Genomic DNA, 71099 nt, shown 5'->3' with positions numbered 1-71099 from the left:
AATGACTACCTGACAAACAGACCACAGTTTGTCAGACTGAAGAACTGTGTGTCTAACCAGGTGATCAGCAGCACAGGAGCACCACAGGGGACTGTACTCTCACCATTCCTTTTCACTCTGTACACTTCAGACTTCCAGTACAAGTCAGACTCCTGTCATCTACAGAAATATTCAGATGACTCTGCAGTTGTCGGGTGTATCAGAGATGGACAAGAAGCTGAGTACAGAGAGCTGGTGGACCGCTTTGTGGCATGGTGTGGGAACAATCATCTCATCTTGAATGTTAACAAAACAAAGGAGATGATTGTAGATTTCAGGAGAAACAGGGTCAGATCAAACCCTGTTTCCATCATGGGAGAAGAAGTGGAGGTGGTTGAGGAATATAAATACCTTGGTGTTCATGTGGACAACAGACTGGACTGGAGACACAACAGTGAAGCAATCTACAAGAAAGGACAGAGCAGACTGTACTTCTTGAGGAAGCTAAGGTCCTTCAAGGTTTGCAACAAGATGTTACAGATCTTCTACAAGTCTGTTGTTGAGAGCGTCATTTCCTCTTGCGTCATCTGTTGGGGCAGCAGCATCAGAACCAGGGACCTAAAAAGACTCAACAACCTGATAAGGAAGGCTGGTTCTGTTCTGGGGACGACTGTGGAACCTCTGGAGACAATAATGCAAAGAAGGATTTTGCATAAAATCAAGAGAATTATGGACAACCCTGAACATCCTCTCCATGAAACTGTTATCAGAAAACAGAGTCTCTTCAGTCAAAGGCTTCTTCAGTTTGGATGCAAAACGGACCGCTACAGGAAATCTTTCCTGCCCACAGCCATCAGCATCTATAATAACTCCTTGATTTAATTGAGCTACATCAACATTTAATTTCCCTCTGGGATAAATAAAGTATTTTTGAATTTGAATTGAATTGAATTATGCCTGGCCCTAATACTCTTCCATAGATGTAAATGAACTGTCCAATGTATGAAAATAAAATAGAATAGAAAATTGTATCCGTACTTGTATTATTTTCACACATTTAGCCGCATTCAAATCCTTAAAAAAAAAGTCAATCAGAAAAAGCAAACTACATTACTTTTCTTTTCTTTTGTCTCTTTGTAAGTGTCTTTGTTCATCACATATCCTAGCATATATAACTGTACAGTCTTCTTCTTGTTAGGTCCTGTAACAACACCACCTTGCTTCCTGACATTTAGTGGCTTCTGGGGCAGTTTTTTTTAATGTCAGCCTCTAAACCTGACAACAAATTCAAGTGTAGCTCTAATTGTAAAAGGTCCCTGTAAGCACTGTAAAGTCACTGTAAAGGTCCCTGTAAGCACTGTAAGGTCACTGTAAGCACTGTAAAGTCACTGTAAAGGTCCCTGTAAGCACTGTAAAGTCACTGTAAGCACTGTAAAGTCACTGTAAAGGTCCCTGTAAGCACTGTAAAGTCACTGTAAAGGTCCCTGTAGGCACTGTAAGGTCCCTGTAAGCACTGTAAAGTAACTGTAAAGGTCCCTGTAGGCACTGTAAGGTCCCTGTAAGCACTGTAAAGTCACTGTAAGGTCACTGTAAGCACTGTAAGGTCACTGTAAGCACTGTACGGTCACTGTAAGCACTGTAAAGTCACTGTAAAGGTCCCTGTAGGCACTGTAAGGTCCCTGTAAGCACTGTAAAGTCACTGTAAAGGTCCCTGTAAGCACTGTAAGGTCCCTCTAAGCACTGTAAGGTCACTGTAAGCACTGTAAAGTCACTGTAAAGGTCCCTGTAAGCACTGTAAGGTCCCTGTAAGTACTGTAAAGTCACTGTAAGCACTGTAAGGTCCCTGTAAGTACTGTAAAGTCACTGTAAAGTCACTGTAAGCACTGTAAGGTCACTGTAAGCACTGTAAAGTCACTGTAAGGTCACTGTAAGCACTGTGAAGTCACTGTAAGCACTGTAAGGTCCCTGTAAGCACTGTAAGCACTGTAAAGTCACTGTAAAGGTCCCTGTAAGCACTGTAAGGTCCCTGTAAGCACTGTAAAGTCAATGTAAAGGTCCCTGTAGGCACTGTAAGGTCCCTGTAAGCACTGTAAAGTCACTGTAAAGGTCCCTGTAAGCACTGTAAGGTCCCTGTAAGCAATGTAAAGTCACTGTAAGGTCACTGTAAGCACTGTAAGGTCACTGTAAGCACTGTACGGTCACTGTAAGCACTGTAAAGGTCCCTGTAGGCACTGTAAGGTCCCTGTAAGCACTGTAAAGTCACTGTAAAGGTCCCTGTAAGCACTGCAAGGTCCCTCTAAGCACTGTAAGGTCACTGTAAGCACTGTAAAGTCACTGTAAAGGTCCCTGTAAGCACTGTAAGGTCCCTGTAAGTACTCTAAAGTCACTGTAAAGTCACTGTAAGCACTGTAAGGTCACTGTAAGCACTGTAAAGTCACTGTAAAGGTCCCTGTAAGCACTGTGAAGTCACTGTAAAGGTCCCTGTAAGCACTGTAAAGTCACTGTAAAGGTCCCTGTAAGCACTGTAAGGTCCCTGTAAGTACTGTAAAGTCACTGTAAAGTCACTGTAAGCACTGTAAGGTCCCTGTAAGCACTGTAAAGTCACTGTAAAGGTCCCTGTAAGCACTGTAAGGTCCCTGTAAGCACTGTAAAGTCACTGTAAAGTCACTGTAAGCACTGTAAAGTCACTGTAAAGGTCCCAGTAAGCACTGTAAAGTCAATGTAAAGGTCCCTGTAGGCACTGTAAGGTCCCTGTAAGCACTGTAAAGTCACTGTAAATGTCACTGTAAGCACTGTAAAGTCACTGTAAGCACTGTAAAGTCACTATAAACGTCCCTGTAAGCACTGTAAGGTCCCTGTAAGTACTGTAAAGTCACTGTAAAGTAAGTAAGTAAGTAATTTTTATTTATAGAGCACGTTTAAAACAGTTTCCACTGACCAAAGTGCTGTACATATGATATGGCTAAAAAAAAAAAAAAAAAAAAAAAAAAAAAAAAAAAAAAAATAGAAAAATAAAAGCAAATCAGAACAAGCAAAATATAAAAGCAAACACAAAGAGAGTAAGAAAGACAAATACAGAAATGCAATTGACAAATAGACAGCACTAACAAATAAATAGCAACAGAACAGAAGACACTTGAATATAAAGAGAGGAGAGAGATGGAAAGCTAGGAAGCAGGGAAGGCCAGGGAGTATAGGTGGGTCTTGAGCCTTGATTTAAAGGTGGTCACAGAGGGAGACAGTCTAACATCTGGGGGAAGACAATTCCACAGACGTGGGGCTGCTACTGCAAAAGCTCTATCGCCTTTTTGCTTGAGGCGGGTGCGGGCCACAGAGAGAAGACCCTTGTCGGCAGATCTAAGGGACCTAGATGCTGAGAGGGGATGGAGGAGGTCTGAGATATATGAGGGAGCCAACCCATGCAGTGCCTTATATACAATCAGCAGGACTTTAAAGTGGATCCTAAAGCTAATGGGGAGCCAGTGTAAGGAGGCCAATACAGGGGTGATGTGTTGATATTTTTTGGTGCCAGTTAGCAGCCTTGCAGCTGTATTCTGTACCAATTGCAGACGAGAAAGTTGGGACTGGGGGAGACCAAGATAGAGGGAGTTGCAATAATCTAACCGGGATGTAACAAATGCATGAATTACTGTTTCTAAGTCCTTGGGAGACAGGGAGGGTTTGAGATGGGAAATAATTCTCAGCTGATGGAAGCTACTCTTGATAACAGAGCTAATCTGCCTTTTAAAACAGAGCTCTGAGTCAATGGTGACACCTAGATTTTTGGCATGTGGCTTGACAAAAGGGGAGAGGTGGGCTAATTGTCCTTCGATCAGGGGCCTAGCTTTAGGAGGGCCAAAAATGATGACCTCTGTCTTACCATCATTTAGCTGAAGGAAGTTACTACTCATCCAGCGCTTAATATCCTGGAGACAATCCAGAAGAGGCTGAATGGAGTTATCAGATTTTAGGGGCAGGTATAGCTGGGTGTCATCGGCATAAAAGTGAAAAGAGATGTCATAACGCCGGATGATGTCGCCAAGGGGGAGCATGTATAAACAAAACAGCAAAGGGCCCAAAATGGAGCCTTGCGGGACCCCATAAGAAACAGGAGCTGAGGAGGAAGAGGAGCAACCAAGGGATACAGAGAAGGTTCTGTGTCTGAGGTAGGAGCTGAACCAGAGTAATGCTGTCCCCTTTATGCCTACCCAGTCCTCAAGACGGGATAGGAGGGTGTTGTGGTCCACAGTATCAAACGCTGCACTGAGGTCCAAAAGAACCAGGATCGCATTTTGACCTGAATCTAAAGTGAGAAGCAGATCATTGGTGACTTTTAGCAGAGCCGATTCAGTACTGTGGAGTGTTCTAAAACCTGACTGGAAGGGCTCAAGGATGTTATGCTCAGTCAGGAAGGGAAGCAACTGGGCCAGCACTACTTTCTCCAGTACCTTGGAAAGGAAAGGAAGTTTAGAGATGGGACGGTAATTATTTAAAGAATTTGCATCCAGGTTGGGCTTTTTAAGCAGGGGTTGGACCACTGCATGCTTAAAGCAGGCAGGGACAGCGCCAGATGTCAGACAGGAGTTGACAACTAACTGTATGGAAGGGCCCAGCACATCAAAAGCATCTTTAAAAATAAAAGAGGGGACAACATCACCAGGGGAAGATGTGGGTTTCATACAGAGGACTATGTCCTTGAGATCTGCCAGCGATACATCAGCAAAGTGACTAAAAGTAAATAAAGGGCCTGAAGACACCTTAACTGCGGGGGAAGGCAGAGGAGGGGGAGAGAACAGTGCTCTGATGTTTTCAATTTTATCAATGAAAAATGTCTTAAATTTCTCACAAGCATCAGCATTTGTGAAGGGAGCCGGTGAGAGTGGAGGGTTGGTGATTTGATTAATAGTGTGAAACAGGATTTTGGGTCTGTTAGCATGTTGATTGATAATATCAGAGAAGTATTTAGCTCTGGCTGCTTTGGCAGCTGCCTGGAAGGATGCTAAAGTAAATTTAAAAATGTCATGGGAGATTGTAAGACGGTCTTTTAGCCATTTCCTTTCAGCTCTCCGGCAGGCCTGCCTGAGTGAGCGGGAGGCATCATCTAACCAGACTTGAGATCTAAATTTTGGGCGCTTGTGACAAAGAGGAGCTACCATATCCAGAATGGCTAGGCAGGAGGAGTGGAAGAGAGCAACAATATCATCTGGGCTGGATGAGACAGAAGAGGCTGAGGACATGGTAGTAGCAATGGACTCTTTGACAAAAAAGTCAGAGAACTGAGCTATTGACTGAGAATTTATACAGCGAGAGTAGCGGCCAGTAGCTTTAGCAGCCTGCACAGGGTTAGAGATGACAAAGTTAAATAAAACAGGTAGATGGTCAGAGAAGGACGTTTCCTCAACCATAATATTGTCTACAGAAAAACCATAAGATAAAACAAGATCAAGGGTATGACCTAATATGTGGGTGGCTTGATCAATATGTTGACTGAGACCAAATGCATTCATAGCATCACAGAACTCTTTTACCATTGGCTTATCTGGGCAGCATACATGAATATTAAAATCACCCAGTACTAGTAACCGGTCATGCAATGACACAAAATGAGAGAGGAAACCTGAAAATTCAGCAATAAAATCTTTATCTGGTTTAGGAGGTCTATAAATCAACACACACACCAGCGAGTTCGTTTTAGATTCCACTGTCATGCATTGAAGTTCGAAGGTACTGTAAATCTCTGTTGGAAGCGACCGGATTTTCACGGCATTTTTGTATACAAGAGCTACGCCACCACCTCTTCCAACACGTCTCGGGGTACTAACAAATGAATAGTTTGTGGGACACAGTTCACCGAAGGCAGCAGACTCACCAACTCCGGCAACAATCCAGGTCTCCGTTAGAAACAATAAGTCCAGGTCATGACGGCAGAGAAAGTCGTTCAATATGAAAGTCTTATTTAGCACCGACCTGCAGTTGACAAGAGCTGCATTAGCCACAAAGTGAGCTGCGGCTTGATGACATGGCGAGTAGTCCAATGAACGAATGTTTCGGGGGTTTACTCCACCACTGCGGATGCGTAGCCTCGGTCGGGCGGGGATGACGGGCACTGAGGACTTCGGTGGAGCAGCAGAGACATGACAGGAGTAGATCAGATCCCACGAACGCCGAGTTAGGAAGATGTCATCTCGGCCTAAGGAGAAGGCATGGCACAGGTGGGGTCCTAGTCCTGACTGCGAGTGGGCAAGTCTCGCCCAACTCCTGATTTTCACCCGAAGGCCTCCACGATTGCCTCGACGCTTACGACGCTTCTTGCGGTGGGCAGAACAGCAAGAGAGCGGGCGTATGCACTCCAGGGACGGCTGGATGAACGTTGGATGAAACCGGTGATGAACGGCAGGATTAGCACTGGTAGAGTGGTCCAGTGAGTCCTTTATGTGGAGCAATAACTGGCGATCATAGATCAGAAGAGCAGCGGAGTATTTCCAGTGCAGCAGGAGGAGAAGCAGGAGCAGACAAAACTTCAGACGGACAGGTAAGAGCTCACGGAGCAGACGGCAGGCCGACGAGCACACTGGCGCCATCATGCAAAGTCACTGTAAGCACTGTAAGGTCACTGTAAGCACTGTAAAGTCACTGTAAAGGTCCCTGTAAGCACTGTAAGGTCCCTGTAAGCACTGTAAAGTCACTGTAAAGGTCCCTGTAAGCACTGTAAAGTCACTGTAAAGGTCCCTGTAAGCACTCTAAGGTCCCTGTAAGCACTGTAAAGTCACTGTAAAGTCACTGTAAGCACTGTAAGGTCCCTGTTAGCACTGTAAAGTCACTGTAAAGGTCCCTGTAAGCACTGTAAAGTCACTGTAAAGGTACCTGTAAGCAGTGTTGTGCGTGAACGAGTTCAAAAGAACGTGTTCATTGAACACGCTCATTTTTTCGTGAACGTTGAACTGAACGCAACACATTTATTAATAAAGAACTTGAACGAGAATTAGTTCACATTATGTGTCATGAACGGCAGACATCACTGTAAATGAACGTTGGAATTTGTTTTCCATTGAAAACTGAGTGACATCTGTTTTCTCTTTTGAAACGCAACGAGAGAAAGTTCCTCCCTCCTGTATTCTCGCTGGTGCCGCTTAAATCATGTATCACCAGACAGAAATGGTTTTGACATTGTGTGTGCAATGCATTGCGGGCAACGTAGTGTCCGGCTGAGAATAGTTGAATAACATACTGGCTTCTGCACGACTTTACCCGTGATGAATTGCAGCAGAGCGGGGTAGGCATAACAACGCCGTGTAGCAGGCAACGACGAGAGCGCGGAGGGCTGGAGGAGCGAGCGAGCGAAAGAGAGAGAGAGAGAGCGCGCTGCAATTTGGAAGAAAAAAGGCTAGTGGAAGTGATGGCACGGAGACGGACACCGATTCTCCTTATGAACATTTAAAACAATTTTGCACTCTTGCAAACCAAGACCCCGACGGCATTTCATATTATATATTCTTTTTTTAATTAAATGCTGGTAGATTTCATTGCACTAAGTATAGAACTGGTCTACCTTGTCTGTACTGCTGCAAGTTTCATCACCTGGTAAGAAACCCACAATTGCAGTGTCATGAGCAAATGTCTACAATGAGCACTTTCAAAGAACGTATAGTGATTTCTAGCTCGTAGTGTGAAAAAAAGTATTTATTTGAATATCTCACGAAAAAAGTAAAATGAACTGAACTTTGAACTAGTTCAGAATTAAAATTGTGAACTTTGAACGTGAACTGTTCACTTTGAGCATGTATGAACTGAACTTGAACTAGTTCAGAAAAGCTGTGAACTGGCACAACACTGCCTGTAAGCACTGTAAGGTCCCTGTAAGCACTGTAAAGTCACTGTAAAGTCACTGTAAGGTCACTGTAAGCACTGTAAGGTCCCTATAAGCACTGTAAAGTCACTGTAAAGTCATTGTAAGGTCACTGTAAGCACTGTAAAGTCACTGTAAATTCAATTCAATTCAATTCAATTCAAATTCAAAAATACTTTATTTATCCCAGAGGGAAATTAAATGTTGATGTAACTCAATTAAATCAAGGAGTTATTATAGATGCTGATGGCTGTGGGCAGGAAAGATTTCCTGTAGCGGTCCGTTTTGCATTCAAACTGAAGAAGCCTTTGACTGAAGAGACTCTGTTTTCCGATAACAGTCTCATGGAGAGGATGTTCAGGGTTGTCCATAATTCTCTTGATTTTATGCAAAATCCTTCTTTCCATTATTGTCTCCAGAGGTTCTACAGTCGTCCCCAGAACAGAACCAGCCTTCCTTATCAGGTTGTTGAGTCTTTTTAGGTCCCTGGTTCTGATGCTGCTGCCCCAACAGATGACGCCAGAGGAAATGTTACAGGAAAGCTGTGGGTCAGAGGAGAGTGGGATGTCTCTTTGGCTGGGAACAGGAGGGGAGGATGGTGAGCTTGTTCCTGAACTGAACCTGTTGAAGAATGTGTTCAGCTCATTTGCTCTGTCCAGACTTCCATCCATCCGATCCTCCCTCTGCTTGAGGCCTGTGATCTTCTTCATTTCTGACCACAGATCTCTGATATTGTTCCTCTGCAGTTTACTCTCAAGTTTCTTTCTATACACCTCCTTGCTCTCTCTGATCTTGACTTTGAGCTGCTTCTGTATACTCCTCAGTAACTCCCTGTCTCGCTCCCTAAAGGCTCTTTTTTTCTTGTTCAATATTTCCTTTAGCTCACTGGTGATCAAGGGTTTGTTATTAGAGAAGCATCTCACTGTTCTGGTGGGGATGGTGTTGTCCACACAGAAGTTTATATAGTCAGTCACACACTCAGTCATGGCATTAATGTCCTCTCCATGTGGCTTACAAAGAGAAATCCAATCGGTTGCATCAAAACAACCCTGTAAGGCTTCTTCAGCTTCCTGTGACCACTTTCTAACAGTCCTTTTTGTGACAGGTAGTCTCTGGACAAGGGGTTTATATGCTGAACAGAGAAAAACAAGGTTGTGATCTGATTTACCCAGGGGAGGTCTTGATTTGGAAATGTATGAATCCTTGACATTTGTGTAAAACAAATCCAATGTCTTGTTTTCTCTGGTAGAGCAGCTGACAAACTGTTAAAAAGTTGGCAGTGTAGCAGAGAGTGAGGCATGATTAAAATCACCAGATATTGCCACAAAAGAATTGGGGTGTTGTGTCTGTATCTTAGCAACAACGGAACTGATGACATCACATGCAGTGTCGGCAACAGCTGAGGGTGGAATGCAAACAGCCACCAAAACAACACTGGTGAACTCTCTTGGCAAATAATATGGACGAAAACCTACTGCCAATAGTTCAATGTCAGGACTGCAGATACGACTCTTCACAGTAACATGTCCTGGGTGACACCATCTGTTGTTGACAAGCACTGCCAATTCACCCCCTTTCCTTTTCCTGCTACTCTTTAAATCTCGATCTGCTCGTACAGTCAGGAAGCCCGGCAGAGAGACGCTGGAGTCGGGGATATGATCCTGCAGCCATGTCTCAGTAAAACACATAATGCTACATTCCTGATATTCTTGCTGAGTCCTTATCAAGGCTAGAAGTTCATCCAACTTGTTAGCTAACGATCTTACATTGCCCATGATGATGGATGGCAGAGATGGTTTCAACTTCTTCTTTCTCTCTCTCCTCTTTGCTCCTGCTCTGCATCCACGACGCCTTCTTTTCAATTCCAGTGGGATTTCTGGCTTCAGTTGTAAAATTATTTCTGCTTTTCCAATGTTAATCAGCTGCTCCCTATTGTAAACTACCTTGTTGCTATGGTTATGCATCATAACAAAAGAGCAAAATATAAAAAAGTATTGGGAAAAATCAATCCAGCTTCACAGCATCCAAGGCAGGAAGGAACAGTTGTCCAAAAAATGCAATTTCTTCCAAGAAAAAACAGGAATGAAATTTAGAAAAAAGAATAAATCTCAATGTGAGGTACAGAGCTACTCCAACGTGCTGCCACCCTCAGCAGCGCATTCTAGAACATAAAGGTCCCTGTAAGCACTGTAAGGTCACTGTAAGCACTGTAAAGTCACTGTAAGGTCCCTGTAAGCACTGTAAAGTCACTGTAATGTCCCTGTAAGCACTGTAAAGTCACTGTAAAGGTCCCTGTAAGCACTGTAAGGTCACTGTAAGCACTGTAAAGTCACTGTAAAGGTCCCTGTAAGCACTGTAAGGTCACTGTAAGCACTGTAAGGTCCCTGTAAGAAATGTAAAGTCACTGTAATGTCACTGTAAGCACTGTAAAGTCACTGTAAAGGTCCCTGTAAGCACTGTAAGGTCACTGTAAGCACTGTAAAGTCTCTGTAAGCACTGTAAGGTCCCTGTAAGCACTGTTAGGTCACTGTAAAGTCACTGTAAGCACTGTAAAGGTCCCTGTAAGCACTGTAAGGTCCATGTAAGCACTCTAAAGTCACTGTAAAGTCACTGTAGGCACTGTAAGCACTGTTAGGTCACTGTAAGGTCACTGTAAACACTGTAAGGTCACTGTAATGTCCCTGTAAGCACTGTAAAGGTCCCTGTATGCACTGTAAGGTCACTGTAAAGTCACTGTAAAGGTCCCTGTAAGCACTGTTAGATCACTGTAAGCACTGTAAGGTCACTGTAAGCACTGTAAAGTCACTGTAAAGGTCCCTGTAAGCACTGTAAGGTCCCTGTAAGCACTGTAAAGTCACTGTTAAGTCACTGTAAGCACTGTAAGCACTGTTAGGTCACTGTAAAGTCACTGTAAAGTCACTGTAAGCACTGTAAGGTCACTGTAATGTCCCTGTAAGCACTGTAAAGGTCCCTGTAAGCACTGTAAGGTCACTGTAAGCACTGTAAAGTCACTGTAAAGGTCCCTATAAGCACTGTAAGGTCCCTGTAAGCACTGTAAAGTCACTGTAAGGTCACTGTAAGCACTGTAAGGTCACTGTAATGTCCCTGTAAGCACTGTAAAGGTCCCTGTAAGCACTGTAAAGTCACTGTAAGCACTGTAAGGTCACTGTTGTCATGGGACTATGTTTCTAGGTCATGTTTGGTTTTAGATCACGTTTTAGTCATGCCTTAGTTTAGTTCTTAGTTTTCCCATGTTTTAGTTTCCCTGCAATTAGTTTCATTCACGTCACCTGCACTCATTTCCATCAGCTGCACTCATCAGTTCCCCACAGTATTTAAGTTCCCTGTTTGCCTTCAGTTTTTGTGAGATCCTTGCACCATACATGTACACCTTCACGCCACGCCACGCCAAAGTTAAGTATTTATCCATGCCATGCTAAGTTGTTTGTTTTGTTCCTAGTCTTGTTAATGTTTCATTTGATTACACAGTTTAAGTTTCTTTGTTATCCGGCTCAGCCACGCCTTTTGTTTGTTACTTTGTTTTTGTAAAAATAAATCTAGTTTGCTTTTTTGAATTTCCGCATCCGTGTCCTTCTCCCTACACCACCCTGACAACTGTAAGCAATGTAAAGGTCACCTGTAAGCACTGTAAAGTCACTGTCATGCTGAAAGTGGAACTGCTGTCCTGTCTCAGGCTGTTTAACTTCAGGGAGGATTTCCATTAAGAACATCTCTGGTGTATATTCCCTTCACTTCATTCTTGCTGCTGCTGACAATCACCACTCTACATGATGATTCCACCACCATGCGTCACTATGGGGATGGTTTAGGCTATGAAGGGCAGTGACAGACTTAAATCTTTGAGACTTTGACTCTTTATTTTATTCCTTTATGCACTCATGTTCTATAATTGATGCTTTTTTTTATTTTCTTTCTTTTATTTTCCTTGACGAACTTAAAGGTTGTTGCTTTACTCTGAGTGGCTGCCAGCATACCTTAGGACTGACAGCTGACATTTCTCTCAGACCGGTATTCTCTGACCTGTACAGACACGCTGGCTCTGGGCTTCTGGTGTTGGTGCTTCGTTGATAAACGTATACTGTGTTTGTAGTGAAAAAGGCACTGGGGAATCTCGGTGACGAGAAGCGCACTCTCGATGTACGGGCACGCGCCTCTACAAAGAGCGAGCGTCTCCTCGTTTCTCCACAGCGTTGCACTCTGGGAAATCGAGTTTATTTCTCGGAGAGGAAAGATGGCAGGCGTGCAGCCGCCTCCCCTCCGGAGTTTGGATGATTTTCTGCTCAGCTCGGCTCGCTTTGCTGTGCCAGATGTGCGGGACTTGGACCGCTGGAACAACCGCATGATTAACAACCTGCTGTACTACCAGAGCAACTACTTCCTGTGCGCGCTGGGCTTCCTGCTCATTGTGGGGTAAGTTCCAGGCTTTTTCCCAGACCACCTCTCTCTGTATCTGTGCAGCAGGCAGGAGCCAACACTTCATTTCGGTACATTTCCCTGTCTTTATGCATCCTCTCAGTGAGCAGAAGCAGTCAGACCAAGCATCATCATCAGAATACAGATGGGCGTTTTTTATACAGTTCCATACGTGGCACCAGGGGCGAGGCTAGGGTATTTTTAGTGGTGCCAAGGCACCACCGTGAGAGAGCGCAGCACATTTTTTAAATATTATATTATGCAAAAACAGTTTTAGAACAATTCTATCCAGATTTGAGCAGTCTAACTAATGTAGTTTCCATACAGGACCCAGTTTAGGGTGATCAGAATTCCAAAAAAGCAGTAAAATGGCCCTATTCTGCATTTTCACAAATCAGAAAAAGGTTTCACAAATCCCAAACAAGGTTTTAATGAATCTACAACCTCTTTAGAATAATTCCATCCAGATTTGAGCAGTGTAACTATTGTAGTTTCCATACAGGACCTTGTTTTGGTCGATCAAAATGCAGTGAAATGCCCTTTATGCCCACCTCTTTAATTTGCGAATCGGATGCCAACTTCAGCGTCGTTGATATGGGGCAGAGTGAAGTAAATGCTGTGTAAGGAGAGAGCTCTGATTTCCATGATCGGTCCGTGATGTCCTGATGGACGCTCGTTTCACTGCCTCCTAAACATAAGACAGGATGGTTATATCATGCCAACGTTTCATTGGGCAGCAGTGTTTGGTTGAGTTTTTGACTTATTTTTGATTCAAATGTTTATTTGTCTGAGTGACATGTGTCCATTCAACCAGCTTCTCTATTGATGTCGTTTTATTCAGCAATGCTTTGTTGTGGGGAGGATTCCACGTTTGGGGGAGTATTTTTGCTAGTTTTCCTATTTAGTTGTCTTTAAGAAAAGAAACATGACTAAGTGTAAAACAAAAGTGCTCTATTAGATTAGTTAGGGTTGGGGTTATCTTTAGAAAGATTCCAGATGTTCACTCTACCCCCACCGACCGACCCAGATAAACTTACCCCCAGCTTGGGGCAAATTCATCCACAAGAACACTTTTTTTTTTTTTTTTTTTTACAGGAACCCAAATTTTTAGAAGGTTAGAGTTATGTTTTTCCTCGATTCTTTAGTTTATTTGAATTTATAAATACATGCTGATATTTGGTGAGAGGCTCTCTTTTTACTTGATGCCCCTCTCTGCCACCTGTGAGTTGTCTGATTCTGGCAGTGCAGTGTTGTTGGGAGGACACCTCACAGCTGTTTGGCACTCTGTGCCCTGTTTCTGCACGGATCTCACAGGGTATACCCATCACTGTCCCTCACATCTCTCCTCTCAGGTACTTTCAGCCCCTCCAGCTGTTTGTCGGGGCAGCAGCGGTAACCTTGTTGTTCCTGGGCTTCATCTGGGCTGCTGAGAACCAAGCTCCCGTTCGCCGTTTCCGGAGGAACCACCCATTAATATCTGTGCTGGCCATTCTGCTGGCCAGCTACTTCTGCATATCCGTGTTGGGAGGAGTGAGTGTGTTCCTGTTTGGGATAGCGTTCCCCATACTGAGTAAGACAGGAAAGCACACACACACACACACACACAGTGGTTCACCACATCACCGTCAGATTAATAAACTGTACTCTTTAGGTCTGTTTACCTCACACAGATGTGTGATGATATGGAAACAGGTGAGCCGGATTTAAACATCTGCCTGCGTCTGCATTTTATTTTCTCTTTGAAGTTTTCTTGTTGTTCTGCCCTAAACCTTTTTGCTGTGGTGAAGTTGACTCACTCCTTCATATTGTCATGTTTGGAATGTTTTAAGACAATAAATGCAACAGTGTGCATATTCACTTTCTTTGCCCGAAGTCTGAATCTATAGACAAGTTTAGGGAAGGGGGCAGGGATGGCATCCTTCCTGCAGCAAAATGCACTAAATGCATCTCCCTGGATTACCTGAGCAGGAGCTGATGCATGTGTGGTACATCTTACTCTGATTCATCATGGAATCACAAAGAAGATGTGGCAGAGCTACACACTGAAGAAGCTCCTGGACTCAGCATTTACAGATGACATTCTTCCGTTTGTGTCTGGATCTCCGGAGTTGTTGAGTTTCACAGCAGTGTTGACCCACTGACTGACTGTAGAGGGCACAGAGGGCAGCTCCCATTCAGCCAACTCAGTATGTTCCTCAGCTTTTCTTTTTCTTTTGACTGATTCAGACATGGATCCCTGACAACAAGACAAGTTGTGTATCATTCACAGATCAAAGCTGCATCCTGTGCACAAATTATAATTCACCCCAAAGATGACCATAAGGACCAGCCAAGTTCACACGGTTACCCTTTAAGTGTCAAAGACGGCTAACGGCTCTGTGGGATACCTGAATAATACCTGAGTAATACCCTCTCTTTGCACATAAATGTAAGTGAGAGGAAAACCAAGAAGAATCTGAAAATAAAGGAGGATGAAGAAAAGGTCTTTCTTGTTATAAAAATGCTTTAAAAGTTTTACAGTGAACAGTTCTCTTCATTATTTAGCAGTACGCCCTGAAATGCTTGCTGATTAAGTCTGTCTGCTTCCCAGTGATTCTCCTCCATGCATCTGTGAGGCTGCGCAACCTGAAGAACAAGCTGGAGAATAAGCTGGAGAGCATCGGTCTGAAGAGGACGCCCATGGGACTGCTGCTACAGGGCCTGGGACAGGAGCAGGAGGCTGGATCATAGAGACAATAAAGAGAAGGGGGGGGTGCTGCTAAAGGGTGGGCTTAGTGGAGGTGAAGGAGGAAGTGCAGACCTGCCACACAGAGATGGAAGAGGGATGAGAGCTGTGCAAGGGTGGGATACAGAGAAAAATGGTGTGTTAACCTGTCAGAAATCAGAAGGGAACAAACGGATCACGTGTACTTTAAGTCCACCAACAGCTTTAAAGTCGTTTCTGATCTGATCTGAATTAGAGTTTATTTTCTGTAATTACTGTGTGTAGTGTATTCGTTACGCTGCGTTGCCAGAAAATGGCCTCTGAATGATGATAATAATGATTATCTGTTGTTAGGCAGGGCTCACACTTCCACATTCTGTTCAGTCAACATGCTCCATGCTGAGGTGTGTCAGAAGTGGACAGTGACCAAACACACACGAGTCATGCCTGAACTCTGTTAGCTTCAGTAAATCAGTGCAATTATTCATTTCTTTCAATCTTTTTTCGTTCCTCCCAGTAGAAGCGTGTGCAGAAAGCCCCCCGATAACAACAACACGGCAGCTCTGAGCTAACAGTGGAATAGTTACACGTTCATTCATCCATTGGTCTTAAAGTATTGGTGACATAAAGACAGATAATGCCTTATTCAGAGGCTGTACTGTCTCTGCCCTGTTCTCTCTGTTATATGGATATAAGCAGATCTCCAGCGATCTAAATATCTTCTGAAGGACGCCGACTTTCACCAAACTGTTATCTGTGAGTAGATAAGAAATAAGGTCCAGGTTTAAAAAAAACTAACTTCCCCTTTAATCATTGCTAAAATGCATCATTAGCTGATCAAGTATGTGCCAGTTTATTATTATCTGTATGTTAGGGATGTTGCCAGCATACCATGTTACTTGCTCATAGAGTATATATGTATATATACATACACAACACATATATATACTTGGCCTGAATTTTCTTTCCTTTTAAATAATTTTGTCTCATATTTTGCCAAGTACTTGTTTAAAGGGAATGTTTTGTTTTTTCTTATTTGTAAAGAACCCCAAGATGACTGTTGTGAAGTGGAGTTTTGTAAATAAAAGCAAGCTAAGAAGCTAAGACCCACCAGGCTGTTCCAACGCAATGACAGCAGGGGTGGGCTCCAGCAAGCTGAACAGGCTGTGGACAACAGGGATGGAAAATATATGGAGGAACCAACGCACTTCTAAAACAGTTGGGTTGATTGAGTCCAATGATTTCCAAATATGCTCACAATAGAACATAAAAAAAACTCATCAAATCTAGAGAGGGAGACATTTTAATATTTTCTGAAAAATATTCGCTCATCTTGAATCTGGTGGCAGCAAAGCATTTTTAAGAAGTTGGGACGGGAGTGACCAAAGGGTGGAAAAGGCACAGCATAGCCTGAAAGAACAGGACGTCCTGTACGAGATTGTGTGTGTGTGTGTGTGTGTGTGAATGAATGTGGCTTGAAGCATAAGTGTGCTTTGAGTGGTCAACAAGACTAAGAAAGTGCTATAAAAATGAGTTGATGTACCATTAAATGTTTGTCTTCTGTTTGTACTTTTTTTCTTTCTGGATAGTTCTGAGAGCAGCCTGTGGAATTTAGTTTGTGTGAACCTTTAGCTGAACACATAGAAAGCATTATGTGTATTATACATTTAGAGAATCATTATTTTACCCAAAATTAGTCTTTTAATCTTTTCCTTTAGTAAAAAGACAATGAAAGATTATTTATTTGGTCCATAATAGTAAGTTACTTTATTTCCAATATTTTTATATGAAATAAATACAAATATTGCACAGAATTAATTTATAATGGAGCTGCAGAGCATTGTAACAGCTTTCACCCACCTTATAAACCTATGTTTTATTTTTATAACACACAATCTATACTTTAAATTGGACCTGTTTTTTGGATTTTATGTAATTTTATTGCGAAAAATTCTGAACATTTTTAAATTGAAAAGCAGTATTTGTATATGTATTCCCTCCCTTTGCTTTGAGGCTCTTAAAATATGGTGCTACCGGTTACATTCAGGAGTCCCGGTTCAATAAAGTCCATTTGTGTGCACTTTAAGTGTCACATGATCTCATACCTGTCAAACGTTTGGACACATCCAACCATTCAAAATGTATATCCACCTGAGAATGGTCTCAGGGTCTGCAACACCTGTAATCCAGGGGTCTAATGAAGCCGAGTGTTGGGTGTTGGGTTTTGCTATATGTTGAGGCAGTGAATAGCTGATGATGAAGAGTGAGAGCCTCGTTTGCATTGCTGGCAGTGAGGCAGACTTGCCTCTGGTGCAGGCTGGACTCTGACAGGGCTGCCCTTTGTCCAATATTCAGAACGTTCATGGACAGAATTTTTAGGCACATCTCAGGGCCGAAGGGTTGGAAGTTCAGTCAGCTTCAGATAACATCTTTGTTTTATGGCAGATAGTGTGGTCCTGTTGAATTCATCACGCAGGAACCTCCAGCAGGCACGGGGGCGCTTTGCAGCCAGGATGAGAATTAGCACCTCCACAGGTCTGGTTCATCGTCTTCAGTCAGAACATGGAGGATTGCCCACTCCAGTTGGGAGTGAGTCGCTGTCTCCAGGTGTTTAAGCCGCCCTGGGCCTTGCTTGGGTTGGGGCAGATTAGAGTGGCAGTTCCACAGGTGGACCATCACCAGTGATACAGACGTTATACAGGGATACAACTGAGTTGGTTTCCAGCATCTGGTCAACATGCCTTCTTGGAGAGGTCTTCCAGATGTCGAGATAAAACTCAACTGACCATCAACATCTGGTGATTTTCCTTTCTTCTTTGAGAAAAGCGCTGTTTTAATTGAACCTCCAGCTCGAACAGAGTCCCATGGACTCCTCAGATCTGTATCAACAGCAGATACATGACGTCTTATGTTGCTGCTGAAGCTCTCATCAGAAGCAGATGTATATAAATTCCTGTAAAATGGAGATACAAAATTTAAAATTTACCTGAGGGTCAGTTGATTGTATACCATTTATATTATATTCTTTTTTCAAGTGCAAAAAGATAACTACAATTATTTTCGCCCTACCCCAGTCATTTGGCTCAAGATTTCACACACCTGCCAAATCTAGATAAATCTGATCCATTTCAACTTGTATCCATTTCAATTCCAATTCCTCTTCAGTGGAAATGCTAACTTCTTTTTAATAGAGGAAATTAACTTATTTTAAAAAGATAGATTCTATCATTCATCATACTTCTTTAAAAGCCAAGCATCTGTATTAAATTTGTATCTGTATTTTTCTGGACAATCACAGTTTGTTATTGTTAAAAGTTTCCATATGAGGGATTTTAATCGTTTTCGAAGTCCCGGAGGATGTTGTTACAGAATTTCCAATAGCCTCTTAGTCTTTGATTTTCTTGTATGTTGTCTCATTTAAAGTAATTTATTTATGATCTGAAAAGGGGGCAAAAGAGTGAGAGGCATCTTTAACAGGGTGAAGAGCAGCAGATGAATAAATACATTCTAAAAGTTCAACTTTTGTTTGATCACGTATGTGCAAATCGGGCAGTCAGAGAGAGATCTGAACTGAAATTTAAAATGAGATTGTTATTCTGAGAACCTGAGCAACTTTTATCAATCCATCACTTCAGCACCCTCGTTAAATTCATCACGTAATGTTCGATAAAGCTCATCGAATTTGGACACTATTTGGGAGAAGAGTCTTGTTGGAAGGAAAAGAGTTCTGACCATAAATATTACACACGGTGAAAATGGAATTCTCTTGCTTGAGTACAACAGCAATCCAACTGCCACTGTTAGAGGAGACCACTTCTTGGATTTCCCTTTTAAATTAATGCAGGAAAACTGAGATCCCACACAATAGTCTCTTCTAAACCATCAACTTGTGTTTTAGACCCAATCCCAACCAGACTGTTCAAGGAGGTTTTCCCATTAATTGACACTTCCATATTGGATTTGATCAATCTGTCTTTGTTGACAGGATATGTACCTCAGACTTTTAAGGTTGCTGTAATTAAACCTTTACTTAAAAAACCTACTCTTGATTCAGAAGTGTTGGCTCATTATAGACCTATATCCAATCTCCCTTTTATGTCTAAAGTTCTTGAAAAAATAGTTGCAGCTCAGCTTTGTGATCACTTACACAGAAATAATCTGTTTGAAGAGTTTCAGTCAGGATTCAGAGTGCATCATAGCACAGAAACAGCACTGCTGAAAGTTACCAATGAGTTATTTTTGACCAGAATTTATCATTTGACTCGCATATAAAACAGGTTTCTAGGACTGCCTTCTTTCACCTTCGTAATATTGTTAAAATCAGGAACATCTTGTCTCAGAGTGATGCAGAAAAACTAGTCCATGCATTTGTTACTTCAGGATTGGACTGCTGTAATTCTTTATTATTGGGCTGTCCCACATATTCTCTGAAAAGCCTCCAGCTGATCCAAAATGCTGCAGCCAGAGTTCTGATGAGAACTAACAGGAGAGATCATATTTCTCCAGTTTTAGCTTCTCTTCATTGGCTCCCTGTTAAATTCAGAATAGAATTTAAGATTCTTCTCCTCACATATAAAGCTCTTAATGACCGAGCTCCATCATATCTTAACTCATTGGCTGCCATTGACGTCTATAGACGTCAATTGCGTTTTTTAACGGAGCGGGCTGGGGGACAATCTAGCGGAGTTTGTCACTAAATCTTAGGCTTGTAAACACTAAACAGAGAATATACTGGCAAAATGACCCGCAAGGTGGCAGCAGTGCCACTTTGCACACACACAAAAAAAAGCTTGTTTTCTCAATTTTTTGGTCAAAAACAGCTGTTTTTGGTGAAACCAACCTATGTTCTACTGTCTATTACTAAAGGACTGAAAATGGTAGAAACAAACTTTTTTTTCCTGATGAAAGAAGAGAGTCTACTCTTTCGTTTGGTAATTTCGGTGTGTACATAGTACCATTTTTAGTACTTTATCTTTAATTTATATCTATTTCTTCCTCACTCTCCCCCCCTCCCCCCAAGTAACATGTTCTATTGTACTCTATTTTGTTATTCTTGTAGTTATTTTACTTTATTTACTTTGTATATTAATCTTATTTGTAAATCCCTTTGAGCTACATTTTGTGTATGAAATGTGCTACATAAATAAATTATTATTATTATTATTATTAACAAGCAGCTCATCACAGACCAAATGTAGAGGGACGTAGCTTCATCTGGCTCTGCGTTCTCCATCTTTCTCCAATGCCTGAGTTTGTTGTTGTTGTTGTTGGTGGTGAAGAGGTCAACAGGAAGTGGCTCTCTTAGCAACAGCTGGAATGGGTACAGTGCCACCTATTATACCGGGGTATGACACGCTTTGTGCCAATGATCCCATTCATTCACCGCCATATATCCAAGGAGAATTACCCTTGCTCAGATAAGCAGCAACTCAGATTTATTGTAATTTAGCCAATAATCCGATCCTTTCAGAGCCATGTGACCCCACTGAGTGACATCCAGATTCTTTATAAAGTGACTGTTGACATGGTCCTGATCATTTTCAGTCACAGACTAATCCTGCTTTATAATCTATGGTGAGTCACTGATAACAGACTGATGAGATTAAACTTTCTTCTTGGATCAAGACAATAGGCAGTGTCAGATATTCCAGAAGCCCAGAAAAGATTTAGCCAATAACATCAATCATTATTTTTCTCACAGTTTTGTTTCCCTCCTCTTTCAAACCATGGAGCCTCAGAGTCCATCTCCAGCTGTAACATTTGCATTCAGCAACGCCTGCCTTCAGTGCTCTATTTTCTCTCTTTAAATCTTTGAAAGATTTAACCCTGAACCTTTGAGAATTTCATCGTGTCAATTCTTTTCCAGAATAAGATGTTTTACGGTGTTTGGCAGCTTCTGAGTTTGTTGTTGTAGATTCAATCATCGGTCGTTCCCATTCCATTCCAGAGATGTTAGTAAATTGACTGATTTGATAGACGTTTTTTTCCCATCATTTAATTTATTTATAATTTGAATCTGAGGAGATTTGTTTCTAGTACGTCACTTAGATGTTCATTTTGTCTTAGTTTTCTTCGTTTCAAAATAATCGTGTTGTCTTATCAGATGCCACAAGGTTTCCTGACAAGGAAAGGTCACTTTCCAGACTGTGGCCATGTTGGCCGTCGCTGTTTTTGCCGCTTTCGGTTTCAGGCACCATATAACCAATGGGCGTAAAGCTGAGCCTGAGCCACTTTGTAATGCCGCCCTTCATTTGTATATTAAAGCAGAGATGCATACTGTAATGTAAAACTGGAGACGGGCAAATGTAAAAATAAAACATGGAAATAAATGGCATAAAAAAGCCCGGTGGAAATCCGTGCGGACGGATGATTAAACTGCGCTTTTCTCCAGGTGGCCGGGCTCCGTGGTGAGGGTCTGAATGGGGTTCGCCATTCGGACTTTGAAATGATTCTGTCATTGATGTTTTTTGTGAATTCAGTTTCAGACATCCCATTTATAATTCGTTTGTTCGTTGTGAATATTCTGAAAATGAAAATGTTTCCATGTATTAACCCACAGGTAATTACCAACTTATTTCAGTATGAAGAACACTCCAGTCCAGCACCCAGGGGCGAGGCTCGAGTATTTTTAGTGGTGCCAAGGCACCACCGTGAGATAGCTCGGCACCCCCTGGCTCAGCACATTTTTAAAATATTATATTATGTAAAAACACTTTTTTTTTTGCTCAAGGATGCATTATTTTAGTGGCCATTTTATTTATTTTCCAGCATTTGTTTTTGTTTTAACACTTTACTCCCAAAATAAATGTTGAGTTATCTTCAATATTTGTCTCAGGCTCTCTGTTATCCCTGTCGAGCCACAGTCTTTGGAAATGAAGAGGTCAAAATTGAATGTTGTAGGGGAAAACACTACTCAAAGCAAAACTAATACAGCTCCAAAATTTATAAATGTACTAGTTCGCCTCAATTAGTGGGCTGGGCCCCCCTAAAGACCAGATCCTAAAATCGCCCCTGCCAGCACCAGCGTCAGCAGTGGGATGTCCGCGCGTGCACAGCAGTAGCGCCTGTTGCCTGGAAGCTGAAAGCTGTTGCTTCACTTTGTTAAATCCAGGGAGGGGCTGTAAAACGTCATCATGGTGTTGCTATAAATATATCCCACCTCACAACATTGTCCAGAACAGACAGAGAGGGACACCCAGGCACACTGCAGACTCCCCGGATTACCCGACAGTCTCCTCTGGTAAGAAAAAGTGCCACGATACTCTTACTCTGCTCTGACTCTGTTTGATTATTTACAGGATCAGGGACTTTATGAATGTGGGCTGGATTTAATCGGTTATCAGCATAACGTTGTGGCAGTTTCTAACAGTGTGATGGCTTCGTTTTAAAAATCTTAAAAGGATCATAGCCCTCCCTTTCTGATTTTTTTATAGGGATAAAAGTATTGACCTGTGACCTGTGGCTGCGTCTAATCTTAGACTTCCATCAGAAGTATAAGAGAGCTGGAGCATTTTTAAATAACACAAAATGTTATGATGAGTGTTCAGGAAAATAACAGTACTTACAGGATCGTATAGAAGGGAAGGCATCGTGCTTTTGATATTCTTCTGGATTACTTTCCGTAGTCTGTATATTACTTCATTCCTTTTCTGACAAAGGCATTCTGTGGCACCTCTAACTCCATGCTGCATTAGACTCTTACTGTTTAGCATAGTGAGGTTAGGTCTATGTTTCTCTGGATGTGGTGGGGACAAAAAGCCTATAAACTCCACTTCCAGTCAGCTGATGTTCTGCAGCTTCTGTAAACAGGATAAGATGGCATGAAAACAAACCTGTAAAGGAGAAGGGACAACACTGGCTCTTACATCACATGTCTGCAGTGAGTAACACAAGCAGTATTGGGCAGGCCAGGAAAGACAAAGTTAGCAGCTCTGCCTCACCTGTATGCCTGCGGGCCTTATCTCTTTATACCAACTGTAAAATCTGACAAGTGCTCCACGTCTGGCCACATTGAGAGTCGTTTCTCTCCACAGTCGCCTCAGGCACGCTCAGGACGGGAGATTGGACCAAAAACAAAAAAAAAAGTTTCAGTGCAAACTGTTGGTTTCCTTAGCTCGGAAATTGTTTTTGAATTGGCTCTATACGAACGAATTGGATTATTTTATGAATAATTATGATTACAATGAATTGAATTCCAATTGGCTTGAATTGGACTTTATTATCTAAGTGCCTTGAGATGACATTTGTTGTATTTGGCGCTATATAAATAAAAATGAATTGAAATTGAATTGAATTGAATTGAGAGTGGAAGAATAGAGTGATGGCTGCAGTGCCATTATTGTTATAGCTTGCACAGATGTGGGAGTCCTTTTGAAATATAGCGTGCGTTTTATTAATAATTTTAGCCTAATAATAGCCTTATGATAGTAGTGATTACAATGGTAAACCATACAGCCATAGGGCTGATCCTTTGATTATCTGAAATGTTTATGGCATCTCACTGAAGATGCATCTGTTGGTATGTTGCTTAACAGTAAATATGGGCCAGAACCAACTCTACAAAAACAGACAGTTCAACATCATTCTTTAAATTTGATTCAAATTGTGTAATCTAAGAAATGAAAAAAAAAGATAATTATAACTTCTGTGGTTGTGTTTTGATAGCACCTCTTCTGTCACATGGAGCCACCTCACAGAGTCGTGCTAAACAGAGGTTCTAAGGGCTTTACATCTGGCATATGAATCACACAACAGAGGAGTTGTGGTGTTAAATATTTATGGGCTGGCCTCTCAGACCTCTGTTGTCTGACATGATGTACCAAAAGAAATCCTTATCAGAGGGCCTTACCCAGATGGCCATCCTGCTAAGCCTCTGTGGAGGGAGGCTGGATGTGGAGCTGGAATCTTTCCTGAGACGCTCCTGGCATGAGAGGATCCGGTGTCCGATGTCAGGGCTGATCCAGGCACAGTTCCAGAATCTTTGCAGCCGCCTGATGGGCCACAGCCTCCACCCCAAAAGTGTGGAGCTGGAGCGGTTCATCATCATACGAAGGCTGTTACGCTGGCTCCGCTCTCTGGACAGGCTACAGGTGGGAATGTCCATAGTCTAAACGTCTGGAAGTGGATGGAATTATGGCAATAAGGGATATTTCTTTCTCAGGGTTAAAGGGTTTAGCATCTTGGGAAAATGACACTTCCTTTCACAGTATTAGATGAACAGATGAGTTGATCATGAGGCTACGGACAGCAGTTAGCCGAGCCTGTACTTGAACACGTCTGATAATGCCTCTAAAGTTAATAGATTCATTCCTAACAGCTTGTTTTGACTTTACAGAAAATTAAAAAAACAAACTCGTCTTTACATTTTTTGTTTTGGTTCAAGACTAAAAATGCAAGAAATAATATTTGAAGGAGTGAACTTTACACTTGCTGGGGGGGTCAAACTATTTTGGACCAAGTTGGCTGTTTTCCCCATTTTCCAGTTTTTATATTAAGCCAAACTAATCAGCTGGGAAGTGTAGTTATATAATTAGCATCATTCCCATCTAACTTCAAGCAGAAAGCTAATGACCTACACAGTGACACAGGAATCCAGGAAGTCCTGTGTTGTTTTCGTTCCATCTGCTAATTACCACGAGCTGCTTTTCAGCTGCTTGATCAGTGTACAGTTATAAAGTGGTCCCATGTAGAAAAACAAGCCTTGTTCTTTTTCCACAGGCTCCTCATGTGGAGCTGGAGACATGGCGGGTCCAGCAGGAGCTGAATCCGCTTCCTGTGGAATATCCAGAGCCGCACATCTTCCTGGAGGTTCAGAGAGACCAAACTGTGCCACCTGTGCTCCTCCAAGCTGGCCTGAGCAACCTGCAGGAAGAGGAGCAGAAAGAGGTAGAACAGATTCACTCACACTGTCCCTGTTTTAGCATGTTCTTGTGTTGGAATGTGAAAGAAATTTTGCTTGAGTAAAGCAACATGCCTACATTTCTAATGAAAGAAAGTTAAATGTGAAATGTTTGTGCTCAGCCTTAGAGATGGGGTTAGCAGCGTGCACATTTGGAGCTAGTTTGGTGTAGAGCTGTATCTGGTGCACAGAGTAACACCTCCTGGTCGCTTTCCTCTGGAGGTGTTCCACACTTTTTATGAGGAGCCCCCGGGGCAGACCCAGGACCTGCTGGAGAGATTATATATCTCTTCTTGCCAGGGAAGGATTGTATATTTTGCAGACCCAGCTCTTCAGAGAGCTTCTCCTATCCTGCACCGACCCTGTACCTCCCTCTGTGCCCGCACTCCATCTCCACACTGGGTCTGACAGAGTCAGACTGGTGGTTTCCTTTGACGCAGCTTTTGTTAGCTTTGATGTTAAATCCTCATTTGTAAGTTGCTTTGGATAAAAGCGTCTGCTAAATGCAGAAAGAGAAACGGAGTAAGTGGGGAGTGTCACTGGGGAAAGGGATGTCTGCGTTTTTAAACCAGTTGTCATTGGCCAGTTGCTGCCAGTGATATGTAGTGACAAAATAAAAAGAAGTTGCCTTTAGAAATCTCAGTGACATTGGTTTCAACAACTGAATGGAAGTGTTTGTTTTTTTTAAAAACATTTCTGAATAACATTCAACCATGAGACTCCACCAAAATAGCCATGTCAAACTATTGGAATGATCAGGAAAGTCTGCTTTGATCACCTGCCCCTTAATATAATCTGTCGTGTAAAAAAGTGGTGATGCTTTTGTTTTTGACCATCACCCAAAACTGAGCTTAATGTCCTGTGAGAGGATGAGTCAGAGGTAGATGATTCACTGGAAAATCTCCTCACTGCAGATGATCTCATCAGGAAAATAAAGCAATACAGTCAGTTCAGTTGAAATACTACAGTATGGAGACAACTCACTCAAGAACATTTTTAATGAACACGCATTTACAGCTTCTGTAGCTTTGGAGTAAAATAATGCAGCTCAGTCACTGTGCTCACACAACATTAACCTGGCTGTTAACAGTTAGCCGATTTATTTTGAACAACAAAGAGTGGGAACCAGTAATCCAAACAGTCAAACAGTCTGTTTAAAATAAAAGTTTCAAAAGTCTTTTAGCACGTTGTTGTGGACGTTCAGGCCACAGCTTCAGTGATTTGATTCATCTTGGTTTTACAGAAGTCATGTGAAGACAAAGATGAGCATTTATCAGCTGGTCTCTCATCAGTCCCAAATAAATGGAAAGTTTACATCAGTTTAGAATAATCAGTAAAACCACAGAGAATAAAGATGTTCTGGCATTTTTGCGGTGATTAAGGCAGACTCGTTTTTGTACAAATTATGAAAAGTTGTACTGTCTCAAATTTGGATGATGGCAAACTGTAGGCTAGCTGCAGCACAACACCATGGTTTTCAGTGGAATGGATCTAAAGTTTCCCCCACTCCCTATGTCCATATTTTCTGCATCCTGATACAACTGAAATCCCACTAAAGAGGCTTTAATTCCCATGTTTCTGTTGTCAGAAACGTGTTCACCTGCTGTTCCTGTAAAAGAAGTGTGAGGCTTCTGCTCTGACAAGATCCAGATTAGTTTTTTTTTTAAAAACACAGCTTCATTTGACAAAGCATCATGAAGTTAAGTTAAAGACAGCATCTGCGCTGTGATTTCAGCTTTATTTCCATGTTCAATGAGAGTCTCTGCTGCTTCTCTTTCTCCTCTCTAACATGCAGCAAAAATCCCATCAGCAGCACATGCAAGCTTCAGGTCTAATTAGCCAATCACATTTGCAACGGAAGAACGCCGACTGATTGAAAAACGGCTGCTTTGACTCAGAAGTACTCACCTGTTCTGCACAGACTCCTGCTTGTTGAATTTAGCTATTCGTGTTTTTATTCTTTAAAAATTGATCTTAATCCTGATGTTTTTCCATCTGATTAAAACAGAGGTAAAAAGGAAAAAAAGTTGATCCTGACGTTCACACACAGTATCTGCATTCATGCCAGATGTGCTGCAACATCTGTGTACATCGTAAACGGGATACTTAACATTATGTTGACCGTTGGAATGCCTGATTGCAACCAAACTTCCTCTTCTCAGTCATAACTAAGTCAAATATGTTTAGTTCAATTCAGTTTCATTTTCATATAGTGCCAAATCAAGACAAATGTCATTTCAAGGCACTTCAGTGATACAGTCAGAGATACAGTGGATCTACGCCGCTCTGATTTAAAAGGTTATTTGTGTTTTAACCTAACCCCAGATCACCCACTCAGAGCTCAGAGTCATATTACTCTTTGCATTCCAGCCAGATACATACACACACACACACACACACACACACACACACACACACACACACACACAGGACATTACTAACTTTATATAGAACTTTGGTCTGAAGGACATGTTGCTTTGCTGTCCTTGCATCATCCAACTTAGTGATTACTGCAGAGTTGTTGAATAACTGTAGAACTTATTTAATAACTGTATATTAAATAGTAAGTGCAGACACATACAGTCACACATGGAAGGGTGAGTTTGTTCCCAGCCTTATGACCATGTTATGTTGTCTTGTTTTGAAACCTGACCCCTGGCCTGTTGCATACTGACACACATTTACATGCAGGCGTTTTGCAATCCCTCCTGTTTACTGCATCTATACCCACACAAACAAGGAGCCACAGGCATGTGCACATGTAAACAAGCACATCACCCATCTATCGTATTACAACTCAGATTCCAAAATAGTTGGGACACTGTGTAACATGGGCGTACAGGATGCAGTGATGTGCAAATCTCACAAAATAAATAGTTTATTCACAGAACAAATGAGTGGAACATTTGACTATTTCATGAAAAAAGCTCTGTCCTCTTTCATCTTAAAGCCTGGGATCTCAAGTTGTTCTGCTGGAGCTTGTGTTCTGGCTGTTTTCTCTACACCTCTTTGTTCTCTGTTGTCTTCTTTTCTTTGTTTTTGAACAGTCCTCACTCAGTGCGGTCACATGACACTGAAAGGATCGGATTATTGGCTAAATTACAATCAGACTGAGTTATTAAGTGCATGTAGACACCTTAATCTGACTAAGAATTGGATCGGATCTGATTAAGACCCTGGGATAACTGGGTTGAAAGTCACTCTAAACCTGCTTGTAGACACTGAAGCACGTGGTGAATCAGACTTTGCGTTCTGCGCATGCTCCAGATGTTTTCCCGGGGTCGTGACCCGGAAGTCAAAGGAGACGATATTCCTGTTGTTGTCGCCGTCAGAAAGAAACAAACAACGCGATGGAGAATGCTCCGTTGGGCATCGAGTTTGTGCAACAAGCAGCTCATCACAGACCAAATGTAGAGGGACGTAGCTTCATCTGGCTCTGCGTTCTCCATCTTTCTCCAATGCCTGAGTTTGTTGTTGTTGTTGGTGGTGAAGAGGTCAACAGGAAGTGGCTCTATTAGCAACAGCTGGAATGGGTACAGCGCCACCTATCATACCGGGGTATGACACGCTTTGTGCCTCTGATCCCATTCATTCACCGCCAGATATCCAAGGAGAATTACCCTTGCTCAAATAAGGAGCATAACCCAACTATAGCTGTAATGGAATTACTCTCACCATGTAGACCCTCTGCTGACTCCCTGTCTCCCCCCCTGAAGGCTTTCGTTTTGATGTTCAGCAGCTTTTTCTGGTCACTGGTGATCCAGGGTTTGTTAGTGGGGAAGTACCTGACTGTTCTTGTGGGAATTAAACTCTCAATGTTTCATGCACTCAGTCATGGTGTTGACATCATCTCCATGTGGCTCAGGAGTTCCCTACAGTCTGGGGTCTTAAAGCATCCTGAAGATCATCTCCAGTTTTCTGATTTTTCAAAGCCTCTGAACAATGGCTGTTTAGTTGGAGGTGATTGGATGTTCCTAATGAAGGCAGGGCAGAAGAGATGCATGTTTTACATTTGCTTAGCAAATTCATTTTCTCATGGGAAGTAGATGAAAAACTGTTGGAAAGTAGGAATTGTAACAGAGAGGGAGACATGACTGAAATATCCAGAAATTGCATTGTATACGTTAGGATGTTGTGTTTGTAACCTGGCAACACCTGTGCTGATGGTGTCCCAGACATATCATATATTCATGGCTAACAGAATCCCATAGGTGAACTCTCTCCGTAGATAATATTGATATAAACCCGTAGCTAGTTCAATGTTCCAGGCACAGATCTTACACTGTGACATATCCAGGAAGACACCACATGTTGTTAACAAGCACTGCAAGACCTCCATCTTTGCTTTTGGTGCTCCTCCTGATGTCTCTGTTGGCTGGTATCATCTTAAAGCCATCTTATCACCTTCCTGTTTAAAATCGTTAGGGTAGTTTGAGTTTTTTTTTGTTGGGCTTTAGTTGACATTTAGAGCTCAATAAGCTGTTAGCTGCTCCTATTTGTAAATGACTCATGTATCTATGCTTATCACAACAGATGTTGAAAAGTGTCAAACATACGAGGAGAATGATCTCAAACAGCTCAGCGTCCAATTCAGTGAAGAATCATTTCTCAAAATTCCCAATTTAACAGTATCAATTGTAAAAATATCAGCTCAGTATAAAATCTCAGGAGATGGAAAAAAAAGACACATCCAGAGATGTTGCTGCACCATTTTAGAGCAACAACTTCAAGGCGTCTAATGGTTTTCCAACAGAGGTAGCTCCCTAAGAATAAAAGATATCCTGCAGTAAGCATCAAAGTAATCCAGGTCTGTAAATATCTTTACAACTGATGAAAGTCTGCTCCAACACGTTGGTTTCAGACTGACCAACAGACAGACTAACATTCCTTCAACTTCATCGCGAGCACAGCTAATCATTTTCAGGCATGCAAACTTGCCACCTTTCGGCGAAATTCGCCGTTTTGAAATCAAAATGGGTCATTCTTCTGAATCGCGTAGATCCGAGGAGAAAAAAAAATGGGGGGGGGGGGGGGGGGGGGGGGGGTGAGCATGTCAACTAGCGAGTGGAACTGTGAACCTCAAAACTACACTAGACCTATGTGACAACAAATGACTGACAAGAGTGGCGTGTGAGAGAAGCACTATCACCAATCAGAAGTGAGGAGGGCGAACCCCTATTCACACACCCCCCCCCCCCCCGGACCACCCCCCTGCTACAATTTGACTGATGTCCTGAAATAGTCTTCATAACGAATTGTGTCGTTAGATCAATTAATGTGCTTTTAATAGTGTCTTTGATACAAGTGTCAGCTAAATGTCTTGATAACAGACTTGAAATAGTCTACAATTCCTCGATATTTCACCGCCTCACAGAACGCTGTTTGTGTTAGTGCTACTCGAGGTAACTGTAGAGTGGCTAACTAGCGCCTTCCACACAAGTTCAGGGCTTTGCTAATACTTTTAGCCAACGTCAATGGAGACCTTAATTGTCGCCGGACTTGGCTTTTTAACGAGGTATGCCCCTTCATAATACCCTCCGATAATCACGGAAAGGGAACATTTTGCCCATTTGAGGAGGTCGTTTCATTCGTCGTGAGTTTATCAATGCAGAGTCCGGAGAGCTCTGCCACAGGTCGTATTTGAGAGTGCGACCCCCATCCCCTCGCTGTTCGCCCACACCCCCGTTGATACCCCCGTTGATGATGACAGCCTACAGGTGCACTCGTGTTCATCCAGTATGATGCACCATCAATCGAAGTTAAAAGGGGGCACAATGTAGGATTACGTAGTGCTCGTGGCATGCATGTCTCAAAACTTACACTGTCATGAAAAAATGCCGTTTAACTAAGCTTGCCGCGAGAATGTTTTTCATGTTAGAGTGCCAGCTGTCGATACAAATTTGTCTCTGGCGGTACGTCAAGTGAATTGCTGATATAAGTTTTTCCCGTGGAGCTCGTTTGGCTCGGCATGCCAAACGTTCACTTTCGTGGTTTAATGACAGCGGACCGTGAAAGTGGTCGGGAGAGTCATCGTTCAGGCTATTACTAAGCATAGGCTGTCTTGGGGCAGTAATTAATTAAACGTTTAATCCTACATACTTGTAGTATCCCTTTAAGGACCATGGGACTAAATTTTTCGTTAAATTTAATGTAATTAAATGTATGATACTACAGTTAAATGCTTTTGAAGACCTGTGATGTTATATATCAAACACATAATAGTACAGTAAATGCAATTGATAGGCCTACTGTACCTATAAATTCATCTTTTATGCTGCACAGCTGTTCTCTACTTAATGCAAATGGGACATACTGTATATTTTATAATATATATTTTGTATAATTTACAACTTAATGCGTCTCATGTTTCCGCTTTTCCGCGCGTGCCGTGTGTCCGTGTACCCTTCTCACCTTTTTCACCCCTGACCAGTTTGCATGCCTGCATTTTCTCTCTTGCCTCTAATTTATCGTTCCCTACATATTTGTTTGAGATAATCGGAGAAAAACTTTGCCCTCACAGAGAAGCCGCTCCTTCCTTTTGTCTTCCAACAGTGTTTGACTGTACTCACTAAGTCTTCTGCTCTCTTGTCTTTCAGTTCAGTGATGTTGAAGGTAGAGGTCTGGACTCCTCCGAGGCCGTCCCTCCGCAGTCCTCCTTGGTGGGCCCTGATGAGTCTTCCATGGACCTGGACCTGGAACTCCACTGGCAGGATCTGCTGGCCATCCTGGAGCCTGAGGTGAGTGAGGGCATGAGAGCAGATGGAAATGTAGGACACAATGAAACAAAGGAAATAAACCATTTTTTAAGATTCATTTTTCATTCTTCATCTTCAGTGCACAGATATGGAAATGATGACATCATTTCATCACGCTGTGGATTCAAGACCATATGGTACGTTTCAAGATGTTACACTAATGGCCTTAAATGTGTCAGAACACAGGCTGTCACATGCACACATTCTATGCTCTGATACTGACAACATAATTGTAGTTCCTTTTCATCTCATGCTTTAAACCACACCTTGTGGCCTTCTTCAGTGGATGGCATTGTCTAGTTGTCATGGAAAAGGTTTGTTATGACCTTTCTCCTTTCTTAGATCCCATACAGCGGTGAAGTCACATGATAACATCTGAATCATTCTCCTGACCACTGCTAAGCCTGCTAAGCAACCTATAAGATATGGTTAAAAGGTCCAGAAGGAAGAAACTTTGGCTTTGTGTCTCACTTAGATTCAAAATGTTTTTTAATCTGCTGAATGAAAAAAAAGTGGGATTCAGAATGAGTCATGGTTCAAATATTGCCCTACTGTCCCAGCTGGGATTTTACATAAATCCCAAGTGCCAATAATGAATAGAAATTCTAAGATTCTGAATATTTAAAAAAAAAAAAAAGCTGTCTCTTTGTGTCCAATTAGAGCCAGCTCTGCTTGCCCTGACTCCCAGCACCGAGCTGGATGACCACAGTGCAGCATTGTGCACACGGGCCACCTATAATATGGATTCCCTGCACGCTCCTACAGACTACACCGGGTTGCTTGCCGAAGATGTTCCAGAAAATGCAGAAGATCACTGGACTACTTTCAACATGACCTTGCTAACACAAGATGTAATGCATAGAATGGAACCTGAGAGTGTTGGTGTTAACCATTCATGTGACCTGACAGCTTCAAGTTTAACCCCAACTTTAGAAGGGAATCGTATGACCCAAAAGCTTCTGGAACCTGTTTACAGCGCCTCTCTGCTGAACGAGGAGGATGTCTACGCTCTCTGCAGCCCACTCACTGACCTCTTAGAGGACTCGACAGTCTTGGATGGCATTGGTTTGCCTGACTTAGCACTAGAGGAAGGATTCAGTCCTGGGATGGTTGCCAGGATACAAGAGGATCCTGTTCATGAAGTAGCCCAACAGGAAACTGGCAGAAATGACAACTTAACAGGAGCTCAGGACCAAGCAGGTAGGAAACAAAGAAGGAATAGTTCTTCCTCTATCGGAACCATTTCTGACAGAATGTGTAACTAAGTAGCTCTCTTTAGATACAGACTCATTAACCTTGTAGCACCCACAGTTGCAGATATGCGACAAGCTTTTTATTTATTTACATTATATTTTTATTTACATTACATTATTAGATTTTTTTAAATTTACATACATTATTTACATTCATGTGTAATATTTTTTTACATTACATTTTATGTGCCGACAGTTGTCACAGCATCATTTTCTTGGCTCAGTGAATTACACTCTGCTTTGCGGTGGTCTGTTCTAGTTGGTTCTGGTCTCGTTTGGTGTGGTCTGCTTTGTCCACCTTTCACAGCGCTAATGGGAGCTCAGGTCTCCAAATTGTATTATTACAAAATTAATCAGGAAAGCCCAAAGTTGCAAACATGCAACATTGCCTAAAATTATCAAAAATAGCCCAATTCCAAAAATATTGGTTTATTCCCACCCAAAAAGATGCAAGAAGAGCCAAAATCATTTTTTTCAATGATTATTCATATGCTTGGGTGCTACAAGGTTAAGAGATCAAACTGTAAGGCTTCTCCTGATCTTCTCTTGTTTCCTGCTTCCAGGAGCTGAGGATGAGACGGACTCGGACTCTGGACTCTCTCTGGACTGGAGCTACAGCCCTGCTTCTTCGTCTGTTCTGCAGGGCTCCACTCCATCGACCTCCTCTTCATCTCGTGCGTCGGCGGTGAGAAGTCCTTTCTCTGACGACGAGGATAAAGATGCTGAGGAAAACTCAGCTGGTTGGGATGTAGAAGTGGAGGTGATCAAACAGGAAGAACTGCAGGAAGAGATGGGGGCAGATGAAGGCTTTACTGGGGACGTTGAAAAACTCTTCCCTCTGAACTTTGGGGTTCACAAACTATTCCATGACTTTTCCTGGCTGGAACATATTGGCCATGATCACACATACAACAAGCCCTCGTCTTCCACCTCTCCCCAGTCTCTGGGCAAGATGCACCCCAATCGCTCTAAAACTGCTCTTAGATTTGACAACACCAAGACTTATCACTGTCCCTCTCCCAGTCACATCTCTCTGACCAAAATCTGGAGCCGGTATGAGCAGCGGGCACAATCCCTGAGGCTCCCTTTCTCAAATGAGCTCATTATTAATCTGCCTGCCAGGAAATTTAACGACCTGCTGAGCAATCACCGACTCACCGAGGAGCAGCTCGCCCTGGTCAGGGACATGAGACGGCGGGGCAAGAATAAGATAGCTGCCCAGAACTGCAGGAGGAGAAAACAGGACGTGCTGCTGAGGTTAGAGGAGCATGTGTCGGCTCTGAGGAACCAGCGTGCACAGCTGCTGAGAGAGAAAAGGGGAGCCCTGAGGCATCTGCAGGAAGTCAAGTGCAGGCTGGGAATGCTGTACCGAGAAACTTTTTCCAAGCTTAGCGATGAGGAAGCGGAGTCACTGAAGACTATAAAGAGCGGCCTCCATTTTGGATCCAGTGATCCAGTGGCTTCAGTAACAATGGACAAAAGCAGCAAGAAACAAAGGGACAAGATATTCATTATGGAATAAGGGAAATGAGAAGACCGTGTCAAAAAAATGTTCAGGTTAGGTCATTCATAGTTCAGTGTTTATAATACATCCAAACATTCATAATGCAGACTCAGTTTGGCATATTTAATGTGTTTAACAAGTTAAATATCCTGAAAAAAGGATAAAAAACAAATCCGAACTAAACAAAAAACATTGACGAAGTTGAACAGTGCCGGGAGCACAGAAAAACAGCAGCAGCCTTCCCCTGATTCAGCTGAGTCAGCTGATTCAGCCGAGTCAGCCGACAGCACCCGCTGGCTCGGTGTGCAGAAACTTCTTCAATGGGAGCTTGATCAAGACCAGAAAAGGGGGAATAAGCTGCAGGGGTAAGTGAAAGGACGCAGGAATTACATTCATAACCTAAAAGGAGTTTTCCACGTGTTGAAAACCATGAAATCCTAAAACCCCCAAAACCCCAAACAGAGTGATTGCTTTATGGAAGAAGTGAAAGAGAGGAGGTGATGAAAAAAGATGTTGGTTGGGATTATCACAACCTCTGCACTGTGTTAGTTTGCTTATCAGCATACATTTATTATTTCTTTTTTGGGCTTTTATGCCTTTAATGGATAGGACAGTTTAAGAGAGACAGGAAGCAGGGGGCAGAGAGAGGGGGAGCGATATGCAGCAAAGGTGCTGCTGTACCCACTACGCCACGGACCACCCCAGTATAAACAGTTTATACACAGGAGAAAGACTTAAGCTCAGCTCTAAGGCAAGTTCCAGCATCTGGGACTGATGTTGAAAATAACACAATAACACTGACAGCAGGCGAGACCCCGGCTATCAGTGTCAAGACCCACCAGTTGTAGGCATATTGGGTAGCCCATGGCAACACAGACCAGTTCTGATCTTCAGGAATGGAAGGCATAAAGCATCCTGCAAAGACAGTTCAGCAGGGACTTCATCAAACTGGAGCATCTTCAGTCCTCAGATGGCAGCAGAGGCACAGGCTGCCCCGTCGCCCCATGTTCAGCAGAACCACTTCAGATTCTTGCCATTTTTGTGACATTGCTTGACTTTGTGAGATTGTGTGTTATATGTAGGAAGTTGACTTTACCTGTGATAGTTCCAGTCTCCATCTTATCGGTGGATAAATCTGTGAGTCTTTAATGATCCGGAACAGAATGCAGCAGTTTTGCTTCTTGAACATTTCCCCATTGAGGAGAGACTCCTTTGTAACAATATTTAAATGTTCTACCTAATATCAAACACGAATGGATGGATCTTAAACTGATGAAGTATGAACAACTGACTCAGCCTTCAGAAATAGTTGACATTATTGCACTCTCAGGGCTTGCATCCATCTCCACTGGCTGTGTGTGCTCAGCTGAGTAATACAGACTTCCTGTTGTTACCAGGGGCCCGTTGCACAAAACTAAGATAAGGGATTAAGCCGGGATATGTTGGCTATCCTGGATCAACTTATCTGTGATCCAATTGCACAAAAGTGGGATAGAGGGAAGTGGGATATGTTCAGACGTAAGTTACCATGGAGATTTATTCTGTGAAGCTAGCCTGCTCCAGACCAGGCTAAGTTCCAGGATCTATTTAATCTCATTCCTTATCTCAGTCAGTGGTCGCCACAAATGGAAACCAATATTTATTCCACTGCCTAGAACATATTGTTAAAACATTTAACTATACCCACTATCATTATTGAAACATTTGTGATCATTAATTACAATCATTTTAGATAACTGATGATTTTAGATGAACCACTAGATAATTTAGTTTCCCACAGACTACACATAAAGTACATCACCATATAAATATAAATATACATTAGAGAGTACCATGATGTTCCTTTATTGAACAAGGATGAATCAAAGCAAGTAAACCATCAGCTCCTTTCAAAACTTAAGTCACACAGTGCTCTACAAGACAAAAAGCACAGAATCAGAGCATGCAGTTTGAGACAAACTGTTTGTAAAAATGGCCTATACAAATAAAATTGCCTTGCCTATACAGCACAAAAACCTAACAAAAATTCCTCTGCCATTGCAGGCCCAACTTAAATAAACATGCAATATTAATTAAAATAATTTAACACATATTGGTCTCTGACCAGCCGACCACAGTCGTCATCCGGGAAGATGGCAGGAATGTCCCAGTCTATGAGAGCTGGCACTCTGGGGGCCCTCTCCTTTCTCTGGCAGGCCACATTGTGGAGGACAGCACAGGCCACAGTGATATCACATGCCCTGTCTGGGCTGACTCTCAGGTGGTTCAGACACTGAAAACGTGCCTTCAGTAGGCCAAATGTCATTTCTATCCGGCCCTTGTTCTGGCATGGGCACGGTTGTATGCCAGTTGGTCCTCCAGAGGGTCTGCAAATGGAGTGAGCAGAAAAGGCTGGCAGGCGTACCCTCTGTCACCCAGCAATACACCCAGGAATTCACCTGTGAATACAAAATGTTACCATCACAACCTCATAAGTAGTGACATTCTTAACACAGCCATGATGTTAAAAGTGGTTGTCAATAGAGGTTCTGTGGCTCACCTTGTGATAGGCGCCGATAGATCTCTGAGTTCCGAAACACTCGGGAGTCGTGGACCGAGCCGGGCCACTTTGCCACAACATTACTGAACAAATAGTCAGCATTGCAGACCATCTGAAATGATGAGATGTTAAACCAATGAATGCACAGTACAGGCAATGTGTGGGCAGGCACATTCTTAATAAAAAGTATACTTGTTAAGTATTTGTCAGGGGACTTCCCATTCTGCAGGATGTTCTTATATTTCACTTTGACTTGCTGCCAAGTCCGTTTTGGCCCAGTCATGTTAAATCTACACACACAAAAACACACGCACACACACAATGAAACAGTGGAGGAGCATGGAGTTACATTTAGATAGTTTCACTCACATGCAGTCAATTTCAACTTATTCATAATCAAAGTAGGCTACAAATATCTTTTCAAATATCGTCACCTTCCTAAAATAATCGCATAAGTCATTTTTTCAGGTTTTTCAGGAAACACAAAAAACTCCCCCCAAAAGTTAAATTATAGCATAAAATAATCATTTCAGTCAGTAAGTATGTATCAAAGGATGCTTGACATAAGAACACTTATTGTTTTTCATAAAAACTAAGATTAAATAAATGACTTAGGCATTTTTTGGACCACACCTTTGATGCCATAAAATGACTTGGGCGATTATTTTAGGAAGGTGACGATATGGTAATTAACATTTTATTTGGATTGTAGCCTAATTGTGATAGTTTCAGTAGAGTGGTGAGTGTGTATTTGTGCACTACTTATGCATTCAGGCGGTCAGCAATGGTTTGCCACGCTTGCTCCCTTTGTTTTTTGACTGTGGCAGTATTTCCTTTTTGTTTTATTTTCTCCTTCACCTCTTCATATGCTTCCATTAATAATTCTTGCTCCGCTGGGGAGAAATACGCCGCCCTTGTTGCCATGGTGAATCAGTGAATCTATGATCGATCGTGGGGTCTATTTAAGCAAGCCGTGTGCAGCACTTATCCAGGATCGGTTTCACCTGGCTTAATGAATCCGTGTCTGCTCATCCTGGATTGGCCTTTGTGCAACCAACTAAGCCTGGGCGCCATGTTTTGGATTCCTTGAACCTGGCTAAGTAATTCATCCTGGATGTCTAAATCCTACTTTTGTGCAACCGGCCCCAGGTCTATGATTAGATCACGTTTTTGTTCAAAATAAATTGCTTTGTTTGTTACTGGGACTTTTTCAGGAATGTACAGAATTGGAAGGTCATGTTCACTTTTCCTTGTATGTGTTATTTCTATGTATACAGTCGAATCGCTGGTGTAATGCTTGAATGCTTGCCTCACAAAGCAGACACAATCCAACCACGTGTTTGCTGTTGGTGCCTGTTGCAGAGATCTGCAGCAAAATGACATGTTATTCCTTAAGAAAAAGTGCACGCATCACTGATGGAACCAGCTGGGCATACACTCTTATGTCCAGTGAGTGCCCATGTGCTCAAGGACTTAGGGCTTTTGTTATATTATAAATGTAAAGTATTTATTTTTTAGTGATTTAAGGCCGTTGGAGCTGAGAAATTGATTGGTTTTCATGGGTACAACCAGATCCGTGCAGCCGTCAGTATCCATAGAAAATCTACTCAGACATTGTGTGAAGGATAAGATTGTTATAGAGGCAAAACTTTTTCTTTATATTTTAGAATATAAAATCCAATAAACTTGTAAAACAGATTTTGCTTTTAAAATCATGCTTTATTTTTTGCCTTTCAAATTTCAGTAGCTAAATTTACTTTGATTGAAGTTTTCACAAAATTCTTAAAGGAAAACTCCGGGGCATTTGAAGCGCAATCCCATTGCTAGAGGTTGTCAAATACTGACAGTATGACACAGACCGGTGCAAATCTGCGCTCCCTGTGTGGAGATAGCGCTGTTCGCACAGCCTGTCATGCGAGGCTAATACGTGGTGGCTAAGGGGCAACTGCTAACCCTTCCACGTAAAACAACAACTTGCACACTGCAGAAACGTCACACCACTTTATAAACCATCCGACAATAAAGTCACAAGCCTTACCATCAAAACCATATGCATGGTTCTCACATTACTGGCATGGGGACGTTACAAAACAACTTGCCCCTTAGCCACCACGTATTAGCCTCGCATGACAGGCTGCGCAAACAGCGCGATCTCCACACAGGGAGCGCCGATTTGCACCTGTCTGTGTCCTACTATCAGTATTTGACAACCTCTAGCAATGGGATTGCGCTTCAAATGCCCCGGAGTTCCCCTTTAAGTTGCAGAAATGTTACAGACCCAATTCAGATTCAAGCTCAATAATATGATTAAACATGTGAAAAACACTGATCATCATTTCTGCATTTTAAAATCAGATCAACACTGACTATATGTTATCATTTACTGTTCATGTTACATCAACGCCTGAAATAATTTGAAGATTAAGGAAAGAGTTTTGATGACAGGACAGTTTTACATGATCAGTGACAGTTCCTGATTATATGTAAGGAGAAGAATCTTAAATTCTATTCTGAATTTAACAGGGAGCCAATGAAGAGAAGCTAAAACTGGAGAAATATGATCTCTGCTGTTAGTTCTCATCAGAACTCTGGCTGCAGCATTTTGGATCAGCTGAAGGCTTTTCAGAGAATATGTGGGACAGCCCAATAATAAAGAATTACAGCAGTCCAATCCTGAAGTAACAAATGCATGAATTAGTTTTTCTGCATCACTCTGAGACAAGATGTTCCTGATTTTAACAATATTACGAAGGTGAAAGAAGGCAGTCCTAGAAACCTGTTTTATATGCGAGTCAAATGATAAATTCTGGTTTTATAAATAAGTACAGCTGAGTATCATCAGCATAGCAATGGAAATTTATGCCACAGGACAAATATATAGAGTTGATTCCCTGTTCTTCAAATGCGGTTATGGCCTTATTTAATGGATACCAGCTATAATGACATTTCTTTGCAGATGTGGTAGAGTAAACAAAAAAGTATATATATTCAGGTTGCACTAAAAGCATGTAACAATATCATTTAGGTAGAAAGTACAATACAGTGTGAACAGTGTGACAGCTGAAAATCATTTGCTGAGTGGTGCTTAAAAATGAGCTGATAGCAAGATATTACTTATCAAATGAAAATACTGACCATATAAAAATTGTAATAATGAACCACAGCTGGGGTAAACACTAAAATCAGGTTTACATTTATCACATCTATGTGGTTAGAAATGAGTCTCAACTGTCATAAAATGCTTCAAGGTGAACGAAAAAAGAAAAAACTAAACGCGTACACGTGCTTCGAGGTGTCATAAGGTAAGTGAAATGTGTTAATTCATCTGAGGCTTGGTGATAAAATGTTGGCACAGGAGTCCCATTGACAAACTTAACAGAATTCCAAAATTTTCCAACATCAGATGCAACCCTTGTAAAGGATGGTAGGATTTAAGCACTGGTGCACAAAGTGAAGGCTTCAGAGATAGAACTGTACAAAGTATCCAGTATCATGAGTGACAATGCTGTTAACATCTGTGTGAAATGTGGAGTCGCTGTGCTTTATGGTTTCATGCTGTAAACTAAGTAGAAATATGGCTTAGCTCTGTTGCCTCATAACAAGAGGGTTCCTGGTTCAAATCCTGGCTTTCTGTGTGGAGTTTGCATGTTCTCCTGTGTATGCGTGGGTTCTCTGGCTTGCTCCCACTACCCAAAAACCGGTAAATTACAGTTTCTAAAGAGCGAGCGTACATGGTTGTCTGTATGTGGCCTGTCCAGGGTGGTCCCTGCCTCTTCCCCAGTGACAGCTGGGATATGCTCCAGCCCCCTGTGGTGGATTCTGGATGGAAAAGTGGTAAGAACAACCAGGAGTGTTTTTTCTTTCTAAAGTTGAACATTTCTATGACCCGTGATTTACTAAACAATAGATCCTCAGAACAGAATCTTCATTTATTAGCAGTTTTCATGGGAAACCGCTTAACCATTTGTAGTCTATAAAATGAACCATCATCACAATCGAAATCTCTTTGGCACAAGATGACAGAAAAATGTTTTTTCACTCACTCTGAGTATTTTACTTCCATTCAAAAAACAAAGAGACTGTTATGAATCCCAAAACATTTATTGTCCAAATCAGACAATTAGTAGTTCAACAAACATGCAACAGGTCAAAAAAAACAACTAAGAAGCTAAATACAAAAAAAGAGAAGATACAAAAGCTAAGGAGCAGACCTGGATGCAGCTGGTTCGATCCCTTTGTGTCGGTGGGGAAGCAGTAAGAAAGACATGACACCCCTAATACTGACAGACACGGTGCAGGAATAATGCAACACAAGGGAGCTGCAACGTGGGGAACCTTTCATACTTTGTCATCTCAGTGGCCTTTCTGAACAAGGTGCTTGTTTTTAAGAATGGTTTTCAAGCAGCTTGTTCATTTTAAATCAGCCTCAAGACTGACGTGAGACACGTGAACAAAAAAAAAAAAAGATTTAAAAACATGGAATTTTAATAAGAAGTATGAGGCAAAGCAGCCTGAAGTGAACAGAGATCAACTACAATAAAACTTTTACCCATTAAAGGCTTGAATCCCAATAAATGTTAAGTAAGAAAAATGCCCCTTAATTCCAAACAGTTCAGGGAGAAGAGAACTGAACAAGCCGATCCAGATCGCTAAAACACGGAAACTACGATGCTAACTGTAAAACAGGACCAGGCTACACTAACAGCTACAACACCGCTCGGGAAAAATACTCCTCATATTAACAGGTTTTGCTGAATTCATAAGTTGTATCCTGTTGCAAATGTCAAACATGTTGAACAGAACAAGTGAGATGAGCCAAGAAGAACTCCATGTATGGTGCTGCCCGGGCAACGGAAGCCAAACTACAGCCTAGAAAACATAGTGTGTGCGTGTGTGTGTGTGTGTGTGTGGGGGGGGTGTTTGAGGTTAAAAAAGGAGTGGAAATGAAGGTTATTCTACAGACTTTCAATCCTCTCCTGCATGGAATTTGTTACAGAGTGTGTGTCTGGTGAGATGGGACGGCCCGCTAACAGCCACCAGCTGCAGGGACCGCGCTAACACAACCAGGAGATACTTTTAATGTCGATGTTGTGTTCTCTTCCCAACATTTCAGTCACAGTGCACCATTGGCCGATTATTTTGTTCCACAGGGAAATCGGCTCGATTGTCCTTAATCAGAAGAGCCAGTTACAGTAAGTTCATGTAAAATAAAAGTGGAGAAATAACCCTTGATTTGCTTTTAAAAAACAGTAACTAAAACAATCCGTCAAATTTCCAGAGGCAAGTTTAAGTAAAGATTTTAGGTCATCATACATTCATTTGAATAATTCCCTATTTGGTATCAAATCTGGCACCGATGAACATGTCATCTTACTCGTTCCCACTGCCAGATCTCTGCTATCCTGACGTCTTTAGCTGCCCTGGAAATTATTATTGTTCACTTCAGAGCAAAATGTACAGTCAATTGATGTTTGGTAGGTGCAAAGGAGCAGTGTTGTCAGCTTCTGTGGGAAAGCAGGTGGCACATAGAACATACTGAGGGAGATGAACACAGAACACTCACTCCCTTCAAAAGCATCTCAACAAAGCAGGACAGGAAGTGGGAAAGTCTGAAAGCACTGGCAGCCATCAGGAAACCATCAGCCATTAGCTTTCTGAAAAACAGAATCTACATGAGGACTGTGACAAACGGGACAGTCAGAACCACTCTGAATGCATGAATGTACATTAAAGAGGTAAACTGATAGCTTGCTTTCATCATCAGGCATTTATCCATCAAATGTAACACACTTTATAGTCATTTTACTGGATTCAGTAACTCATTCAGTGAGACATTATTAGAATTAGGACAGAGGCATCAGTTCCCATCAAACAACAAGTCAAGTCTTCAAGTCTTGAGGAGGGAAGAAGAAGAAAAAAAAAAAAATAAAAAAAATAAAAATATCAGATCCAAGTGTCAACATACCTCTTCAAAATAACGAACCTTTTCAATCAATACAAAGGTGGGAACAACTTTTGAGAACTCTTTGCAAGGCAGGAAAACAAACGTTTCCTCCATCAGCTACTTTAACAGCTGTTTTTCACACACTTTTGCTGCCAAAGCAGAAGTCAGAGAACCAACTTGATCATTTAACTGGTGTGTAGTCGATTTCCTGCCCTGCAACCCAGCGCCGCTTCCTCCTCTTTTCAGTCTTTTTTGTCCTCGTCCTTCTTTTCCTCTTCTTCCGTGGGGTAGGAGTGCCATGTGAGACGTTCCTCATAGAAAGAAATCACCACCTGGGGGCATTTGACATTGGCTTCCTTGGCTGGGACTAGGTCTGCCTCATCAGAGTTCTTCCTGTTAGTTTTATTTGGAGATAGGGGAGACAAAGAGTCAAAGCTTTTATTTTCATACACCGTTTTCAGCTTCAGGTGGTGCTACAGCTTTAAAATGCAAGCAACATATGACTTCAGCTTTCAGCTTCCTCCTACAGCGTCAGACCCATGTAGAGTCCAGTACTAAAACTTACACAAGTAGCACTTAGGTAAAGTGCAGTGGTGGTTTTGTAAATGGAATCTACTTGAATAGCGCTGTTCTAGTCTAGCTAACCACTTAGAGTGTTTTAACCAGACATGTTAAACCCATCCACTCCCACGGCACATCTTAGTGCATATAGGTTACGCTGTTGTCTTCTGTGTTCACTCCAGGGCTAATGCGAGCAGCGGCTTGCTAATGCCAATCATTTTCTTTGATGTAAGATTAACACGGGCACGTTCGATAACTTTGACCGTTGGTCCGCGCCGTAGTTTAACAAATCAGGAAGGCATTCAGCCTAATCTAATAAATAAATTAGAAGAAAAGGATAATGAAAAGGGTCTTTTGAATGGAAAGTTCATCCTGTAAACCCTGCCAGGTGTTCTCTCGACAGGACCAGAGTTATCTGCCGTTACTGTCAATGTGAACCGGGTTATCACCGGAGTACGGCCAGTTTGGAATATCAGGTTAGACACCTGGACACCTCCACCTACGGTAGGTTAGACACAGTGGACACCTCCACCTACGGCAGGTTAGACACAGTGGACACCTCCACCTACGGCAGGTTAGACACAGTGGACACCTCCACCTACGGCAGGTTAGACACAGTGGACACCTCCACCTACGGCAGGTTAGACACAGTGGACACCTCCACCTACGGCAGGTTAGACACAGTGGACACCACCTACGGCAGGTTAGAGACAGTGGACACCTCCACCTACGGCAGGTTAGACACAGTGGACACCTCCACCTACGGCAGGTTAGACACAGTGGACACCACCTACGGCAGGTTAGAGACAGTGGACACCTCCACCTACGGCAGGTTGGAGCTGTGCCTATGCTACACAGGAAAGAACGTTGCATTCAGGTCAATGTGCCTTATGCTGTTGCTTGTTGGCTTGTTAATGGAAATATAAAATGCATTTGCATGAAGAACGCAGTTTTGTCTGCTACCATGTTGATATTAAAAATATCTATTTAAGGTGCATTTAGAACATATTAAATGATATATTAAAACGTGCATTTTGTGATTAATCGTGAGTTAACTCTGGACAATCTATGGATTAATCGTGATTAAACATTTGAATCCATTGACAGCCCTAATTCACACACATTCATGCACCGATGGATGCATCAGTAGGAATGTGGGATTCAGTGTCTTGCCCAAGAATGCTTTGACACGTGGGCCGGGGAAGCCCCCCCAACTGCACTGAACTGCTCTATACTCAAGTTTTTCTATCACAATTAAAGGCCAAGAATGAGTTGTCCCATCCCATTAATCAGAGGCACTGTGTTACCCTCAGTGGGCTGGTACCAAACGCTTTACCCATTGCTCCCCGGGAGCAAAAAGAAGAAGACAGACGAGTCTGTACTACTACTATAACAGAGCCGGGCTTTTTTCCTTTTTGTCCAGTCAGGGAATATGAGCATCACCACGTACCTTCACATTTATATTTTAAATGCTTTGTTGTATACAGGAAGGACACAAAAAGTTACTTTCCGTTGACTCCATTTTAATGATCCTGAGAGCTGTCTCACTGGATCTTTAAAAAAAAAAAGAGCTAAAAGTGAGGACCCACCACTTCATGAGGAACATTAGCTCTCCACTGGAATCTGTTGCTCCGATGATTCTTTCAGGCAGCAGTCCTCTGCCAAAACCTCTGGCCTTCTCACCCTAAAGAAAGGAGCACAAGAGAGGACATGACCAAAGGGATGGGTGGAGCTTAGGAGGAAGCGCAGTGGGCAACAAACTGGAAGGTTAGCGATTCCTTTCACAGTTTCCCTAAAGTAAAAGTATCCATGGCAACACCCTAAACCCCACATTGTTCCTGATGTGTTGATAAAAATAGTGTGTAGCCTGCACCCCTGCATAGACTAAAGCTGAGAACACAGTTGCTGTTGCACCTCACCTTCATGGAACCAACCATCTCCACTCTCAGCATAAGTGTTCACATAGCTGCCTGTGCAGCATGCTGGTTACCGGAGGATTCCACAGCAGGATTCCACAGGCAGGCACAGCCGAACACTCAGACCGGAAGCTGCTGCCGGACTTACAGGATGCAAGCAGAAGCCCTCTGATAAACGCTAAATATGGGCTCAATAGAAGGGCTTCAGCATTTTGTTGATGTTAAGATCATCAAAAGTAAGCTTACCCCCCCACCAGTCACCTCCATGTTGCAAACACAAAATGTTAGGGCGTATTCACACCTACCTCGTTTGGTCCGGACCAAACGACCAAACGGACCAGATTTCCGTTGGTTCGGACCTTTTGGGATGGTCTGAATACAAACCACCGAACTCTGGTCCGGACCAAACAAGCGGACCGAGACCGAGCTGAAAGGTCGGACTCGGTCCGGATCAAACGAACCCTGGTGCGGATCTTTTGGAGGTGTGAAAGCAGACCGGACCTAATCCCAGACTTTTTGCTTTTTTGTACCTCGGGAGCATCCGTCGTTTGTCTGCTGCTAGGTAACAGAACAGAGCGTCGTTCTTCTAATTACTAGACCGGCTGTGGTAAAGCTAACGAAAGACCGAAAATAATATTTCTAGACCGAAAATGAGTAGGGGACAAACGTGGGCCGAAGAGGAGACCCGTGCTCTTGTGGACGTTTGGGCAGATGCCCACATATCATATACGTTGAAAAAACATATAGTTTTGATTATATTAAAAGCAATAACGGCACGGAAAGCGTCCATGACTACATTCACTTTTGAACTTAGCACTTTGTGTTGCGCGTGTCGATTCTGACCAATAGCCGAACGACTTCAGGGCGCGTGGCTTTGATGACATATTTTGGTCCGTTTACTGAAATGTACAGTCTGAAAGCGAACCGCACCAAAATGAAAAAAAAAGGTTCGGACCAAAGCAAGTGAACTATCGGACTTTCCTGGTCTGAATACGCCCTTAGTTTCTGAGGACGTCCACAACCGAGGCAGCCATGATAAACATGCAAAGTTAACAGCAACTGTATTCTAACGCCAAGCCATGCTGTAAGTGTGTGTGTGTGTGTGTGTGGGGGTGAGAATAGGTGAATGTGGCGCTTTGAGAGCTCAACAACACGAGAAGCGTGATATAACAACGGTCCATTTCCCATTTAAAGATGAAAAGGAAAACGGGTCAGAAAGGACAACAATAGATACTGAAACACGTCAGTCACTTTATGAAAAGAGTTCCCAGTGTGGCAGCCATTCTTTACAGTCCGTTTGCTTACCTCCTCCTTCCTTCTCTTGCTTCCTCGCTCCTCAGAGTCTCCGGAGGCCTCGCTGGCTGCTTTCCTTTTACCCTCCTTCTTCTTCTCCTCCTTCTCTTTATGTTTCTGCATGTACTCTGCGATAAGGTCGGGACAGTCCAAGTTGTCCTGCGGCTCCCATGTATTGTCCTCACTGGAGAGGTGGGTGCAAACCAAACAAAGAAGAGGTTACCTTCAGTATGAGCTGGCCTCCAAGCTCCCCATATTCCAATAAAAAAGTGTTTGAGGTGCATCATGAGCCCATCAGCCATAACATTATGACCACCAGCCTAATATAGGTCGTGCTCTCCTCTTCCTGCCAAAGAGCTCTGTAGAGCAGGGAGGCTTAGCGGCCCCAAATATTAGGCTCTATCAGCTTTGGTAGATAGCCGAGTGGATTAATAACCATCCAGAATCTGTGTGTAAGACTGGCAAAAAGAAAGTTGAAGAGTCGTTCTAAAACATTGTCCTCGCTCGCTCTGATATATGGGAACTTGGATTTTACCCCAACCCGCTCAGTCATAGTATTTAAAATATTTTTGTCGTAAAGTCTGTGTGTGTTTGTCTGTGGGCTGTCTGTGGCAGTAGCACGATGATGACGTCAGTAACACCCACTTTACGACAAAAATTCAAAATTACAGTAACCCGGATTTTTTTAAGTAAGCGACGCACCTCCACGTTATCAGTGCTAATGTACAGTAATTAATAAATTATAAACAGCATAGTTTGTGCCTGTATAAGCTTGCCCATAGGAAACCGTTTCATGGCCGAATATCTCAAGAGAGCAGCCAGACGCCTCTCGAATATCTTCGGAACAGCTCCAAATTACCAACAACAAGCAGGGGTGAGTAGAACATCATGTTATAATGTGAAATCAAGGGCCCAATGTCAAAAAAACGGTCTTGTCCTTTAACTCTGGAACATTTATTTGATAAAGGGGTGATGCTTACATTTGAACAGAAGGCTGCTCAGTATTCTCACATTTGCTGTTCGGAAAAATATATTCCTTAGATGGATTGATAATGCTCCGCCTACAATTAGGGGTTGGCACAAAGTGATATTTGACTTACTACCAATGGAATACCTAACATACAGATTCAAATGTAAGATGGAGGATTTTTGTAGGATTTGGACCCCTTTCTTTAAATATGCAGGGAAAATACTCACAACCATATTAAAAGGGATGACAGATGGCAATGAGGAAAACTGGATAGCTGATGTTTTTGGGTCATATGGTTGGACATTAATTGACTAATTGAATTATTTTTCAATTTATTCATTTTCTTGTTAAAAAACAAACAAAAAAACTCTAATTGTCTCTAATTGACAGTTATTTTCTTTATTACTCTTCCTTCTTTGCAGATATGTATTAGCTGCATCACTGTCAACTGTAATTGGCCTGAATGTTTCCTTATGTTTATGATACATGTCATCATATCTTCTTTTCTTTGCCATGGAAGGAAATTGCTTTGGAAGCACATTTGGTAATGCTTCACTGTCTGCTTTGCGTTTACATGGGAGCCCCATCAAAAACATGTCCATGTTATGCTAGCAGTGTCATTTATTGATCGATTGACCTGCGCCCCCCACTTTGGGAACCACTGGGTTAGACCATGTGTCTGAAGGAGGGATTTTACATGTTCTGACAAAATTGACAAAAGGGTTTTCATCGTATGCACAAAAATACTGCCAAGCGTGCATGATCTGTGCCACTAAAGCCTGATTTACAGTCGTCTGGGAAAGGCCACCGAGAGCCCTCTCCGTCGTCGGAAACCCTCCTGGAGATGCTCTCTGTTGCCTGTGTTCGCCAGCCAAAATTCCCATCTATCCGTCGAGGAGACGGAGACTCGCGGAGACCGCAAGGGTTGTGATTGGTCGGCTAACAACATCATTTCTGGAATCACTTTTCCAGTTTAGCTCCTTCCTCTCAGAACAACAACACCGCCATTTTGTAAAAAGAGTTTACTGTGTGCCGGTCAACAATTGGTCAAAATTATTTGCATTTCAACATCAACAAGCTCCAACTCCAACAACAGTCTTTCTCTCTCGGTCGCCATCGTTCACTGTGAGGAGTGGAACGGAGCCGGAAGGGGAACAATCAATCAGCCACTTTCACCATAGACGTCGCCAGATTGGGTCATCTAGCGTAGCAATATAAATTAAGATTGATAAAATCCCTAGTTTTGTTTCTATAAAGAATTTATAATAAACATTTTGCACCTTTCAAGATGATAAGCATGTTGTGTTGACTAAATTATATTGAAAAAAAAAATCCAACATTTCCAAATTGTGAGACAACAGAGGGAAAAAATCCAAGAGAAAAGAAAAAAAGATTTAGGAGTGTACAAAGACTTGTACTCACTCGGAGAATCCCTTCCATTTCAGCAGAAACTCCACTCTGCCCTTCACCACTCGGCGGTCCAGAACTTTTTCCACTACATATTCCTCCTCTTCCTCCTCAGGTGCAGCTGCTGCAGGGGCTTCTGCTGCAGGGGCAGCTGCCGCTGCAGGCTCTGCTGCTGCGTCAGGTGTTGCCGCTGCAGGTGTTGCTGCTGCTGCTGCTTCTTCTGCAGGTGGTGCAGGTGCCGGCTGCTCCTCTTCCTCAGCCTTCTTGCCCTTCTTTCCAGCTACAGTCGCCAGTTTGACGTCTCCAGAGGGCACTTCTTGTGGACCCACGAGGATGCATGCAAAAGTGTTGATAAATACTGTCAGAATAACTCACTTAGTAAATGATTCAGTATGGCACTTTTTAATATTAAAAATTTTCAGTTTGAAAATGATAATAACATCTAAATTCAATGCAGTTTTCATCAGTGTTTATAAACAAAGTGGCAGCGACTATTCATAATGTCGCCAATGGTATAAATGCCGGATATGAGATGTTGAGACCATTACACCTCTCATCTTTCTGACCAAATATAAAATTTGACAATAACGACATACAGATTCCAATTTTCCTCTTTTATTGGAACTATAATTGATAATATACCAAAAGTTTAAACACCTGGGCCTTATTTTGAACGCCCAAGTGTTTGGCAAAATGAGTAAACCTAGGTAAGCCTTGGTGCTATATAAATAAAATAGCATTCAATTGAAAGGTAAAGGATTGTTGATTTCCCAGCAGTAACCATTAAGCACGCTCAAACTGGGATTGGACAGTAGGGATGTCACAATACCAGACATTTAGTAGTTAATACCAATTCAAGTGATATTCCACGATTCTCGATACAACGGTAAAAAAAATAAAATAAAAATTCCATGTACTTCAACATACTCATTTATTAAAAACATTTGAACGGTCCAAAAATCAAGAGTTGCACTGGCATGTAGCCTTCAGGTAATAAATAAAAATAAACCACGATTAACATTTGAATTGGGATCAGGCAATAACCATGATAGTGGGATATTCTATTTGTTCATGCGCATTTGCACTGTAGCGTTAGCTTACCGGCGCACAGGTGATCTGTGCATGTCCTTTGAACACAACTTTAGTCTTTGCAATGTAAGCAGATGCTTCCTGTTAAATGTTTATGCATTTTGGCAGACGCTTTTATCCAAGGCGACTTACACAGGTAGGGTAAGGGGGCCTTTCATGCAGGGGATTTGAACCCAGTTCACCTACATAAAAGGTGGCAATCTTGGGTTCACTACACTATCCAGTCCTTCACCATAACACAGAAATTTGATGCTACTCAGAAGTGTAGTGTCCCACACAACTCATATTCAAATTCAAATTCAAAATTCAAAATTCAAAAATACTTTATTTATCCCAGAGGGAAATTAAATGTTGATGTAGCTCAATTAAATCAAGGAGTTATTTTAGATGCTGATGGCTGTGGGCAGGAATGATTTCCTGTAGCGGTCCGTTTTGCATCCAAACTGAAGAAGCCTTTGACTGAAGAGACTCTGTTTTCTGATAACAGTCTCATGGAGAGGATGTTCAGGGTTGTCCATAATTCTCTTGATTTTATGCAAAATCCTTCTTTGCATTATTGTCTCCAGAGGTTCCACAGTCGTCCCCAGAACAGAACCAGCCTTCCTTATCAGGTTGTTGAGTCTTTTTAGGTCCCTGGTTCTGATGCTGCTGCCCCAACAGATGACGCAAGAGGAAATGACGCTCTCAACAACAGACTTGTAGAAGATCTAGAACATCTTGTTGCAAACCTTGAAGGACCTTGAAGGATGATATTTTGCATGATTGCCAATAGTGCCGGCTCATGTTTTAATGTCAGCATTGACTCGTGTTAGTGCTGGGCGGTATGACCAAAAATACATATCACGGTATTTTTTTTCATGCATAATTAGGTGTTCACAGCATTTTCTACAGATTGAGAACAGAATTAAAAATTAAAATAAAAATTCTTCAAAATAATTCCTTCGTTAATAATTGGTCACACAGAACTTTATTGTATTAATATTCACATCTTCATTGTAAAAAAATGAATAACATAGCTAATTACACTGGTTGGACTGTTCAGCTGTTTCAGACTGATACCTCCGGTTCAGGCTGCTCCTCATCCGCAACATGTCTCTCTTTCAATCGCGGAAAATATTTTTCAATACTCATCTGGATTGAAGCAGCAAACATTCAGTGTAAGAGTTTAAAAAAACTACTTTATTTGATTCACAGCTGCTAGTGTTTTGACCTCGACAACCCAACTACATTTTTTATTCTTTTTTTTTTAACGGCAAACTTGCGACTAGTTAACTTTATAAAGAAGGCGTAATCGCTTGTTTGCTACGGGACGGGACGGGACAACATTGTATTAAAAATATTAAATATTTTTATAGGACTTTTTAATGGGAGCTAATCTAACGCGACGCTGAAGCTAGCAAGCTTCCATGCTTCCAGGGATGATATCGCTGATGGAGTCACACGCGGTGTGCACGGAGGGGAGGGGCTGTGTGTGTGTGTGTGTGTGTGTGTGTGTGTAGGCTATGTGAGAGAGACGCATGACTGACAGAGACGGAGGGAGAGCAAGGAAAGGAAATGCAGCTTAACGAATACCAGCATTTTTTAAATAGCGTTAATAGACAGTAAACATGCGTGTTTAGAAGCGCAACACTGAAAAGGGTCCCGTCTCAAACAATGTCGCGCGACGCAGCGTTCCCCCCCCCGTTGTGTAATCAAATACACCGGTATGGCGGTATATTAAAAATTCATATCATAATGAAATTATAAACCGGTATTTGGTGTGAACCGGTATACCGCCCAGCACTAATTCGTGTTGACATTCTCACCGCATGGCTAATTAGATGAAGCAATCGCTGTTTCCTGCGAGCACAACACCCAATGATCCGGTACCCAGAAGCCGAGATGGCGCGGTCGCCAGAGCCCTTAGTGGCATCACTGGCCAAAGCGCCGCCTGGGTCCAAGGACCTTTATAGCTGCTTGCAGCTTTCATTTTTCTTTATACTTCCACATTTATTCTTTTGTCTTTGTATATACACATAATGTTTTATTCCTGAATGCATTTCCTTTATCATTTTATTTTTATATTACAAATGTATTCTTCTTCGTGGCACTGCTATCATTCCATACATTAAAACCTTCTCTTACCAAATGTGCTGAATCCCACTTAAGCAACCGAGCACAAGCCTCCAGTTTACCACACCTTAGACACCTACTACACCCATAATACTGTATTAACATGGTTGGTATGTTTAACACATAATCTGGAGTTGTCACCATAACGAGATTCTAAAAAGAATTGGATCATTAGTAAAAATATCAATAAGGTCTAACTTTAAGAAGTCACTTTTAAATGACAAAACATATATGGCGATATGGTAAATACAGCTTAGCTGAGGTGCACGCAGCATCTACCGTTAAAACGGGTCCAGTCCAAACCCTCCTGACGACAACTGGAGGACAGTATGTTAAGGCAAAAGAACATCAGGACAATACAGGTGATTCATCAGTTAGCATGTTCATGCTGGAGAGCTCCTGTATTCCCAGCCTTAAATCAATGTGCATGCATTTCTTTTTACAACTTATAGAAGCTTGCTGGAATGTAGTTCATTCCAAAGCTTTCTCATATCTTAATAACCCTTATTTACTGACAGTATTTCTTTAGCACACCATGTTATTAATCCAACCACAGCCACACTGAAACTTTTCTAAAAATGTATTGTAAATTGGCATTGTCAAAGAAGGGAATAAGAAAAAATACAAATAAGGGAGGCATTAAATAAATAATCACTAATAAACACCGACAAAAATAAAAGTTTGTTAGGGAATAGTTATTTACCGTGTCTGATTTTATATTTATTTTATTCCATTCTATTTGCTAGTTTTTACTTTAATTGTTTTCATATCTTTTAAAACAATTTCCCAAATTGGGATGAATAAAGTATTTATCTATCTATCTAACTGAACACTGACCTCTCATTTACACCAAAACCCCGTTTTTAATCACATAAAACGATTACTTCTAAAACCTCCGGCCAAAGTGGAGATTTCTGATAACGCCGGTTATGTGTTGCCGTGTCAACTGGGAGAAACGGCGTTTTAGGTTCTTAAACGTCACATTATGCGCCAGAAAATGCTTAACGTCATGCGAGCGCCTTATGTTTACAGTTTGTTTGGCTACTGATCAGGATTATCATGGATGATGTTAAAGTTCTACTAATTTTTACGTTTGTGCAAACGATTCTGGCCTTACTGCATTTGCCACCCCAAACCTGCTCGCACAGTTCAAAATAGAGGAGCACCACTCTTCCGTAGCCGCTCCTGCGTCCAGTATCCACTGACTGTCTATATTTCCCTCTTATTGCCTTCAATTTTGTTGTGATATTTGCTCGCGTTATCTCCTCCTTCACATGAGGAAAGTCCTCGATTCTGAGGATTTTGATTGGCTTGCATGGCTTTATTCCTTTCCCTACACTGCCGCCAATAGGTTTGGCATAGTTATTATGGCGCTTGACGGCGTATTTATGCGGTTTGATGTAAATGACAAGTCTTTTGAAAACGATTTTGTGTTTACGATGTTATTATTGAAAACGGAGGGGGGAAATATTCGTTTCTCTAAATACCCGACTATGTGTAAATGTGGCCTCAGGCTAGCAGGAGAACGAATAGCTGCAGGCGCGACTGGGGAAACTTTAGTTTGGTTCTCAACGATGCTACATGCATCTCTGCTCCCGACCAAAACACATCCAGGCTCATCGATGCTTTCTCACAAACAATGCCAATGCGTCCCTTCTTGAGTTATTCGAGTTGTGGACCTTTCAGCAATGCTGTTAGCTGCGGTACAGAAAACTTTTCCCTCGGTGTTACTGCATTCATAATCAACGGGATTTACAGACTGCAACCACCGAAATATACACACAACATATCTATTATATTGGCAAATAATAAACATATTCAGTTCAATACTGCACGTGCATGCACAATAACCCCTTTTTTTTTTTTTTTTTTTTTTTTACAAGGGCCAGTGAAAGCAATGTGGTGCAGTTTTCTTCCCCCATCATGTCCACACGCGCGCTGTGAGCTCAAGTAGTTTCTGCTCACGTGCTAAAAACTACACAAACGCTAAACTACGCTCAGTAAGCTACATTTGAACTGAATAAGAAACATTTTGAAAATCATTGACAACTTGTGCACGCAGAGGAGCCAGGTGGGCAACATGGCTTGTTTTGTTTCGACAGGCTAGCTAACATGAGTCTTACCTTTACAGAGAAATGTTCGAAGCGCTCGTATGAGCTAATGGCAGGCCCCAAAAAATCCTGTGACTTTAACCGTCTACTGAGAACGGATAAAAAGCCGGAGGATCCAAAAACCAGTGGTAAAAAAAAAAGAATCCGCGGATCCAACGGCGTGTATTGGAAAACTTCCTCAAATGCTCAGCAGTTAAACCACACAATAGCCTAAAGCCGCGCCGTGAACAAATACAATCAGCCCCGTTCTGCCCGCCAACAGCACCACCGGATATGACGTCAATGGAATCGAGCCGGAAATCTTTCTATGATACAGTTTTTTTTTTGTTTGTTTTTGTTTAAACTTCCTTATATTTAAAAAAAAAAATTACATTACACACGAAACATTTCTATATTATACGCCAGGGGATAAAAGGGGTCACATTACAAAAATTAATCGCTTTCTGGTTGTTTGAGAATTTAATGGAGGTCATGTACTGCCTGAGCTCACCGGGAAAGGCAAGAAAAGATGTTTTTTTTTCTTCATGAATTTACGTTTATGGATATGAAATTTTGCCATGAAAATGATGAGGTTGATAATAAAAGTTATGTTGGCTTTTTATTTGGTTTTGTTAAAGTCAGGTAGCCCAAACAATATACTCCTAAATTAAATTAAACTAAACTCATTATCAATATTGTTAGCGATACAGTTACAGATATCACTCCAAAATAAATGGGTAACAGTTTCAGTATGTATAGAACAGAAAGTACATTTCACATCAATGTCTTTTTTGAATCTTTAAACAATATAATCATTGGATGGATAGAATCTATGAATTAACTTAAAGGGATGGTTCGGAGTAGATTCACCCTAGGGTCATTTGAACCGTGACATCCAGCCAAGTAGCCCACCCGAAGTTTTTTCGATCTTGGCTGAACATCAGCTGAGTTACTGAGTTATCACGAATAGCTTAGTACAAGCGCTAATGGAACCTGGCAGTATCTCCAAAATTACCACACTAAAATCACATGCCATGACACCAAACTTCTACAGTAGTACAAATATGGTCTGTACCCACAAAACGATGCATTTGGAAGTTTTTACATAGTCCAGGAGTTTATTATTATCAACACAAGCCTAATAGCTTCTCTGCTGCTAAAGCTGCGTCGACGTCACTTCCTTGATCTGGGAGCTTCAAAGTAAGATGAGGGTTGATCTACTACTGTAGACAACAATACCGTACACTTAAAACGGTGTGTCCGCGCTCATCATGTTTTACTTTTTTCTTGGTGGACAGTGTGAAATATTGCTGCAAATGCTATTTCAATGCACACGTCAAAACGACAGCGAAGTGCATATTTTCAAGATGAAGGAAAAGTTGCGTGACGCTTGAAAACAGATCGGTTAATAATACACAATTTATTTATTAATGTTTCGCATATGAGACGTAACCTGCAACTAGTCTTAATGCTTTGGGAAGGATTCAATCGACTATGTAGAGCAACGGCTGTAGGTATGTCTCAAAGGTTTCGCTGCTGCCTGCTCGAGAGTGATTTTGGCAACACTAAGCCCTGCATAGTAGTAGGACTGCTGGGTTCGTGGATTTCTGTCTGTTGATTGAGAGAACCATGGGGTTTGCGTTTCATGTATTTTAATTCTTAAAGACCTTTCTGTCTTTATATTGTGTGTGTTGGCGTCAGTGGCTGTGGCAGTACAGTGGCCTACATTGGTGTGTGTGTCGATGTGTGGTTTTTATCTCGGGCTACGAGCCTTGTGGAGGTTACCAGCAGTCCTTTGTAAGCAGCAGTCCTCTGTGGTCGGACCTTTTGTAGCCGCGCTGAACCAAATGTAGCATCAATTGTGCGCTTGCACCGCAAATATTCTAAGGGCGTTTTCCCGACATAACGGCAAGATAAGGGTTGACAGGGGGCCCCAAAAAAATGTAGCCCCGGGGCCACGGGTGTTGCTAAAGCGCCCCTGTCGCTACCTGTCAATCACAGCTCGTGCACACGCTGCTGAGCGTGAGTCTGCCCAAGCTTGTGTGCGCGCACACTGGTGTGAACTCACGTGCACAACCTCGTCCACAGAGGGGGAGGGGTTTGGGGGGCGGTTTGGAGCTTGGTAGAGGTTGGGGGAGGGACCTGAAAGTTGTATCAGTTCGAATTTTCCAAATTTAGACTCGCAATTTTGAAAACCTGCCGACTGCAGCTTTAATGGCTGGCATCTGGCTGGGTGTGGCTACCGGCTGAAGTTGAAGCTTAGCTTAGCTGCGTCTCAAAGAATGTCTGACCGGCTGAAACAGACTCCGGAAAGAAATGTCCACCTAGAATTCTGCGCTCCCGCAACTCATGTCTTGTATAAAAAACTGTGGTTATCATATCACCACTTTCACTGTCTCGAAAAATCAATCAGTCGGTGCCAGTGCAACTAAAGAAACACAACTATACACACGTGAGAATGAAATTAAATGAGAGAGAACATGGTATTCATTAAAACTAATCAACACCTAACAAACATCCGATCTACACCCACGTAGGACCAGACTCAGAAAAATGGGGGACAGGTAATAATGTTAATCATACAAATTATTTGTACAGTCAAGGACTGTACAAACAAGATATTAGATAAAACGCAGGAATTAAAACATCATACCATATTAAAAATACACAGAACGGAGCAATCAATGGAGGTAAGCACACTTGCAAGATTGTGGATGGCATGTGTACAGAAGAATTTTGACCTCTGTCCTTTCAGGCTGCTGCTCCACATTTACAGTAGCCGATAATGTAAAACAACCTACTGGTTGAAGTATTTGCATTAAGTTTATCATCTCCTTCAGGCTTCCCTAATGTTATCGGTGCACTACACTGTAGCCATGTACGCATCCAGGCCCCTGCTGGACCCGTGGAGGCCGACTACTAAACCCAAAATTTTTCCATATCCTAAATGTACAGGTACACTTGGGGATAATTGTCCATAGACTCTGAACTGGATTTCTCATGTTGAAAAACACAACATCAACCCCTTTGAGTAATGCTGAGCAATGTTACATTTATGCCCTGTGAAACCTCATCATTGACTCCTATCCTCCGTGCATACCGATGATCTGTGATGGAGGTCATTTCATTTCCGACATTGAGGCTAAATGGCCGGGATCAGTTCATGATTCTAGGATGTTCCGAGCATCCTCACTGGCACAGAGGTTTGCACAAGGTGTGAGAATTTTACTTACCTGAAGGAGTGTACTTTTGAAGTAAGGTGTAGCATAGGCAGAATTTTGGTAATCTAATGAGAGGTCAGGTGTAGAGGTCATCTTAAGGAATTTAAAGTGCTTGTCAAACTTTATTATAGATAGCCATATAAGGCACATATTGCATCAAATTGCCTAAAGTCTTAACACATGTATATCCATCCAACATTTCTCTTATTCTGCAGGAGAGTTCAATGGTGTCCTGCTTGGGGACAGAGGCTATGCATGCTGGCCGTACCTCCTCACACCATATCCTGATCCAGGAACAAGGGTGGAGAGGGCATTCCACCATGCACACGCTACAACAAGGGCACGGATAGAAATGATCTTTGGCCAAATTAAATACAGGTTCATTGCTTAAAGTTCTCAGGCACCATGGCTGACTTCTGACAGAACCATCTTAAATTAATAGTATACTTCATATTTTATACATTTTGTCTTGTGGACAACTTTTCAGGATGAAATCTTTTCTTGCTTGAGTCCCTGCAGGTTCCAGTGCCTGAAATGACTCAGTTTCTCCTGACACAGTGAGGGACCTATACAGGGACACATATTTCCATTGATCCTTATTGTTGTGACCATTGAGTTAGAACTTCTTTTCATAATTTAGCATTGACACAGTAGCAGTTTAAGTCAGAGCAAGTGTAAGAAGGCTAAATGGACAGAGATGATTTATAATTTTCCACACGTTAGGTCATGGCACCCCACTGTGAACATAAATGTATAAATTAATTTTTAACACGTTGCATGAACCGTACAATAATGACAAGTTTGAGTTCAAGTTGTGTTGAATTGTTTAATTACCTCTGCCAAGGAGGTTATGTGATCGCCCGAGTTTGTCTGTTGCTTTGTCTGGATGTTCGTTCGTCTGTTCGTGCTGCAATCTTGCGACCTGCCACAAGGTGGCGCGACCTCCACAAGGTGGCGCGACCTCAAGGTGCCAAAGCCAAATAGAGCCAAAGCCAGACAGAATGCATATTGCGCGGATTTGCTGTAATTAGCACAACAAAAGATTGCAACAGCAAGCCAGTGTGCATAACTGCATATAGCGTAATAATAACGGCGAACACTGCTTCCCGACAGAAGACTGCTTCCCGACAAAACATTATAATAATAATAATATTAATAATAATTAATAACGGCGAACACTGCTGTTCAATAATGAATAGGGAGAAGGGAATGCCTCTTCTGCTGACAGCGCCAAAGAACAAGTAGCCCACATCAGGAACGTATGTCCATACATGGCTCGCTATCCACAGGTAGGTTGGCGGTTGGCGGAGGTCTGCACTCTCTGAGTGCATTTCTAGTTATTCATGTTTTTCAAGCTGTGGAGAGAGAACAGAATTAAATACAGTTCACACCTTCTCCTTTATCTGAATTTATAGAAACATCCCTCTCCAGTTTCATGATCTCTAGCTTGATCTTTTTTATTTTCAGTTTCTTGTATTCCATATCTAGTTTGGTGCTCTCTTTATTGGACAAACACATTTCTTCAAAGGCTAATTACCACTCTGAAATATGTTCCTGTACTTTACTTTCACCTGCTGCCAGGTACGCTTTTGGCTGTTAAGATTGCTCCTGTTGAGATGTAACAGTGAAGAATTAATATGTGGGTCACACACTCACGATAATATAGTCACAAAGTATGATGATGCGTGTCGATTATTGGGTTATTAATAAAGTGAGCAGGGGGCAGTATATGTGTGCTGTACATCTCATACAGAGACAATTCAGCATGCTTTATGTGAACACATTATAACACAAAGAGGAGAGCATAAATACATGAGGACAGTAAAATAAATGTGTAACAATTGACAATGGTATGAAACTTTCATAACTTATGTTGTGGAGTAAATGAGTCGAATCCCGCGTCGGTCAGCCGTCCATTGGGGAGTTTATTGAACAAACTGTCACAGCAAATATGCATACAGAATGTTACAAAATGTCCGCAGTGTTCATTTTGCGACACCCTTTTATGCTCGTCTTATCATAACAAGCGTACGTGGCCCTCTCTGGAGGCGCCTAGCTTCCGTCATAATGTTAAACAAACTCATTCTAACTATCAACAATATTCATATGAACCAGTCAGCAAGGCACACGATGTAATTATGACATGTCAAGAGAATGTCATGACATCCTTCTCCCACATAGTCCCCCCTGAAATCACTTATCAGTGATTTAATAAAGAAATAATCTAAAATGAAAGAAAATCATCCCACATAGTTAATTAAGAATTAATTAACATAATCAACACTAAATTATCCTAATAATTCTACAATATCAATCAACGGGACCATTTTGAATAAACGAAAAGGAGTATATATATATATGTGTACCCGAATCACATTAAATGATTAAATGATTAAACGATTAAATTAAATTAAACGATATTGAATTCAACAACAATACAAATTTTAACATTGCCATCCCACTTGTCCACTGTTCGCAGTGCATAGGAGCGAAAAACCCACCGGCTGCTACTTTCGTAACTCATGTTCTTATCTTGGGAAAACTCACCTACGGCCCCACCCCACTGGCGACCGACCACTTTACCAAGGTCGCACTCCGAACAGTTGACTAATACAACTGGCAATGGACATATTAGTGATTAGTTCTGATTGATAATACACATAGACTGAATACACCACCATCAAATCAGTTAATCACAAATTTGTACCAAGTCCAATACACAAAATTATGGATTATCACACAACAAATAATAATAAAATGCAATGTAATGCAGCTCTTCCAGTCCCGTCCCATCTCCCGTACTCTGGTGTCGTCTGCTTCTGGCCGAACATCCGTCCGGCTGGATCTGGAACTGCTAAGCTAACTCTGGGAGGAGAGGTCGCCAGTACGTCACTCCCAAGAGATCTTCAGCATCTCTTCTCCCTGTCAGACTATACTTGGTTCCACGCTCAAGGAAAGAATCTTGTGAACCGTCCGTTGATAACCTTCATTCGTTGAGCAGCTCTTCCATGCGTTGGTCCTCAGACCTGGTCTCGCATGGTCATCTGCCTCCAGATTCCTTCCATTCCGTTTGAACATCACTTGCAGCAAACACCTTCTCAGAATGGGTATAATGCAACACACCAATAGGGAAACCATTCTCACTATCAACAATATTGCTATTCCCGCTTTAACCGTCATCGCTCCCCCTTCTCCCAAAATCCCAAACAGACCAGTCCACCACCGTTCACCTCCACCAGCATCACACGTCAGCTCCTCTCTCCATTCTCTGAACTTCTTCAAGGCCGTTGTAAACTTGTCTGTTCTACCAAGCCGTCATACTCGTCTCATGTAGTTGTTCTCCAAAGCCTGCAAACCCTTCACTCGTGTAGTTAAGAATTCTCTGTTGATTGTAGTATATGTAATTAATCCACTCCACATTTTGTTAATTGTGATCCACAGCAAAATAGCCTCAAATCCAGCTGCAATCTCCCTGCGTGCTTTGAACTCGAAAGGAATCCCTCTCGGCTGCCCTATTGCATCCAAGTAAACGTGCTTATCCCTGATGTAGCCATGATGATCTTTTAACTCTCCCTTTTTCCACATCCAAACCTCGCATCTCGTTTACCTTGTCATACACTAACACACCTGATGTCTTCCTCCTCACCAGTGCCCAAAGACCTATCCACCCGTTGGGTAACACATTTAACAAAACATCATCTCCACACATCCAGTAACTCTCAGCTACCGATTGTGTCTGATCCCCAAAAAGATATAGAGTTAAAATGATCATTTCTATATTTTCACATTTTGATCCAAATAAATAAATCCTAATAAATATTGGTTTCATATTTGCGTGTGGAAACCAAGATAAAACCCCTGCGACCTTCCATTTAACAGTAGTATTCCCTACGTGAGTTCCAAAAGCATTCAAACTCACCATCGTAATCTACTCTATAATCAGTCGGAGGCCCATCCTGTGATGTACTCAGATTAAATTCAGCACAAGAAGACTCCAATTAGTGGCCCTCCCTTATTTTGAAAACAATTCCGTAATTTATTTGGCCCAAACATCAATCTGCACTTAATACCACACATAGGAAACAATAACCATTTATCCTCTTCCGATGTGAACCTACCTTCTCTGCATTCCCGTTGCTGGACCACTGCACAGTCCCTGAAGGTGTGTGGCTCTGGAACAACAACAGGCAATGCTCCTGGAGCGTCTGCGCATATGAGACACTCTGTCGCTGTCAGTTCTCTCGTAGTGTACCATGCCCATCTATACCACATATCCTGTGCTGCCTTAACCCATCTTCCACAGTTACACTGTTTTCCTGACTCCACCTGTGCATGTACACTCCGTCTGTTCTTGGATTAACATGATTATTCTGTCCCGTGTGCTAACGGTATCAAGTCCCCCTAGACTTCCACGAGAAATCTTTCTATCCTTACAACCATTGTGAACAACTTCTTCTGACCCGAGGACAACATGATCTTACCAGATTGCCCCTTCGTCGTGGCGTCCAGAGGCGGTGATTTGGTCATCTCCTCCTCCGGACCCATGATCCACACCTCCTCACACTTATCTTCTTCACGCTTAACCGATACCTCTCCACGACTAGCTCTAGTGTGTATTGCTGGCAAAGTTTGTGGCGTGGCATGGTCTGAGTGGGTGTGTATTGTTGCATCATACTCATCTGACCCAGGCTGGCTACTTCCCCTAGAGGGTGGCTCCATCACGGGACCCTTCCAGCCTCTCCTGTTTGGGGGATCCCGTCCCACATCTCCAGGCCTTGCTTTCCTGAGCCCATGCTGTCAGCCAACACCCACACCTGGATGCTCATAAGTGTCAGAAATCTTAACCTCTTCCTTTTGTTCATCCTTTCCTCGGACTTAACTCCGTCTGTGTCTTTAGTCCGAACCTTAGTGCAGTGATTCAAATGGTACCATGTGTTGCTACCTTCCATTTGAACTGCTGTTGACGTTGCTCGCACCATTGTGTACGGTCCTTTCTGTCTTGGCTCAAGCCACTTCCTCCGGAACACTCTGATGTGCACCTGGTCGCCTGGCACCACTGGTCTCTCAACCAGCTGTTCGAGACTCAAGTCTCTGGACTCCTCCTGTAGATAGATTGTTCTGTGGATTGCCGTTAATTGCTTCATATAGACTGTCCACTCTGTTCTCAACTGCTCAAGTGGGGGCCCTTTAAAGGGACCTCTCCCTGAGGTGCTGGCATGGGTCGACCCGTTAGCATTTTATGCGGTGTTAGTGCGTGACTCTATGAGTCTGCATACGAAAGCTCATTAGTGCAAGCGGCAAAGCATCTAGTTTAGTTTAGTTGAAGCACAGATTCAATTCAATTTCACTTTCCAGGTTCCATTGATCCTCTCAACCATCCCTTGACTCTGTGGATGATAAACGGCCCCACAGCGCTGCTTGATTCGCAGCTGCTGCAGAATGCCTCTTGCACTTTTCTAAACAAACGCTTAACCATTATTTGAACTAATCTCTGATGGAATGATAAACAGATGAATCAATTCTCTTACCCAAAAAATTTTCACGACTATTTATCCAATATGTATGACCAATATCCTTGTTATGGCGCGACCTCTGGCTCCAGTGACACCATAGGTGCCAAAACAGCAAGCTGGCACTTTGATGCTACTTTCGCTGCCTCATCAGCCACGTTATTACCTTTACTGACCATTTTGTTACCTTTACGATTATTTGACACTTTATCACTGCCCGCTTTGCGAGGAGCATCATGGCTGCAATCAGCTCCTTCATTTGGACCTCCTGTCGCACTGGACTTCCATCTGACCTCCTGAACCCTCTCTGCTTCAAAACTGCTTCAAACAAATAGCAAATACCATGAGCATATGCAGAATCTGTGTATACATTTGCCACCTTACCTTTCGCCAGTCGACATGCTTCCGTTAATGCCTTCAGTTCAGCCAACTGTGCCGAACATGGCCGTTCACACTTCTCAGCTTCCACCGTCAGTTTTCCACCTTCCTGTTTCACAACTGCAAAACCTCATGATTACCCAATTGATCTCAAAACATGATCCATACACAACATAAGTGACGTCAGCCTGCACAAGTGAAGTTGCTTCTAATTCAGGTCTCAGTTTAATGTATCTCACAGCTTCTGACACACGCTCATGCGGTTCTCCTTCAAACTCACGTGGAATGACATCTGCAGGATCCGATGTAGTACACTTCTGTATTCTCACATCTAGACGTATCAAAAGATGCACAACCTGCAAACATCCTGTCCGAGTCACAACATACCTACTCTGATTTATTAGTTCTGAAATCTTATGGTGTCTATTGGATACATATAAGAACAGTGGCTTCTCATATTCTAGTGTTGCCCGTTTTGGATGACTTTTGCTAATTTTGTTTCAAAGTTTCAAAGGCTAACTTAGCCTCGGTTGTTCTCTCCAGTTGTGCTTTCAACCTTTGATCTTTGGATTTTTCATGATTCCTTCAGAGGCAGCAAATTTTAATGCATAATCCTCCCAAAAGAAGATCATACTTGTTTTATTTTAATTTTATTAATACATTTATTTATTTTGGACATGGCGCTTTACTTACTCCCTCCACGTGGGATGGAGAGATATCAGTAGTTCCCTATGGGATAAATAGATACTCTAATTTAGGCTAACAATGCTAAAATTTAAACTCGAAACTTTGTTTTGTTTAAATTTTAGAAATATTGTAATAGTGACATTTAATTTTAAATTTAGAAAATTTGTTTTGTTTTGTAATAGTAATAGTGACATATTTAAATTTAAGTTTTAGAAACTTAGTGATAGTGACACATTTAACTTAAAAACTTTGTTTTGTTTTGTAATAATGCCACACCTGAGGGCGGTTTTTGAACCCTTGAGTACGTCCGATGTAAGTGTACTTCTTACCTCTATATGTCAATGCAAACAAATACTGGGATTCCTCTGCCAGAGGAACGCCTTGGACCTGCCGGGCCATTTGCTCCGCCCCGCAGGGACTGGCCACGGTCCTGCCGAACACTCGGGTTTCTCGGTGCTCTCGGACAGCTGTAAACAAAGTGTCCCCTCTCGCCACAGGCCCAACATGCTCCCGAGGACCTTCGTCCTCCAGGTGCACCTCTTCTTGACCTTTGACAGGGTCGACGATGGACTTGCCCCTGTGATGGCTGTTCAGCGGCCCCCGCTGTCATGGCCTTATTTCGTACTTCTTGCTTCGCTTGCAGTTCTTCTAACTGCAACCGTGCAAGTTCCCTTTGCATATCCTTCTCCTGCTCCTTCCGTTTCAGTTCTTTTCTGTATTTGTTTACTGCATGCACCACGTGGTCTCGGAATTGCCCATGTGACATTGAATTCAACCCCACCACATCCTTCAGCCTCCCCTGAACTGGGGCAGGCAGAGCCTCTTTGATGGAAACTCTGAACAATGTCACCCAAGCTGGGCTCTTCTCGATTTCTCCCTCAGACTCTTGTCTCCATTTCTGCAATTGTTGTGCACATGCTTCCACCAAGAGCGGAGGGTCCATTGCTGCTCTTCCTCCCAGCACCCCGTGCATGTCCTCATAATATTGCCACGTCGTGGCGGTCTCCTGGCCTTCATCAGTCCCACCCCCAGTGGAGAGAGTTCTCAGCTGCTGCAGGAAGCAAAACAATTAAAACTCAATGGTAATTATAAATGCATTTCATTGCTCACTGACGATATTTCAAGAGCACATAGTATTCATCTACTTAAAGGACATTAATTCCTGTTTACCTTCTTTTTCAGATTCTCCCATTTTTTGGAGACCTGCTGGGAGGACACCTTCCCCAGCAACCCTAGCTCCTTGATCAGCTTCCTGTGTTGTAAATACAAGGGATAACGTCAGTTAACGCCTTAAATGCACTAAAACAAACCATTGTGAGCGACCTATGACCTAAAATAAATTACTCACTCCCACTGTTGTTTGGCCGAGGCTTTGGATTTTAGAAAACGGGTTTCGTTTTCGGCGCAAAACCGGATCAGGCTCTTTGTTTGAGCTTGAGTCCCTGTGAATCACCGTCACGTATATGAATACTTGTGATAATAGGTAGCGAAATGACGCTCAAAAGGAACTTCTCTATTGTTAACCAACTACATTGCTTGTAAATACTCGAGTTACAATTTCAAAAACGACAAGTTTGTTGTTTTACGACTGTCGCAGCACCTTCACATGCATTGACCGACCTACACATTGCCACCATGTTAAACTCACACAATACACCAGTTATCACAACCTAAAACGGTTAAAACAGTTCAATTATGGCAAAAAAACAGAGCTACTTACATTTGTGTGGTGCTTTCTTTGCTTCCGCCATTTTTAAAAAGACTTGCGTTCTCCCGGTAGTCGCGTTGTACTCTGGGAAATATATTGTACCCCTCCGAACGGAGTCTGCCTGGCCAAAGCCCTCCCTCTTACCCCTACGCCTCTGCCTTAACGTGATTTGGGACACTCCTACCCCTACACGTGAACACGCAAAACGGAGGGGAAGGGGTGAGGGATAGGGCCAAGGGGTGAAATGGGATTGGGCCAAACTGTGCTTTGTTGACTTCCCTTCTGATCTCTCCCCCCATCACTTCAGCGATCGCTGCGATCAGGTCGTTCTGTATCTTACCAGACGTCCCAGTAAAAACGTTGTTGGTTGACAAGTGGTATTGCAGATCTGTGTTGCTCTCGGCAATGAGAGAAAGAAGCTCCACATAGTTCCCCCTGTTGTTTGACCTGGCGCTTTCGTTATGTCCCCGAAATGAAAGTTCCTGCTTGCCCAGGAAAATCCCACAGTCGATCAGTCTTTTTAAAATTTCCCTGTTCTTCTTCACCTTTTCGTTGTGGAGCTCTATTTCTCTGCGTGCTTGTTCGCTAAGCTGTAGATCCACTCTGCTTTCCCTGAAGGTTTTGGACAGAACGGTAGCTCGCAGATGGCCGGCAGTGCTTTGGTGTCTTCCCGCTGCCTTGGTTAGACAAGCCAAATTGGAAAATCCGCTATGGCGATCAGTACCAAACAACAGACACTCCCAACAATACAACTTGCCGTTTTCCTCGGAGCCCATAAGCCAGGGGTATCGTTCGTAATTTGCCGATTGAAAGTGGCGTACAAATCCTTGTGTCAGGTTCGCTAACTTCGGAGTTAGCCGACCTTTCTTTACGATGTCCAGCTTCTCAGTAAAAGTCCTCTGGGCAAATGGCTGCAACAATAAATTTGCCACCAAATCAACTTCTCCTCCTCCTTCAGCCATTGATGTTTTGTAAAAAACGGAAATTTACCTAACAACTATTATTAATAGTTGTTAGGTAAATTAATAATAATAATTATTATTATTAGTCTATTAATAGCGCAACTATATCTTATAAAAGCTCCTCAATATTCGTGAATTCAATAACTCGACTAGCACTAAATGTATTTTTTTGTAGCATCAGACGTCATGTCAAAATCTACCCAATCATCGAATGTGATTAAAATGACGTTTCCATATGTTTGCTTAGAGCCAATCAGACCACCTACGCCTGCAATGGGCTGTTGGGGGCCGTCAGACAGTCTAATAACATTGGTTCGGGGTTCGCTACGCTGTCTTCTACATTCTAGATGTAGTTAGGGCCAGCAGAACCGATTGTTCTGGCCTCCTGGTTTGCCTGGCAACCAATGATAGCTGAAATATGATTGGTTAAATGCGTCAATATCAAAATACACGTCTGGCAGCAGCGCAGCCAGGGGAAAGGAAACGGACAGAAAATAAAATAGTAAGATATGAAATCAAATAAAATAATAATGAAGAAAATCACAAACAGATGTTAATTTTATTTTGTTTAAGATATTGTTTAGGCCAGCAGAGAAGGCCTTGCAGGCCCTGACGGCCCACCACTGGTGGTCTGTAGTATTGAATAGCTAAATCCAAACAGAGTCAGTAAACTGGACAGTTATATGCAGTAATGCAACTTTTAAACGATGTCCCTTCTGTATCTTTTTGTACTCCATTGTTAACACAGGAAAATAACATTGGGCCTCATGCAAGAAAATTTTCGTATTTTTATTCTAAATTTCTCTCACTTTTTTCGTGCGAAGGTCTCGTACGAACACGCCACGTCAGATTCAACAAACGCTCTTAACTTCGGAAAAAGTGTGTAAACGACCTGCGTAAATGATGAATGCCACCCGTGCGTATATAATTGCACGTCCAAGAGGATAGTAGATTTGCATACTCCACGCCCAAAATTATACCATATAAGGCTGTGCTTCCTCTCTGCTGTGCCAAGAAGTGTTGAGTGTTGAGTCATGAGAATACAGGCTCTGAGATTGAAGTTCTGCTTTCAGAGATCCAGAAAGGAAAATCTGTCATTTTTAGCAGTGTCAGCAGTGGAATTACGGGACCTGCTAAAGCCAAGAAATGGGAGGTTATTACGAGTGCTGTTAATTCTGTGTCACCTGTAGTTCGTAATGTCACCGAAATAAAAAATAAATGGTTTGATATGAAAATGGCTTACAAAAAAAACCCCGTCTCGCCATGGGCAGGCGCTCGATGACTGCAACTAAAGCCGTGCAATCAGTTGTTGCCTCATCATGATGGCTCTTTGATGGGGCGGTCCATAAGGGGGTCTTCTGGCGCCACACCTTCTGGTCTGCCTGGGCTGGTTCAGGTAGTGGGAGACCCTCGTTCATGGCTATATTGTGCAAATCTGGCATGCCTTCTCTGGGCTATAGAGCTGTTTGCCCCCCAGCTGTATGGAGACACCCCCACCTGGCCTTCAGCTCAGTGCGCTCCACAACAGCACGGGTGCTTTGATGCGTATATGTGTGCAGTCTATTGCTCCGATTATTTTTGGCAGTCCAGCCACGGCATGAAAGTCCCTCTTAATTTGTACTTGTTGGACAGCGGTGTATGGGAATCTGATGTACCATGGGTGATAAACTGATGAGAGCTTTGATGACCAAGGGGAGCGCACGACTCACAGAGGACTGGGACACCCCCGATCTGTCTCCAATCTCCCTCTGAAAGGTTCCAGTGGCCAAAAATCCAAGGGTGGTGAGGACCTGGAGGTGTGGTGGAATTGGGTTTGATCGGCGTGTTTCTCTCTGGAGTTGTGGCTCCAGCAAGCTGCAGATTTGCAGCAGCAAAGTCCTTGGCAATCTTAATCGCGATGTAAACCATTCGTTTGTATCTACACGCTCTCTTCCAAAAGCCTGACGCGCTAAGGCATCCGAAAGTAGAAAATCAGCCGCTAGTTACACTTCCCATTAACCTTGTTATATACAGAGTCAAATTAACCTTCGATTAGTGCATAATTTAAGTCAAATAGTATAATTTATATATTTATTTATGTTTTCTTCAATGTAATTAAATATAAAATCCATTAGTCAAGCAAACTTGATTGGAATAACAGCGGACTATTTTACGAAACTCCTACGACAGCTCTGGATCACTGGAAATTCTGTTTGTACCTGAAAGAAAACTTTAAATACGAAAAGATTGGTGAATGAGCAAATTCTCTTAAATCACTCGTACGGACGACTTAAGAACAAATCTGTGCGTACGAACGGTTCTTGCATGAGGCCCAATGTTTGGTTCACTATTCATGTCATCTGATTTTATGTAAAGCACTTTGAATTGTTTTGTACATGAATTGTGCTATACAAATAAATTTGACTTTGACTTTGAACTTTGAGACTCATAATCATTGTCTATGTCATGTTGTGTTATTTGATGTCTTTATATCATAAGTCCATGTTATATCTTTAATCTGCATATCTTAACAAGTTGTGGTGTTTTCAGAATCATCGAGACAAATGTTTTATGAGACGGAGCAATGGAGAAATAGAGTTTTTGTTTTATCCAAAATCTCTATAAACGTTAGAACCAGACCTCCTTACAAACACACCCAGGCAGACGTCACAACAGTTTCAGGCATATCATCAGTGTTGGGCAAGCTACTTGTAAAATGTAGTGAGCTAAGCTATCAGCTACTCAACCATAAATTAAGCTTCACTACACTAAAGCTACCACCACTAGAAATGTAGTGAGCTAAGCTACAAAAATGTGGGGAAAAGTAGTTCACTACATCAGAAGCTACATTGTACCGACATAATATCAGATTGATTTAAAATAACAGATATCTTCATTAAATAAAACTTTATTGAGCTCAGGCAAATTCATTATACAGTACATTCAGTATATTTTACATTTCATTATAGGCCACAGGCCAGACAATCTTTTCATACAACAAACACATAAGCGCACACACACACAAATAAACAAACAAACAGGCACAAAAGCTTTCCCTTTCTCTGCGGTGCTGTACATACATATATGAAACATTTAAAAAACATCAGCTGATAACTGATCTGAACTGATTTGATTGAAAAAAAGTCCTGCACTATATGGAGAGTAGGCCTTATCCTGATAAGAGCTGTTTGTTGACACGGCACAAAAGAAGTTTTTCAAATGTGTCATCAGACAGGCGGTTCCTCTTTGGTCTGAAAATGTCTTTCCCTACACTAAAAAGTCTCTCACAGGCTGCACTGGCTGGCAGTCCAGTATTGTACTTAAGAAAGACCTTTTTCATCACAGGAAGGTTTTGAAAAGCATGTGCCAGTTTGGTGTCAGATGATTGTAAGTAGATATCTACCTCATTACACTCTATGGCTAATCTCCGTGAAGGGAAGAACCCCATTACCGCATCACGATCATCTTCACCATCTGTTTGCATGTAACTTGAAGACTTGGTTTGAAGCAGATGTACATCTGCTTTCAGCTCCGACACCACTTCAGCCTTCTTGTGACTGGGTACGTAGGCCAATCTGAACATGGGATGTGCTACAGAGGCTTTGAGCAACCTGGTGTCTTCAAAAACGTACTCAAACCTCTTCTTGATTCCCCTGATGACCACGTCTATAAGGGGGCTGCAGTGATGAAGTTGGCTCTCCTGGTTCATCGCTTCCATCTTTTCAAGTAGAATGGTGATGGTTGGCACCAACACTCCTAAGAAGCCCATCCGTTCTGACTGTAAAACGTCCAGCGGCTTGGCCAAGGGCATCATAACCTTGAATAGATAGAAAAATAGATAGAAAAACAAAATTACTTCACATCACACATCGTCAGATTATTCAGTTTCTTTTTTCAATTGCATACATTTCTAACATGTCCAAAGAATGCACTTGTTTTGAATTGAAGAACACTTCGGTTCTCATCAAACATCACACATACAGTATGAATGTATTTGTGAAATAGGTGTGATGTGTTTACAGTTGCAAAAACTGTAAGCCACCATTCAATAATTTAATTTTCTTAATCCTAATAAATCATCATCATATACCTATACATTCATATTAAAATCAGTCTATTATGAAAGCTTGAACACTTCATACATCATTTACCTTCACATACTCCTGTATGAATGTAACTTCTGTCTGTCTGAATCGTGGCACCTGCAGCTTCTCACACACTTCATGAAACTGTTGCTCTTTTGTGGCGATACAGGTGTTGAGGCGTTCCATGGCGTGGTAAGTTGAGTTCCATCTGGTTAAAACTGGAATGATCAGCTGACAACCTAACTTCTCTTGGATGATGTCAGAGGAGAGAGTGC

At 42.2% G+C, this 71099-nt stretch overlaps 2 protein-coding genes across 2 annotated transcripts; both read left to right on the top strand.

Annotated features, from left to right (window-relative positions):
• The first annotated feature begins 12028 nt into the window (after positions 1-12028).
• praf2 (PRA1 domain family, member 2) lies at positions 12029-16073 on the top strand. The gene is made up of 3 exons (XM_075453316.1): positions 12029-12256; positions 13612-13829; positions 14850-16073. Exons 1-3 carry the CDS (start codon positions 12078-12080, stop codon positions 14987-14989), a joined length of 537 nt encoding a protein of 178 aa, XP_075309431.1. The 5' UTR covers positions 12029-12077; the 3' UTR covers positions 14990-16073.
• Positions 16074-22082: 6009 nt separating this feature from the next.
• LOC142370823 (endoplasmic reticulum membrane sensor NFE2L1-like) lies at positions 22083-38650 on the top strand. The gene is made up of 7 exons (XM_075453315.1): positions 22083-22203; positions 23628-24052; positions 24681-24848; positions 31458-31598; positions 31696-31753; positions 32277-32816; positions 33433-38650. The coding sequence occupies exons 2-7, from the start codon at positions 23741-23743 to the stop codon at positions 34389-34391; spliced, it is 2178 nt and encodes a 725-aa protein (XP_075309430.1). The 5' UTR covers positions 22083-22203; positions 23628-23740; the 3' UTR covers positions 34392-38650.
• Positions 38651-71099: the final 32449 nt, after the last annotated feature.

The sequence above is a fragment of the Odontesthes bonariensis genome, chromosome 21 (assembly GCF_027942865.1).
Source record: "Odontesthes bonariensis isolate fOdoBon6 chromosome 21, fOdoBon6.hap1, whole genome shotgun sequence".
NCBI lineage: Eukaryota > Metazoa > Chordata > Actinopteri > Atheriniformes > Atherinopsidae > Odontesthes > Odontesthes bonariensis.
This window is presented reverse-complemented; position numbering and strand designations above follow the sequence as displayed.

Excerpts from the sequence above, each read along its gene's own strand:
- LOC142370823 (XM_075453315.1), top strand. The coding sequence starts at position 23,741 with ATGGGCTGGCCTCTCAGACCTCTGTTGTCTGACATGATGTACCAAAAG. Across the intron at positions 24,849-31,457 it reads AGGAAGAGGAGCAGAAAGAG|TTCAGTGATGTTGAAGGTAG; the intron begins GTAGAACAGATT and ends CTTGTCTTTCAG. Across the intron at positions 31,599-31,695 it reads TGGCCATCCTGGAGCCTGAG|TGCACAGATATGGAAATGAT; the intron begins GTGAGTGAGGGC and ends CTTCATCTTCAG.
- praf2 (XM_075453316.1), top strand. The coding sequence starts at position 12,078 with ATGGCAGGCGTGCAGCCGCCTCCCCTCCGGAGTTTGGATGATTTTCTG. Across the intron at positions 12,257-13,611 it reads GGCTTCCTGCTCATTGTGGG|GTACTTTCAGCCCCTCCAGC; the intron begins GTAAGTTCCAGG and ends CTCTCCTCTCAG. Across the intron at positions 13,830-14,849 it reads GATAGCGTTCCCCATACTGA|TGATTCTCCTCCATGCATCT; the intron begins GTAAGACAGGAA and ends TCTGCTTCCCAG.